At 36.4% G+C, this 72,089-nt stretch overlaps 1 pseudogene; it reads left to right on the forward strand.

The window, feature by feature from the left end:
* The first annotated feature begins 10,484 nt into the window (after window positions 1-10,484).
* LOC133053551 (eukaryotic translation initiation factor 1A, X-chromosomal-like) lies at window positions 10,485-48,224 on the forward strand (annotated as a pseudogene).
* The last annotated feature ends 23,865 nt before the right edge of the window (window positions 48,225-72,089 follow it).

Raw genomic sequence — 72,089 nt, forward strand, 5'->3', positions numbered from 1 at the left:
CATGGAAGAATTAATGCTTTGGAACTGTGGTGTTGGAGAAGACTCTTGAGGGTCCCTTTGACTGAAAGAAGATCAGAACAGTCAATACTAAAAGAAATCAGTCTTGACTGTTCATTGGAAGGACTGAAGCTGAAACTGAAGTTCCAATTCTTTGGCCACCTGATGCAAAGAGCTAACACATTGGACGAGATCCTGATGCTGGGAAAGATTGAAGGCAGGAGGAGAAAGGGATGACAGAGGAGAAGATGGTTGGATGGCATCACTGACTCAAAGGACATGAGTGTGCACAAGCTCTGAGAGATGGTGAAAGATAGGGAGGCCTGGCATACTGCCATGGGGGTTGTGCAGGGTCAGACACAACTGAGCGACTGAACAACAAAAGTTTAAGTTTATTGGTCTACTTAATTTGGACATGTCTTAGAGTCATCAACATTAAGTATAATGTTAAGTATAATATTTTCATTGTGCCTAGATTTACTGTAAGTTAAATCTTGCTGTCTATTTCAAATTTGTCAGCAAGCAAAGCAACCTGATGTGAATCAACTTGCAAAGAAAGAAAATATAAATGACAAAAGAGCCTTCAAAAAACCCTCCTAAGGATAAATGTGTTTTAGTCTCTCCAGATTTTGGTAATTTTAACTTCAAAAGTTGTGCTAATTTAAGTAATGGAAGTTTATTGAATAGGTAAAAAGGAAAAAAAAAATTTAAGCTATTAATAGCGAGGCCACTATCAAATAAAATTAAATACTAAAACATTAGTTATAATACTTACAGAGAAACAAAAGATTTAGAACTATTAATAAATATTAATGTTATTTATGTGTCACACTGAGATATTTGCTTTAAGAAGTTGTGTTTTTTATTTTTAATGGTTAACTTTTTGCCAGTTTTCCTAAATGTCCTATGGACATCTAATAACATATGATATACAGAATTTTAAATATATTTGTGTAGAGTATAAGATTAATATAAATTATAATAAATATAAATATATTTAATTATTAATGACATTGTTCAAGATGCTCCTGTCTTATTTTTTCTTCACTTGATAAAATATTCTCAGAAATGTTAGTGTGTCTCGCTGTGATTGTACTTAGACTTGCTTCCACTTTATTTCTTCTGATTTTTGTTTTAGGTATCTTTGTTTCTTTTTTGTTAAATGTCAATGATTTATGATGTCTATCATCTTTGTGAATTGTACCCTTTATCATTAAAAATGTTTCATCTTTGCTTATTTAAAAATAATTAACTTTTTAAAAGAGAACATTTTTTTTAAACAAACTACTATTTGGAATTATGTATACCAATCTACAGGATGCTGGTGTAGGACAGTTCATGGTTGCTTTCAGTAGAGAAAGCATGAGGGATGGAATTTCATTTTATTAAGGGAAAATGAGATAAGTCTGACTTACAGAGGGATGTTGTTTGGATGAGAAAATAAAGTAGTAGATACAGTAGGTGATAAAAAGTTTTGTGGAAAGTAGACACTGAGTGAAGAGGTCTGTGATGGTCAGGACTGTCTAAACTTAAAACAAATTTAACTGAGTAATTTTAAAAGTAAACTGGCATGAAAAACTTGAATTTGAATTTTCCCTCTGTTAAGAGGACAGGTTTTCTCAAGATATTCAACTGCCTTTGATAAGTAATAGATTTTTTTTGGTTAGGATTTTATACTCACACAAACATTTATGTATATATATATACACATTATTATTTTTCCTGTCTTGTTACTCCTACTCTTATTTTAGCATTCCTTACTTTAGACTACCTATTATATTCTTTTCTTATATATTTATTTTAATTGGAAAAAAATTATAATACTGTGATGGTTTTTGCCATATACCAACATGAATCAACCATAGGCATACATGATAGCTTTTGCTGAACAATGAACAGTACCACTGGATTCATGGTCTCCAAAGGAGACATGTCTTTGAGACCAAAAAGAGTCTTACTCACTCAGAGTTTTATACAGCAAATTTTACTTAAAGTGACAGGACAGAGAAAACTTCTGACATAGACATCACAAAGAGGTAGATAAAGTCTCACTAGTTTAACTGGGGTGTTATATACTTTCAACTGGCTGGTGAGAATAGATAAAAAGAATATATCAAAATTGGAAAAGTTCCACAAGAGACTTTCCAGAGGCATAAATCCTGAGATAACTTCTGCACAAGATTAGCAAGGGAGAACAGTTCCAGGTAATGTCTCTGTGTGAGATATACTATTGCTATGCAATCAGGGGTACAAACCTTGAGAAACAGTTTCCCAGGTAGGCAGGCCAGGGTCCCCAAAAGGCAGGAGAAAATAAACTGCAAGTGGTGGACTTCTTTTTTTTTTTCCTCTCCTCTACACAGGATTAACTTGCCATGACAACAGTTGATTCCACCCGAAACTAACTTTTCTCAAAACTTCAGCTGCTAATGGCTCACCAAAACAATGTGTTTTACTCAGGAAAATGTTTTTCTTTTAAGCTATGTTAATGAACTGTATATTTGCTTGGCAATCTGCCTTTCTTCAAATGTGTTCCACCTGAAACTTGTTTTCAAACCGTGAGCTGCTAATTGTGCAGCAAACCAATATGACTTACTCATGAAAATGTTCTTCTTAAGCTATGTTAGTGAAACTATGTATTTGATTGGAAATCTACCTTTTTTCCAGACTCATGTCAATTGTGTTATGGCCAGACATGACTCCCTTTGTGCAGATGCTATCTCAAAATGCATGTTGTGGGAGAGGGGTCTGGTGCAACTCTGTCAGTTTTGAGGTGTTTCTTTTATCTATGATTAGCAACTTGCTAACGAGTATATTATGCCTCGCTGGAAACAAGCAAGAGGACACTTTTTCTGTCCCTTTCTGATGTCTATGTCAGAAGCCTTTTCTATCCCTTTATATTTTAACAAAACTTCGGTACTCAAAGGCTCCCCTGGTGGCTCAGACAGTAAATCGTCTGCCTACAATGCGGAGACCCAGATTCAATCCCTGGGTCAGGAAGACCTCCTGGAGAAGGAAATGGCAATCCATTCCAGTATCATTGCCTGGAAAATCCCATGGATGGAGGAGCCTGGCAGGTTATAATCCATGGGGTTGCAAAGAGTTGGACTCAACTGAGAGACTTCACTTTTCACTTTCTATACTCAAAAGCTCAGAGTGATCAAGCTTCCGTCTCTGGCCCCTCTGGCCCAGGATCTAAATTCTCTCCTCTGCAGTCCCAAGAATGCTGGTGTCCTTCATAGATCACTGACAGTAACCTTTCACAGGGGAGATTTGTTAAAATTATAATCATTAACACAGAGCCCAAGAAAAGCATTTCCATGAGCAAGACAATGTCTGGCTGTGTAATTATCAGCTCCAGACCAGAAAAAAAGGCCAGTTCTCAGGCAAGATACATTATTGCAAAAGGCTTAAGGAAAGTAACAGCAAGAATGTCCAATTCCTCCTTAAAGGGCCCTAAACTTTAACTCTCTCATACATAGGTCCCTTTCCTCCTCAACCACCTCTTACAACCCACTCTATCCCATCCCTCCAGGTAGTCACAGAGCGTGGCTTTGGGTGCCCAGCGTCATACATCAAATTCCTACTGGCTATCTATTTTACATACAGTAATGTACATCTTTCAATGCTATTTTCTCAAATCATCCTACTCTCGCCTTCTCCCACTGAGTCCAAAAGTCTGCTCTTTATGTTTGTGGCTCTTTTTGCTGCCCTGCATATATGGCTGTCAGTATTGTCTGTCTGCATTTCATGTATATGCATTAACAGGGTATTTGTGTTTTTCTTTCTGACTTAATTTTCTCTGTACATTATGCTCTAGGTTCATCCAACTCATTAGAACTGACTCAAATTCATTCCTTTTTATAGCTGAGTAGTACTTTGGCCGCCTCATGTGAAGAGTTAACTTATTGGAAAAGACCCTGATGCTGGGAGGGATTGGGGGCAGGAGGAGAAGGGTACAACAGAGGATGAGATGGCTAGATGGCATCACTGACTCGATGGGCATGCGTTTGAGGAAACTCCGGGACCTGGTGATGGACAGGGAGGCCTGGCGTGCTGCGATTCATGGGGTCGCAAAGAGTCGGACACGACTGAGCAACTGAACTGAACTGAACTGAATATTTCGTTGTGTATATGTACAACAACTTCCTTATCCATTCATCTGCTGATGGACTTCTAGGTTGCTTTCGTGTTTCAGCTATGTAAATAGTGCTACAGTGAACACTGGGGTACATGTATCTTTTTCAATTCTGATCTCCTCAGGGTATAGACCCAATAGTGGGATTGCTGACAGGTATGGCAGTTTTTTCCCAGGTTATCTTTTGCCCTACCTCATTCTGAGGAGATCGGCCTGCCTTTTGGGGAGTCTGGGGTCTTCTACCAGTGTTCAGGAAGTTTTATATAGGAGTTGTTTCACATGCAGGTGAATTCTTGATGTATTTGTGGTGGATGGGAAGTGATCGCCCCATCTTTTTTTTTTTTTTTTTCTATCATCTTGGACGTCTTCTGTAGTTATCTTTTTGTGTGTAATGTTTTTGTCCTATTTTGGTATCAGGGTGATCATGGCCCCATAAAATGGATTCAGAAGTATTCCTTCCTTGTGATTTTTGGAAGAATTTCAGAAGTATAGGTGCTAACTCTTCTCTAAATGTTTGGTAGAATTCATCTGTGAAGCCATGTGTTCCTGGACTTTCGTTTGCTGGGAGTGTTAAATCACCAGTTCAATTTATTCTGTGTGATTGCTCTCTTCACTTTTTCTATTTATTTCTGATTCAGTCTTAGGGGATTGTAACTTTCCAAAAACTTGCCCATTTCTTCAAGTTGCTTATTTTATTGGCATGTATTTGCTTGCAGTAGTATCTTAAGATTCTTTGTATTTCTGCAGTGTTGGTTGTAATTTCTCCCTTTTCATTTCTAATTTTATGGATTGGAGTCCTCTCTTTTTCTTAGAGAGTCTGGCTAAAGGTTTATAAATGTTATCTGTTTTCAAAGAAACTGCTTGTAGTTTCATTGATCATTTCTATTGTTTTTAGTCTCTATTTTATTATTTCTGCTAATATTCAGGTTTTGTTTCCTTCTATTAATATTTTATTTTATTTGTTCTTCTTCTTCAAGTTGCTTTAGGTTAAGGTTAAATTGTTTAATGATTTTTCTTGCTTCTTGAGGTAATTTTATATTGCTATAAACCCTGTTCTTAGAACTGCCTTTTCTGTGTCCATACGTTTGTGTGTGTGTGTGTCAATAGGTTTTTGTGTTTTTCTTTTTTTAAGTATCAAGTTTATTTCAATATCTAGTTTCATTTTTAAAATATTTCATTTATTTTTGGCCATGCTGCATGAGATCATAGTCATTCTACCAGGCAATGAACCTAGGGCCTCGGTTGTAGAACAGAGTCCTAAACACTGGACCACCAGAGAAGTCCCTAGTGATAGGTTGCTGCTGTAAGCCATGTGTTATGCAAGGATTCATGACTTCCAGAGGAGAGGATTTCAATCTGTGATCAGAGACAAGGCTTGACTACCTGAAACTTTTTGTGCAGCAAAGTTTTATTAAAGTATAATAGAGACTGGGAAAGCTTCTGACACACACATCAGAAGGGAGCAGAAAGAATGTCCCCTTGCTAGTTTTCAGCAAAGGTGTTTTATGTCTATTAGCAAGCTTATTAATTAGATAAGAAAGACACCTCTAGGCTGAGGGAGTTTCACCAGTTTCTCCAGTTTCACCAGTTTCTCATCTTTGAGATAAAATGGCATAAGATGTGTCATCCCCAATCCATAAAATAATTTTCATGAGTACTGGTTTATTCAGCATAATCAGCCCAAGGTTTGAGGAAATAAAAAAAGGTTAGTCTTAAGCAGAACTACTTCATCAGCAGAGAAGGGGAAGAAAATTCTGCCACTTGCTGTTTATTTCTTCCTGCCACTTGAGAACATCTTGCTTTCCTACCCTCTCACTAGTTTCATTTTTAAATTAAGACTGTTGGACAATATTTTGTAATTTAAAATTATTATTAGAAATGTGGAAAACATTAATGAGCTATTAATTACTCAAAGGAAAGAAAATTATTAACCATGTTTTTATAAAAGCAATGTTAAATAATTATACTACCTAACTGAAGGAAATATGCTTTAGCTCTTAATTTCTAATGATAACACATTCTCATTTTGACATAATTTATACCTTTTTCACCAACTAAATACAAAGCAAGACAGTTTTTTTTCCCAATATTAATCCTTTCTTTACCACTTATGAAATATGACCTGTTTACCCTTTAAAAGTTCCTTAAAAGAAATTTGAAATTTTATTTTCCACAATTGAATCTGTTTGATCAAAAAATAAAGAACATCACTACGACATGGACTGAAACAAAGAATGGAATAAAACCAAAAGTGATATTTACATAACTAGCAAATTATAGAGTCATCTCTAAGAAAGTGGCATTGTTCATAATCACAAAAAAACATTATATCCAATAATTGGTATTCTACCTAGTAAAGACAATAAGAGAATTCCTTATGTAATTGGATTTAAAAAGTGCAATATATCTGGTAATTACCTGTATCACAAAAGCTAAAATGATAAAAATATTGAAAATATAGTTAGTCATTGAATAATATTATTTTGCTTTGAGGAAGCCAGAAATGATTCTATTTCAAGAAATAAGTAATAATGATAAAAAATTTAATTAATACAATATGTCTGTGTTAAGTGAAAGCATGCTTTCTTTCACTTCAGAACTGTTATGGAAACTGTGCATTGGAAAGAGACAATCAGCACTTGAAGATGCAGGATAGCAGAGTTTATTCAGCACCTGAGCAGGCTCACCAGTCATACCTCCAAAAGCTCAGTGCCCAGGATTTGATCTGGGTGTCTTTTGTACACCATAAACTTCACGCTCAAACAGCTCAGATTCCTCCCCTCCCCAGGTAGTCCAAGTCCCCAAGGATATAAGGAGAAGGCAAGATCACTGAAGCAGAAGTGGTGATTGATGAACAACTGCTGTTAACACAAGATAATGGAAGGGAAAGCAAAAGGTTGTTGCTTTAACTGGAGGCTTTGATCTTGCTCCTATCTCAGAAGAAGGCTTATTTTTACATTCTTAGTTTACACTGTACAGAGCAGTCCCCCATTTGAAACCATTATTTGAATAGAGTTCTTAGTCTAGTTCTTAGTTCTTTTTCTCCACAGGATGTTTTCATTTTAGTACATAAGCAAAACAAAGCCAAAAACTAAGACAGTTATAAAGAATTTGTAGCATGATAAATGCCAGTTTATAGTCACTGTCAACTGACAATTATAGCACTGTTAAGTATAGCACTTTCTAGAGTCACTGACATTAGCACCAAAATAACTGTTGTAAGAAAGGAATAAGGATCCTTTATAGCCCATTTTACAACATACCCAACTCAAGCTTTTATATCAAACATTTTGTAAAGGCCTTATGATTGAATAGTAATTCTCTAATCTTGTCCTGAGATTATTGACCAATCATAATTTCAAATGATTTTTTGTTAATTGTCTTCTTCTTTAGCTCTACCATACACTTCTGAGAGAAGGCTACATACTATCAGTCTACTTCCACTGAATGGGCAATGGGGCAAAATACAAGGCAGCCCTGCCAACAATGTCCCCTACATTATATCAGGGACACTGGTCTCAGATCTCATAGGTTTTGGATTATCATACTTTTCTTTTCACTTGTCTGTAAATCACATTCTGATTCCTCTTTGATTTTATCATTGACCCCATTTTTTTTGTAGCATTTTGTTTAATCTTCATATGTTTATCCTTTTCCCATTTTTCTTTCTGTGGTTGATTTCTAGTTTCATATTTTATGACCAGAAACAATTCCTGATACAATTTCTATGCTTTTAGGTTTGTTGAGGTTCTTCTGTGACTTGGTATGTGGTCTATCTACAGAATGTTCCATTTGCTTGAAACAGGAGAATGTGTATTTGGAGGGGTGGTGGTGGGTGAGAAAATGTACCATTGTAAAAATATCAGTTGTTTAACTGTCCTAGAGTGTCATTTATTATCTCTAGTGCATTATTGATTTACTGTAGGAAGATCTCTTCATTGGTGTTAGTGAGGTGTTAAATATTCTTCCTATTATTGTATTAATGTGAATTATTTTTTAGGTCTTAGTACTTGGTTTCTTACTTAAGTACTCCATATTGGGTGCCTATATGTTAAGGAGTATAACATTCTACTCTTTTATTTACTCCCTTACCATTATATATTGCCATTCCTTGTCTTTTTTGTTATCTTTTGTCTTAAGGTATCTTTTGTCTGATATGAATATTACTAGGTACACTTTACTGTCATTTTCATTTGCCTGAATTGTCTTTCTTCATCCTTTCATTTGCAGTCTGTGTGACATGGATCAGCATATTGAACTTTTTTTTAACTCGTCATCCACTTTTCCTTTTAGGGCATTAAGTTAATTAACATTTCAGGCAATTATTGGTAGGTCTGCATTTACTGGAAAAGGTCAGTGTTCATTCCAATCCCAAAGAAAAGCAATGCCAAAGAATGCTCAAACCACTGCACAACTGCACTCATCTCACATGCTAGTAAAATAATGCTAAAAATTCTCCAAGACAGGCTTCAGCAATACATGAACATGAACTTCCAGATGTTCAAGCTGGTTTTAGAAAAGGCAGAGGAACCAGAGATCAAACTGCCAACATCTGATGGATCATTGAAAAAGCAAGAGAGTTCCAGAAAAATATATATTTCTGGTTTCTTGACTATGCCAAAGCCTTTGACTGTGTGGATCACAATAAACTCTGGAAAATTCTGAAAGAGATGGGAATACCAGACCACCTGACTTGCCTCTTGAGATACCTGTATCCAGGTCAGGAAGAAACAGTTAGAACTGAACATGGAACAACAGACTGGTTCCAAATAAGAAAAGGAGTACATCAAGGCTGTATATTGTCACCCTGCTTATTTAACTTATATGCAGAGTACATCATGAGAAACGCTGGGCTGGAAGAAGCACAAGCTGGAATCAAGATTGCCAGGAGAAATATCAATAACCTCAGATATGCAGATGACACCACCCTTATGGCAGAAAGTGAAGAAGAACTTAGGAGCCTCTTGATGAATGTGAAAGAGAAGAGTGAAAAAGTTGGCTTAAAGCTCAACATTCAGAAAACTCAGATCACGGCACCTGGTCCCATCACTTCATGGGAAATAGATGGGGAAACAGTGGCTGACTTTATTTTTGGGGCTCCAAAATCACTGCAGATGGTTATTGCCACAATGAAATTTAAAAAATGCTTACTTCTTGGAAAGTTATGACCAACCTAGACAACATATTAAAAAACAGAGACATTATTTTGTCAACAAAGGTCCAACTAGTCAAGGCTATGGTTTTTCCAGTGGTCATGTATGGATGTGAGAGTTGGACTATAAAGAAAGCTGAGCACCAAAGAATTGATGCTTTTGAACTGTGGTGTTGGAGAAGACTCTTGAGAGTCCTTTGGACTGCAAGGAGATCCAATCAGTCCATCCTAAAGGAAATCAGTCTTAAATTTTCACTGGAAGGACTGATGTTAAAGCTGAAACTCCAATACTTTGGCCACCTGATGTGAATAGCTGACTCATTTGAGAAGACCCTAATGCTGGGAAAGGTTGTGGGCAGGAGGAGAAGGGGACGACAAAGGATGAGATGGTTGGATGGCATCACCGACTCAATGGACATGGGTTTGGGTAAACTGTGGGAGTTGGTGATGGACAGGGAGGCCTGGCATGCTGTGGTTCATGGGATTGCAAAGAGTTGGACATGACTGAGTGACTGAATTGAACTGAGACTCTTGTTCTGATCAAATCTGCTGCTCTATAATAGTAATTCTCACTCTTATCTGGCCTATGTATCCAAAGAATGAAACACATTTTTATAACTACACTTCATTATTAAAGCAGGATTTATTAGCAGAGCCTAGATGTGCTAAAAGTTGCTCTCTCTATAATCACTGTTGTACTATTTGAGTAAACTCTTAAAATATTCAGATATAATTCAATGATAGGATAGTCAGCTTTAAGAAAGAGACATGGTACTTGTCACCAGTCCAACTTCTAATTGTTCTCCCTCTATTTCAGTTTCTAGATAGATTGTGATACTTATTAATAAATTGCACTTTCAGTTATCTTGCTCTAGCCAGTTCTGGACAGAGAAAAATATTTCAACCTGATAAAAACCTTGAAATGCTGTGAGAATTTAACTGTCCTAGGAAAAGGAAGTCCCAGGATACAGACACTTGCGTGGTAAAATGAACATTTTTACTAATATCTTATTCTTTTGTATGGACTTCCCTGGTGGCTCAGACAGAAAGGAACCTGCCTGCAATACAGGAGATGCAGGTTCAATCCCTGCATGAGGAAGATCCCCTGGAGAAGGGTATAGCTACCCACTCCAGAATCCTCACGTGGAGAATCACATGGTAGAAGTTTGAATAAAGAGAAGTTACAGCTAAGTACTAACCATGGACATAGGCAGTAGGCAATATACTCAGGAAAGAGAAATACTAACAAAACACAGCAGCGGCTGCACGGCGCAGGGGCGGCCACTGCGAGATATCCCATGTCCAAGGTCAGGAGAGGCCAAGAGGAGCTACCCAACCTCCAAGGTATGGAGCAGCGGCTGCTCTTTGCTGGAGCTGCAAAGAGATAACCCCATGACCAAGGTAAGAGAAACCCAAGTAAGAGGCTTAGGCGCTGAGAGAGGGCATTAGAGGGCAGACAGACTGACACTGTCACAGTCAACTGGCCAATATGATCACAGGACCACAGTCTTGTCAAACTCAATGAAACTAAGTCATGCCATGTTGGGCCACCCAAGAGGGATGGCTCATGGTGGAGAGGCCTGACAGAATGTGGTCCACTGGAGAAGGGAATGGCAAACCACTTCAGCAGTCTTGCCTTGAGAACCCCATGAACACTATGAAAAGGCAAAAAGATAGGACACTGAAAGATGGACAGGGAGGCCTGATATCCTACGGTTCATGGGGTCACAAAGAGTTGGACATGGCTGAGCGACTGAACTGAACTGAAGGTAACAGATATAGCAGATTTCAGTAATGTGCCTTCCTAATATAAAATTTTATTGCATGTGGGAAGTAAATGTCATCAACTAATAGCAGCTATCCCAAATTCATGTACAATTTTACTAATGAGCACTGCAGTAAAGAAACATGTCAATTGGTTGACAGGTAAATTTATTCCAGGAACCTGTTCATACACACAATGAGAAAGACATACTTGGGCACCAAGAGAGGACAATGTTTGTTCTGTGTTAAAACTTAAAGTTCCAAACTCAACGTCCTATTCATATTAAAATTCAAGGCAGAGTGTAGAGCATTTAGAACATTTAGATAATCGTGTTAAGCACATATATAAAGAAATGCAAGTTGCCTTGCAAGTGTGCCCTCCTAATATGTTATATATGTCTAAGTCATTGCATATGTGTGTGAAGTTTGGTACTGCGACACCTGCATTACACAATTTTTAAAAAAGATAGCCAAGAATCTTTCTCCATAAGATAATCACTTCCAAGTTGTGCCATTGGTTACAAAAATTCTGTAAATCATTTTCTAAACTGCTTAGATATTTATCTAAAATGTTGGTTCCAGATGTCTCTGTCCTAGCTATGGAATTCATTTTTCTAATAATTTTTAATGCATATATAATAGTCTATTCAATGACATGCCTATAACCATTACTTAATTATAACACATTTTTGTTAATTTACAACTTCTCATAAAAATGAGCAGAATTCAGTTAAAGATGAATACTTTTTTTGATATATGGAAGTATTTTCTGTTCATATAGCATATTGTCTGATGCCCAATTACAGCCAATCACACCAGCAACAAAAATAAAATCTTTTTGAAGGCTAGGATTAGATTTTTTTCTTCATGCAGAATTCAGCAAATGGCAAGTGCTTCACTCAATAAATGCTTACTGAAGAAAATTAAGTCATCTCTTCTGAGGTATTTTGTAGCTAATTTTTTAGCCTCTAAGAGTTATTACCACAGAAGAAATTCTCTATTACTGTCTTCAACTGATGTCTACTCAGCTAGATCAGTCTCATGCATCAACCAAATAGAGGCCCCACAACAGATGAATTTTTAAAAATGTGTTACTAATACTTAGCAGTAATTATCTTTAACATAAATGATTAGAAACATAACATCCATGGCTTATGGAAGTGGGATATGTAAGTGTATAACTTTATTAGAAGAGAATGTCAGAAGAAAGCAAAGTGATAAAGTATAGGAAACACATGTGCTTTAAGATGTGAATTATTAGAAAAAGTCTGCAATCTAAAAGTATGACATATCACATTATAATTCACATTACACAATCACAGTGTCCACTTAGATTCTTATGTCTTTATATAAAAGTGTTATTGATTAGATTCTTTGGTATGCTTCTCTCAAAGATGACTATCAAGGATTCCAGCCTCCTTTCTGTAATTCCCTCTCTGAGAGGATGTAATGATTTGTATCTATTAAAAAGAATAAGGCAAAGTGATTCTAACTGTGGTTACAATATAAAAGACTGTGCTTTCTATTTTCTGTGATTCTCTTTATTGCCTTGTGGATTACATGTTTTGATAAAGCAAGTTACCCTTTGCAGAGGTCATTGTGATAAGAAGTTAGAAGGTAATAACAACCAACAATGAAATGAAGGGTTTTATCTTTCATCTCTCAAGGAAATTAGATTTGCCAGCAACAATTAAATGAGTGTGTATGTGGATCCTAATCTGGTTGAGGCTTTGGATAAGAGGGTAGAACCTGGCCAAAATCTTGAGACTTTGAAGGAGATAACCCAACTAAAATATGGCTGAACTTCTGACTTCTGACTCACAGATAATTTGTTGGTTATAGCCTCTTAAAGTTTGAAAGTGAAAATGAAAGTCACTCAGTCATGTTCGACTCTTTGTGACCCCATGTATAGTACTGTTTAGTAGAAATTTATTATGCAGCAGTAAACAATTACATGGAACCCTGGCATGCTGTAGTCCATGGAGTTGCAAACAGTTGGACATGACTGAGTTACTGAACTGAACTGAAACAACAACTATAAAGATTCTGAAAACCATAAAGAATGAAAAGGCAAGAATTTGGCATCAGATTTAAGTGCTACATGTACATTTTAGGTTTTAACTAAATAGTTTAGTAAACCCCAAATGACACCAGCTATGAATTCTCTTGATTTCTAATATACACAAAAGCAAAATTATTCAATCCTTTGGGTTAACAGAAAAGTCAGAATGTATATAAACAGTCAACATTTTAAAATTTAAGAGTAAAAATGATCGCAACTATTTCAGCATACTATTTCTCATGATCACAGTGAAAATTCTAAACAAAAAAAGAATATTCAGAGTACCACTGGTAATGCATCCTTGTTTTCCACAGTGCCAAATAGCTATTTGCCATCTTAGGTGGAAAGGGAAGATGCTCAATCCATTGTTTTCCAGCCAGTCTTCATAAGAATGGTTAAAATGAACAGATGCCTGAAAGAGAAAGAAAAGTTCCACATCACTCAATTGTGAAGAACTGTCTGTGTTTTTTAATTAAAGCCAACAAGTATAGCCTACTAATAATGATATTGTCTCTTCAAGTTTACAATTTTAAAGCTTTCTGTTCACTCTTGAGGCACCCAGGCAGAAGATATTAGAGTAAGAGCCTCACACTAGATAGTCTGTGTTTACTCACAAAATTTTGTTGCCACAAAGTATAGGGAACCTGGTTTCTTGATGTTATGCCTGCTCAGTCGCCCAGTCAAGTCTGACACTTTGCAACCCCATGGACTGTAGCCCACCTACTAGTGTTGTTTAAAAAGAACCCTCAAACAAGTAATCAGAAGAGATATGTTACTGAGTTGCAAAAAGGCTACATGGAATAACTGCTTTCTTTCTTTTTTTTTTTTTTTTTTTACTGAAGCTGAAGTTTCAATACTTTGACCACCTATTCAAAGACCTGACTTGCTGGAAAAGACTCTGATGCTGGGAAAGATTGAAGGCAAAAGAGAAGAGGGCAACAGAGGATGAGGTGGCTCAAGAGCATAACTGACTCAGTAGACATGAGTTGAGAGCCTGGAGTGCTCCATTCCATGGGGTTGGAGAGTCAGACACAATTTAGCAACTGAACAACAAAATTTTCTTACTGAACAACTATCTGCAAGTAATTAAGCTTACTTAGATTACATAAATTATTTTGAAGTCTCTTCAGTTCTGTGAGATTTGTTTGGATATCCTTCAGTTCAGTTTCTCAGTCGTGTCCGACTCTTTGTGACCCCATGGGCAGCAGCATGCCAGGCCTCCCTGTATATCACCAGCTCCTGGAGTTTGCTCAAACTCTTGTCCATTGAGTTGGTAATGCCATCCAACCATCTCATCCTCTGTCGTTCCCTTCTCCTCCCACCTTCAATATCCTCTTATAAAAAGACCCAAAAGAATGGTTTCCTCTCCCTTGGAAAAGGCAAAATCTGATAGAACAAACTGCAACGTAACAGACAAGTCCAAAAATAGAACAGGATATTTTGATATCCCTCTCTTCTAAATTAATATAACATTTAGGATGAAAATGAGTAATGATATACTAGACTTCAACTATACTCAGTGAACTTGACGTGATCCACCTTTATAGAACACATCATGAATAGCAGGATAAACTTTTCTTTGAAATGCATGGAGAGCATTTAGCAAGACAGACCACATTTGGAGACATAAATGGTCTAAATAAATTCTGAACAGTTCAAATCATAGAAACTAGTTTTCAGAAACAGTGGAATCAACCTAGAAATAAGTAATCAGATGAAAGTCTTTGAAAACTGTCAAATATTTGAAAACTAAGAAATACTTCTAATTAGCCTCTTGTATGACTTTCTTGTACCTACCAAAACAATAACAGCAAAATTAGTGCCTTTAAAAGAATAATGTATTATATTACAGTTCTGCATGCCAGATATCTGATGTGACTCATACTGCACTATAATCACGGTGTCAGCAGGAATGTCACTCATGCCTTTTTCAATTTCCTTAGGCTACCCACAATTATGGACTCATAGTTCACTTCCTCTGTCTTCCAAAGTACCATGTCTGTCTGACCACAGGCATTTCAAAGGTCCTGTCGTTAGAGGAACGTGGTTCATATAACATATGATAATCTCAATGACGAAAAGTATGTAACTTTTGTTTTCAATTTTAATTGGAGGCTAATTATTTTATAATATTGTAGTGTTTTCTGCCATCAGTTCACTTCAGTCGCTCAGTTGTGTCTGACTCTTTGCAACCCCATGAACTGCAGCATGCCAGGCCTCCCTGTCCATCACCAACACCCAAAGTCCACCCAAACCCACGTCCATTGAGTTGGTGATGCCATCCAACCATCTCATCATCTGTCATCCCCTTCTCCTCATGCCCTCAATCTTTCCCAGCATCAGGGTCTTTTCAAATGAGTCAGCTCTTCCCATCAGGTGGCCAAAGTATTGGAGTTTCAGCTTCAACATCAGTCTTTCCAATGAACACCCAGTACTGATCTCCCCCATGATGACTGGTTGGATCTCCTTGCAGTCCAACGTACACACAAGAGTCTTCTCCAACTCCACAGTTCAAAAGCATCAATACTTTGGCACTCAGCTTTCTTTATAAACCAACTCTCACATCCATACATGATCACTGGAAAAACCATAGCCTTGACTAGATGGACCTTTGTTGACAAAGTAATGTCTCTGCTTTTTAATATGTTGTCTAGGTTGGTCATAACTTTCCGTCCATGGAATAAGCGTCTTTTAATTGTATGGCTGCAGTCACCATCTGCAATGATTCTGGAGCCCAGCAAAATAAAGTCAGCCACTGTTTTTACTGTTTCCCCACCTATTTGTCATGAAGTGATGGGACCGGTGGCCATGATCTGAGTTTTCTGAATGTTGAGCTTTAAGCCAACTTTTTCAATCTCCTCTTTCACTTTCATCAAGAGGCTCTTGAGCTCTTCTTCACTTTCTGCCATAGGGTGTTGTCATCTGCATATCTGAGGTTATTGATATTTCTCCTGGCAATCTTGATTCCAGCTTGTGCTTCTTCCAGCCCAGTGTTTCTCATGATGTACTCTGCATATAAGTTAAATAAGCAGGGTGACAATATACAGCCTTGATGTACTTATTTTCCTGTTTGGATCCAGTCTGTTGTTCCATGTTCAGTTCTAACTGTTTCTTCCTGACCTGGATACAGGTTTCTCAAGAGGCAGGTCAGGTGGTCTGATATTCCCATCTCTTTCAGAATGAACATTGGGGTACACGTGTCTCTTTCAGTTCTTGTTTCCTCAGTGTGTATGCCCAGCAGTGGGATTGCTGGGTCATATGGCAGTTCTATTTCCAGTTTTTTAAGGAATCTCCACACTGTTCTCCATGGTGGCTGTACTAGATTGCATTCCCACCAAAAGAGTAAGAGGGTTCCCTTTTCTTCGCACCCTCTCCATTGTTTTGAACATCCTCCTCTATTGTTTGTAGACTTTTGGATAGCAGCCATTCTGACAGGCATGAGATGGTACCACATTGTGGTTTTGATTTGCATTTTTCTGATGATGAGTGATGTTGAGCATCTTTTTGTGTTTGTTAGCCATCTGTATGTCTTCTTTGGAGAAACATCTGTTTAGTTCTTTGGCCTAGTTTTAGGTTGGGTTGTTTGTTTTCCTGGTGTTTACCTGCTTATATATTTTTGAGGTTAATACTTTGTCAGTTGCTTCATTTGGTTATTTTCTCCCATTCCGAAGACTGCCTTTTCACCTTGCTTACAGTTTCCTTCATTGTGCAAAAACATTTTGGTTTAATTAGGTCCCATTTGTTTAATTTTGCTTTTATTTCCATTACTCTGGGAAGTGAGTCATAGAGGATCCTGCTGTGATTTATGTCAGAGAGTGTTTTGCCTATATTTCCTCTAGGAGTTTTACAGTTTCTAGTCCATTTTGAGGTTGTTTTTTTTTTTTGTATGGTGTAAGAAAGTGTTATAGTTTCTTTCTTTTACAAGTGGTTGACCAGTTTTCCCAGCACCTCTTTTTAAAGAGATTGTATTTTCTCCATTGTATAGTCTTGTCTCCTTGTCAAATATAAAGTGTCCATAGGTGCCTGGATTTATCTCTGGATTTTCAAGTTTATTCCATTGATTGATATTTCTGTCTTTGTGCCAGTATTGTACTGTCTTGATGAAGGTTGCTGTGTAGTATAGTCTGAAGTCAGGCAGGTTGATGCCTCCAGTTCCATTCTTCTTCTTCAAGATTGCTTTGGCTATTGGAGGCTTTTTGTATTTCCATACTAACTGTGAAATTATTTGTTCTAGTCCTAAAACAGTGAAAAATATTATTCATAGCTTGATAGGGATTACTTGAACCTATAGATTGCTTTGGTTGGTATACTCATTTTCACAATATTGTCACGAACATGATATATTTCACCACCTATTTGTGTAATCTTTGATTTCTTTCATCAGTATTTTATAATTTTCTATATATAGATCTTTTGTTTCTTTAGATAGATATATTCCTAAGTATTTTATTTTTTTCCATTGCAATGGTGAATGGAATTGTTTCCTTACTTTCTCTTTCTGTTAGTGTATAGGAATGCAAGGGATTTCTGTGTGTTAATTTTATATCCTGCAACTTCACTATATTCATCGATTAGTTCTAGTAATTTTCTGGTGTTATCTTTATAATTTTCAATGTAGAGGATCATGCCATCTGCAAACAATGAGACTTTTAATTCTTCTTTTCCAATCTGGATTCTTTTTTTTTTCTTTTCCTTTATTGATGGCTATGGCTAAAACTTCAAAAAATTGTTAAATGGTAATGGTGAGTGTGGGCATCCTTTTCTTGTTCCTGACTTTAGGGGAAATGCTTTCAATTTTTCACCATTGAGGATAATGTTTGCAGTGGGTTTTTCATATATAGCTTTCATTATGTTGAGGTATGTTCCTTCTATGCCTGCTTTCTGGATGGTTTTTTTTTTTTAATCATAAATGACTGCTGCATTTTGTCAAAGGCTTTTTCTGCATCTATTGAGATAATTGTATGGTTTCTATCTTTCCATTTGTTAATGCAGTATATCACATTGATTGATTTGTGAATATTGAAGAATACTTACATCCCTGGAATAAAGCCCACTTGGTCATGATGTGTGATCTTTTTAATATGTTGTTGGATTCTGTTTGCTAAAATTTTATTGAGAATTTTTTAATCTATGTTCATCAGTGATATTGGCCTGTAGTTTTCTTTTTTCTGTGTGGCATCTTTGTCTGATTTTGGTATTACGGTAATGGTGGCCTCATAGATTGATTTTGGCACTTTACTTTCCACTGCAATTTTTTGGAAGAGTTTGAGTAGGATAGCTGTTAGCTCTTCTCTAAATTTTTGGTAGAATTCAGCTGTGAGGCTGCCTGGTCCTGGACTTTTGTTTGTTGGAAGATTTTTGATGATGGTTTAATTTCCATGCTTGTGATGGATCTGTTAAGATTTTCTATTTCTTCCTGGTTCAATTTTGGAAGTTATACTTTTCTAAGAATTCATACATTTCTTCCAAGAGGTCCATTTTATTGTCATATAGTTGCTGATAATAGTCTCTTAAGATCCTTGTATTTCTCTGTTGTCTGTAGTGATTTGTCCATTTTAATTTCTAATTTTGTTGATTTGAGACTTCTCCCTTTTTTTCTTGATGAGTCTGGCTAATGGTTTGTCTATTTTATTTATCTTCTCAAAGAATCAGCTTTTAGAGTTGTTGATTTTTGATATACTCTTTTTTGTTTCTTTTTCATTTATTTGTGCTGTAATTTTTATGATTTCTTTCCTTATACTATCTCTGCAGTTCTTCATTTCTTCTTTTTCTAGTTGATTTAGGTGTAAAGGTAGGTTATTTATTTGATTTTACTCTTGTTTCTTGAGGTAAGCTTGTATTATTATGAACCTTCCCCTTAGCACTACTTTTACTGAATCCCTTAGATTTTGGGTTGTTGTGTTTTCATTTTCATTTGTTTTATGCATATTTTGATTTATTTCCTTATTTCTTCTTTGATTTGTTGGTTATTCAGAAGTGTGTTATTTAGCCTCCATATGTTTTAATTTCTAATAGTTTTCCCCCCTATAGTTGATATCTAATCTTACCACATTGTGATCAGAAAAGATGTTTGAAATGATTTCAGCTTTTTAAAAATTTACCAATACTAGATTTGTGGCCCAGGATCTGATGCATCCTGGAGAAAGTTTTGTGTGCCTTTGAGAAAAAGGTGAAATTCATTGTTTTGAGGTGAAATGTCTTATAGATAGAGATATTTTGTCTAACTGGTCCATTGTATCATTTAAAATTTGTGTTTCCTTACTAATTCTCTGTTTGGTTGATCTATCCATAGGTATGTGTGGAATATTAAAGTCTCCCACTACTTTTGTGTCAGGGTTAATACCCCCTTTCATACTTGTTAAAATTACCTTATACATTGCAGTGCCCTTATGTTGGATGCATATATGTTTAAAATTGTTATATCTTCTTCTTGGATTGATCCTTTAATCACTATGTAGTGTCCTTCTTTGTCTCTTTTCAGTTCAGTTCAGTTGCTCAGTCACGTTTGACGGTTTGTGACCCCATGGACTGCAGCACGCCAGGCCTCTCTGTCCATCACCAATTTCCAGAATTTACTCAAACTCATGTCCACTCTGTCAGTGATGCCATCCAACCATCTCATTCTCTGTTGTCCACTTCTTCTCCTGCCTTGAATCTTTCACAGCAGCAGGGTCTTTTCTAATGAGTCAGTTCTTTGCATTAGGTGACCAAAATATTGGAGTTTCAGCTTCAGTATCAGTGCTTCCAATGAAAATTCAGAACTGATTTCCTTTAGGATGGACTGGTCAGATCTCCTTGCAGTCCAAGTGATTCTAAGAGTCTTCTTCAGCACCACAGTTCAAAAGCATCAGTTCCTCAGCACTCAGCCTTCTTTATAGTCCAGCCCTTACATCCACACATGACTAGTGGAAAAACTATAGCTTTGACCTGACAGACCTTTGTCAGCAAAGTAATGTCTCTGCTTCTTCATATGCTGTCTAGGTTGGTCATATTTTTCCTTTCAAGGAGCAAGCATCTTTTAATTTTGTGTCTGCAGTCAAAATCTGCAGTGATTTTGGAGCCCAAGAAATAAAGTCTGTGATTTAGTCTCTTTTCATGGTCTTTATTTCTAGGTCTATTTTATCTAATATGAGTATTGCTACTCCTGCTTTCTTTTGGCCTCTGTTTGCATGAAATATCTTTTTCCAGTCCTTCAGTTTCAGTTTGTATGTTTCCCTTTGTTTGAGGTGGGTCTCGTGTAGATCATATATGTAGGAGTCTTGTTTTTTGTATACACTCAGGCAGTCTTTGTCTTTTGGTTGGGACATTCAACCCATTTACATTTATGGTAATTATTGATAAGTATGATCCTGTTGCCTTTTACATTGTTGTTTTGGGTTCAGGTTATAAACCTTTTCTGTGTTTCCTGTCTAGAGAAGATCCTTTAGCATTTGTTGAAGAGCTGATTTGGTGGTGCTGAATTCTCTTAGCTTTTGCTTGTCTGTAAATGTTTTGATTTCTCATTCATACTTGGATGTGATTCTTGCTGGGTACAATAATCTGGGCTGTAGGTTATTTTCTTTCATCATGTTAAGTATGTCCTGCCATTCCCTTCTAGCCTGCAAAATTTCTATTGAAAGATCAACTGTTATACTTATGGGATCTCCTTGTCTGTTCCTTGTTTCTTTTCTCTTACTGCTTTTAATATTTGCTCTTTCTGTTTGATCTTTTTTAGTTTGACTCATATGTGTCTTGTGTTGTTTCACCTTGAGTTTATCCTGTTTGGGACTCTCTGTGTTTCTTGGACTTGGGTGGCTATTTCTTTCCCCATTTTAGGGAAGTTTTCAACTATTGTCTCCTCAGGTATTTTCTCATGGTCTTTCTTTTTGTCTTGTTTTTCTGGGACACCGATTCGAATGTTGGAGCACTTAATATTGTCCCAGAGGTCTCTGAGGTTGTCCTCATTTCTTTTTCTTTCTTTTCTTAGAACTGAATTTTATTAATTTTTTAAATTTATTTTTGTTAGTTGGATGTCCCCATTTCTTTAAATTATTTTTTAGTTTTTCCTCTCTGGCTCACTTATTTCCACCATTCTATCTTCCACCTCACTTTATCTATCTTATGCCTCAGTTATTCTACCTTTGGTTCCCTCCAGAGTGCTTTTGATTAGTTATTGCATTATTCATCATTGTTTGACTCTTTTTTAATTCCTTCTAGGTCCTTGTTAAACATTTTTTTGCACCTTCTCAATCTTTTTCTCCAGTCTATTTTTCTGTTACTCCATTTTGTTTTCAAGATTTTGGATCATTTTTACTCTCATTATTCTGAAGTCTTTTTCAGATAGACTCCCTATCTCCTCGTTTTGTTTGGTTTGGTGGGCATTTATCATGTTCCTTTACCTGCTGAATATTTCTCTGCCTTTTCATTTTGTTTACATTGCTGTATTTGGGGTGACTTTTACACAGCCTATAAGTTTGTGGCTTCTCTTTATTGTGGAGTTTGCTCGCTGTGGGTCGGGTTGGACTAGTGGCTTGTCAAGGTTTCCTGGTTAGGGAAGCTTGTGGTTGAACCTGGATCTCTTCTCTCTGGAGTGCAATTAAGTGTCCAGTATTGAGTTTTGGGGTGTCTATGGGTTTGGCATGGGTTTGGGCAACCTGTAGTTTACTGGTCAGGGTTGTGTTCCTGAGTTGCTGGAGAATTAGCATGTTTTGTCTTGCTCTGCAACTTGTTGGCTCTTGGGTGGTGCTTCATTTCAGTGTAGGTGTGGAGATTTGGGTGTGAACTCTTGTCAATTAATGTTCTGTGGAATCAGGAGTTCTCAGGCATTCTCAAGTTTTGGATTTAAGCCTTCTGCCTCTGGCTTTCAGTATTATTCTTACCGTGGCCTCGGGACTTCTACATCCATATAACACAGATGATAAAACATCTAGGTTTGTGTTGAAACAATTCTCCACAGCAAAGAATACCCAGAGAGGTTCACAGTTACATGGAGAAGAGAAGAGAATAGAAGAGGGAGGAAGGAGATAGAGGTGACTGAGAGGAGAAGAATGGGAGTCAAAAGCGGAAAGAGTAATCTAGCCAGTAATCAATTACATATGTGCTTTCAACAGTCTGAAATACCAAGAGAGGTTCACAGAGTTAAACAGAGAAGAGAAGAGGGAAGAAGGAGATAGAGGTGACCAGAAGGAGAAGAGACAAATCTAGACAGTAATCAGTTCCCAAACTGTTCTCCACAGCCCAGAACACCTGAGAGTTACACAAAGTAGAGAAGAGAAGGGTCAGAGAGGAGATAGAGGTGAGCTGGGAGAGAAAAGGGAAAGTCAGGAGGGGAGAGAGCAATCAAGGTAGTAGTCATACCCCTAAGTGAAGATGGATACTGAAGATTAGATGCTTAAAGGTACAAAATTGATAACAAATACCAAAAAGCAAATATTAGAATCTAGGTTAGGGGTAAGACTCTCAATAATCCAATATTAAAAATACAAAGCAAAATCAATCACAAAAATTATAAAATATATACATATATGAAATTTGGTTTAAAAATAGGGTCTTTTTTGCAAGGTAATAGTAGGTTATAAAAATGAAAAAGGAATAATAACTTAAAAATAAAAAAATTCATAAGATGATAATAGTGAAAATATATCTAGGAATTTCTCTGGAGCTCTTGTGGGCAGTATGAGGTCTGCTCAGTTTCAGATAGTTACTTTTGCTATCTTGTACTTCTTCTCAAGGTCTACAGGCCCTCCAATGTTTAGTCAATGTTAACTACTGGGTTTTAATCTGTTGCACCTGTCACTCCCAGAGCAGTTACCTCTTCTTTGTTTATTTTGACTTCTTCTGTTTGCAGTTCTTTTCTGTAGGGTAAGGGAGTTAGAGAAGGCGAGGTTTGGAAAACGATCAAGACCAGCCCTTTACAGGAATAGGAAAGTATATTTACAGCCCTTTACAGGAACTTATCTTTAATAAGACGAGAAGGGGCAGCAGATTAGTGAGCTGCTACACTTACCAAAGAAAAGCATAAGTACATACAGGCATGTATGTGGAAAGCTACTCTTTTAAGGGGGCCTGTTCTTCTCCAAGGTTGTTCTGAGTAATTACCTCTTAAATGGTTGGAGCAAGGAATTGTATCGATTGGCCAGAGACTGGGACCGGTTGGAAGCTGGAAGGAATCAACCTTAATGTCCATTTTTTTTTTTTTCCTTTTGGTAAGAGAGTTCTTTGTTTTGCACAGAATATTGGGGATGACCCGGAGGGGAGTTTTATCTCCAGGCTATTTTGAGCAGTGTAACTTTCCTTCATCTTCAGTGTCTAATTTCTGCCATGACACAAGGTAGCGGAGGTGGTCATTTATTTAGGCTCACTTGTTCAGTTGTGAGGAACACTGCAAACAAATATTACTGGCATGTGTGGGGAGTGCTCATGGTTATGTTGCAAATTCTCAACATATGAAAGTCTAAATAAATTGGTACACATATGCAATGGCTCGCTTTCCTGGTGGCTTAGCTGGTAAAGAATCCACCTGCCAGCAGGAGACCTGGGTTCAAGCCCTGTACTGGGAAAATCCCCTGGAGAAGAGAAGGGCTACCCACTCCAAGATTCTGGCCTGGAGAATTCTGTGGAGTGTTCATTGGGTTCCAAAGAGTTGGACACAATGGAGCGACTTTTACTGTCACCATGCAATGGAATGTTACTGAACAATAGATTAAACTAGGCACTGAATCTAAATAATTAAGCTACATAGAAGATTTCAGAGGCCCACCCCCACCCCCCGGCAGAGTATACAACAAATGATTTCATTTACATAAAACCTTGGAAAATGTACGCTAGAAGGATAGGAGCAGAATTTGCCCAGGAAGGAAGGATGAAAAAATTTGTGAGAAGGGAACCTGGGAACCTCTTATTTATGCATGTTAAAGTTTTAGACCACTGCTCTAAATTCTAACTTTATTTTATTCATTCCAATACCACTGTCTCTATAGGATTCGACCTTAAAAAACTCATTCCTAACAATATTTTATTTTCCACCACTCTCTGTGTGCTCACTCCTGTTGGACTCTTTGAGACCCAGTGGAGTACCCCTCCAGACTCCACTGTCCAGGGGATTTCCAAAGTAAGAAATCCCAGGTAAGAAATAGTGGAGTAGAGTAGCCATGCCCTCCTCCAGAGAGTCTTTCCCACTCATAGAATCTGCCATTGCCTGCATTGTCAGGTGTATTCCTTATTGCTGAATAGCCAGCTGAGGTTGACTGAGCCTAATAAGTACTACAAATTGCAGTGCATGCACAACCCAGCAGAGAAGGCAATGGCAACCTATTCCAGCACTCTTGCCTGGAAAATCCCATGGACGAAGGAGCCTGGTAGGCTGCAGTCCATGGGGTTGCTGAGAGTCGGACATGACTGAGTGACTTCACTTTCACATTTCACTTTCATGCATTGGAGAAGGAAATGGCAACCCACTCCGGTGTTCTTGACTGGAGAATACCACGGAGTGGGGAGCCTGGTCGACTGCCGTCCATGGGGTCACACAGAATTGGACATGACTGAAGCAACTTAGCAGCAGCTGCAGCACAACCCAGTACTGTGCCACAACCCTACCTCCATGCTAGGCAGGATAAAAGAAGGCCTTGAAGGACTCAGGGCCCTGGAATCCCAGACCTTTGCAGAGCATTCATGGGCCTCAGGTCTATCCTCCTACCTTCAGGGCAAAATCAGTTAAACAGACTGCAATCCAGCTGCCCACCACTACCACCACCAGTGACACCAGAATAATGGCAGCAGCCAGGTGACTGCGTGTCTTCTACACTGCCTGTATCCACTTGGAAACCAAGTTGCCACAGATTTCCTTTTGTGAAGTGCTGCATTTTCCTACTCCACAAAATTTATCTGTGGCATCTTGAATGGCCACTTTGGGTAGGGACACAGACTTGCTTGCAGAGCAAAAAGTGTGGGGCTTTTTCACTTGGGACGGTAGGGCTGTGCTGCCCAGACTTCAGTTGGGATCTAGTCCCAATTCTTCAGCGGTTAGTTCTGAAGCAATTTCCCAGGATTTGCAGCTCCCTCACTGATTGCTGCTCGTGGTCACAGGTTCTGTTGTCTTATGCTGTTATGTTATTTTTAATCTACTTAATCTTTGGTTTATTTGAAGTAATAATTATTTCTTCCTTCCAGATCTAATGGAATATTTATCTAAATTATTTTTTCCTCTTATATTTAAAAATTATATATATAATTGATAGTGCCCAATCCTGAAAAATCAGCCGCAGTGCCAAACAATAACACTTGTGAAATAAAGTCTGTGATAATTAGCATTAAAAGTCAGTACTTGACTAATAACTGACTGCTTCCTTAGTTTTTCTATTGCCACCAATTTAGGACCAACCAGGGAAGCCAAATACATTCACCTAACCCCTCACCTAGGATGCCCTACCTTCTCTTTTTGTTTCCCACCTCTCTGCTTAAATCTCTGCCAAACAGTAGTAAGGTTGGCTTTAAAGCATTACCATAGCAACCTCTAAACAAATCGCCTTAGTTCTTTCTCACTTAGATAGTATTTATTTCCATATGTTGTGTTTCATAGATAGTGAAATGCATATGTGTATATATGTGTATGGTTGGGTAAATTTTGGTAAGTCTGTGCAAAACTAAATTACACCTAATCAGAATAAGGGACTGTTTTAATCTATATTAAATTCTTTTAACATCTTTATCCACTTGGTCCTTGCCAATTATTATTTTCTTTTATTTCATTATGTTCTTACCTACCAGGGTTCTTGGCCTCCTTATTCAACAGAAATTGGTTACAGGCCAGATTTAAGCAAGGTTTTATTGGAGCTCTGCTGCAACAGGAGGGAGGGAGAGTAAACAACAGGTTACCCAGGATTTGGGAGCTGATGCTTTATAAACAGTGTATGTAGGCGTGTTTGTAGGGTCAAACCAGAGCGGTGGCTTAGGTGATCTGCCCACACTCTTAGCTGATGTTGAGTACAGGGTATGTGTAGGACCCTGCTTTTGCTCCTGACTCTTCTGAAGTGACAGTTTCATTTTGGTCATTTTGTATCTTGTTGTCCCTAATTTGCCCAGCTGCTCATGGATGCACACAGTTATTTTAAGTATTACAGCTTATATTTTGTTGCTGGAGGAGACTTTTGTATAGTTGAAGCACTGCATTAGAAGGCCACAGGTCCCAGACTGTCTCAATTTATGTCTGTATCTTTAAGGTTATGTAAGTGGAATTGTGCAGCATTCTTTTGGTATCAAGTTTATGTCACTGAACATAGTTGTTAAATTTATTAAGATAAGATTGCTTTATGACATTATAGGTTTCATGTGAACATTAATATTTTGATTTCTGTATATGTTAAAGCATGCTCACTACCAAAAGTTTAGTTTCCATGAGAACAAGTAGCTCATTATACTTTTGATTTGCATTTCTCTGATGATTACTGATGTTGATCATGTTTTCATGTGGCTGTTGGCCATCTGCATGTCTTCTTTGAAAAAATGTCTCTATCTCCATTGCCCATATTTTAATCAGGTTGGTTTTTTATTTTATTTTTTTCTCTCTGTTTAAGTTGTATCAGTTTTTTACATGTTATATTTTGAATGTCTATCTCTTATTGTGTATATGACTTGCAAATATCTTCTCTAATTTTCGATATTGCAGAGTCATTTTAAAATGATGCTGTTATAGTGTTCTGCTCAATATGCCAACAAATTTGAAAAACTCAGCAATGGTCACAGAACTGGAAAAGGTGAATTTTCATACAAATCCCAAAGAAGGCCAATGCCAAAGAATGTTTAAACTACCATACAATTGTGCTCATTTCACATGCTAGCCAGGTAATACTCAAAATCATTCAAGCTCAGTTTCTAAAGTACATGAGCTGAGAACTTCCAGACGTTCAAACAGGATTTAGAAAAGGCAGAGGAACCAGAGATCAAATTGTCAACATCTGTTGGATCGTAGAAAAAGCAAGAAAATTCCAGAAAAAAATCTACTTCTGCTTCATTGACTATGCTAAAAGCTCTCATTTAGTGGATCATAAAAAACTGTAGAAAATTGTTGAAGACATGGGAATACCAGACCACCTTATCTGTCTCCTGAGAAATCTGTGTGGCAAGTCAAGAAATGACAGTTAGAATTGGACATGGGACAATGGACTCATTCAAAAATAGGAAGGGTGTATAAGGAGGCTATATTGTCACCCTGCTTTTTTTTTTTTTTTTTTTTTAACATATACAGGGTACATCATGCAAAATTCCAGCCTGGACGAGAAACAAGCAGGAATCAAGATTGCCGGGAGAAATATCAATAACCTCAGATATGCAGCTGATACTATTCTAATAGCAGAAAGTGAAGAGAAACTAAAAAGTGTCTTGAAGGTAAAAAGAGGACAGTGAGAAAGTTGTCTTAAAACTCAGCATTCAAAAAACTAAGATCATGGCATCCAGTCTTATCACTTTATGGCAAACAGATGGGGAAAAATGGAAACAGTGGCAAGTTTTATTTTCTTAGGTTCCAAAACCACTGTGGTTGCTTTCTGCAGCCATGAAATTAAAAGACACTTGCTCCTTGGAAGAAAAGCTATGACAATCCTAGACGGTATATTAAAAAGCAGAGACATTACTTTGCCAACAAATTTTCATATAGTCAAAGCTATGGTTTTTTCAGTAGTCATGTACAGATGTTATAGTTAAGTCATAAAAAAGGGTGAGCACCAAATAATTGATGCTTTTGAACTGTGGTGTTGGTGAAGACTCTTGAGAGTACATTATTCAACAAGAAGATCAAACCAGTCAATCCTAAAGGAAATCAGTCCTGAATATTCATTGGAAGGACTGAGTTTGAAGCTGAAGCTCCAATACTTTGGCCACCTGATGTGGAGAGCCAAGTCAATGGAAAAGACCCTGATGATGGGGAACATTGAAGGCAAAAGGAGCAGGGGGCAACAAAGGATGAGATGACTGGATGGCATCACACACTCAATGGACAAGAATTTGAGCAAACCCTGGGAAATAGTGAAGGACAGGGAGACCTGGTGTGCTTCAGTCCATGAAGTCTCAAAAAGTTAGATATGATTGAGTGATTGAAGAACAATACAATATATTTTAGAATACACAACACCCTAAAAAAATAGCAACTGTTGGGAGTCGTTGACACTGGGGTCTTCATGCCCTTCAGTTGCCATAGTGTCAGGAGCCTGAGGACTTGGGCAGCACTTCTGTAGTTATTTTACTTTTCACCCAATTGTGCATGCACTGGTTAGAGGTTCCAGTGGTGATACAGTGTTTGTATCACTTGTATCACACTGTTGATATTGTTTTCCTCTTTCAGCAATGTCAACCTTCGCTCTGGAGGTATAGTTTCAGTCCTCCTTAATGTGGACAGGGATTGGCATGGTTATACTGGCTGTTTCCACCCTTATAAGAAAGAGGTCAGGTTGGAGATGGCTCTATTTCCTTTATGTGTGCACACTCTGATTGACAGTGGCAGCCTGTGTCTTGCTTGGGAGAATTGCTGGGGCAAGGAAGGGCTACATCAGGCTTGATATGGGCTGAGGTGAATCCTAGTGTGTCCTTACAAGACAGTGTACTCCTAGGCAGTTTTATTCCTGCTCCCCATACTGTGTATGGGAGGAATCAGCTATGTGCTTGTCCTAGTCATTTGTGGAGTCCTGAATTCTTACATCCCTGCTGCAGGCCACACTATTTCAAACCAGTAAAGGACTCATCTTCCTAGTTTTGACCCCAGGAATGCAATGCCTAATATGTGGCTCAAACCCCTCACTCTCAAGGGGTGATCCCTAAGCCTATGATATCTACCTCTTCCTCTGGGTCTCTTGGTAAGGGTGCGTATTGTCACCAGATGGATTTTTTCCCTTTCTATCAGACTCTGTGATTTTATTGTATAGTGCTGGTTGTACAAGAGACTTTATGCCAGTCTTCTGGCTCATTTCAAGAGAACTATTTCACATTTAGGTATATTCTTGATGTGTTATTGGGGGAGGTGATCTCAGTGTCCTTCTACTCTGTAATCTGTCCTATAGTTATTAATTTTAAAATGCAGGCACAAAACAAAATAAATGTTCATCAAAATCTGAAGAAGTTCATGTACTGGTGCATTGCTGGTGGAAATATACATGTGGTATGTGTGTATAATGGAACACTGCTATTGTTTTAGCCACTGAGTCATGCCTGACTCTTTGTGACCTTGTGAACTGTAACCTGCCAGGCTTCTCTGTCCATGGGATTTCTCAGGAAAGAATAGGAAGAAATGGAGTGGGTTGTTATTTCCTACTCCAGGAGATCTTCCAGACCCAGGGATTAAACTCGGAGATGCCTCTCATATGTTGATAGGCAGATTCTTTTACCACTGAGACACCTGGGAAGCCCCATAATGAAACGTTGTTTATTGTTGTTTATTCTCTAAATCATGTTCAGACTCTTGTGTGACCTGGTAGACTGTGGCCTGCCAGACTTCTCTGCCCATAGAGTAGGTTGCAAAAAGAAGTGAAATTGGGTCATTTCTTGAGATCTGGATGAACCAAGAGTCTGTCATACAGAGTGAAATAGGTCTGTTTTACTTATTGTGTATTGGAAAGAGGAAAGAAATATTGTGTATTAACAAAACTATGTTGAATCTAGAACAGTGCTACAGATGAACCTATTTTCAGAGCAGGAATAGAGACACAGATGTAGAGGATGGATCCATGGACACTGCAGGGTAAGGAGAGAGTGGGATAAATGGAGACAGTAGCATGGACATATACACACTACTCTGTATAAAACAGATTGCTAGTGGGAAACTGCTGAATAGCACAGAGAGCCCAGCCTGGTGCTCTGTGATGAACTGGAGGGATGGGATAGAGTGGTGAGGAAGGATAAAGAGGGATAGAATAAATTTATACACAGGGCTTATTGATAATGTTGTATAGCAGAGGCTAACACAACATGGTAAAATTATATTTCCTTAAAAAAAAAAAAGAAAAGAAAAAAATACAACCTATAAAGACTGAAATGTCAATGAAACAGATAATCTGAATAGACACTTACAGAATCAAGAGATAGAGTCACTAATAAAATTTCCCAATAAAGAAAGATGTAGGACCAGTGTCTTCATGGGTAAATTTTGCCGAACTTTTGAAGCATAATTAATGCCAATACTTTTCCAGTTTTTCCAAAAGCTTGAAGAAGAAGCTTCCAAACAGATTTTTGAGGCTAGAATTACCCTGATAGCATAGCAAGAAATAGAACCACTGTGGCTTAAATCAGTGGAAAAACACACACACAGTTTCCAAAAGCCAGAGCAATTTGAAGGGGAAAAGTAAGGAATAAAGCAAGGAGATTCACTCTTCTGATTTCAAACTATACTGGAAGCTACTGTACTTAAAAAAATTATGGTATTGGTATATAAATAGATTCATACATCATTAGAATATAGAACAGTGAGTACAGAAAATGCCCAAGTGTTTATGGGGAAGTAACACATATCAAAGGCACTGAAAATACATAGTGTCGGCAATGAGAGTCTTTGATAATGGTGCTGGGAAAACTGGGATATGTAAACTTCAAAAGAATGAAAGTTTCTTACACCACTTGCGAAAATCAAGTCATGTTTGACTAGAGATTTAAATGTGATACATAAAACTATGAAACTCCTAGAAGAAAACTTAGTAAAAACTTAGTAACAACTTCTTCATATTGGTCTTGGGAATGTCTTTTTGGATATCAGAAGCACAGAAAACAAAAATTCCAAGTGGGACTATATAAAACTAAAAAACTCCTGTCCATAAAGTTTGTGATCAATCAGCAAAAAGACAATCTATGAAATTAGGAAAATATTAATAAACCACATAATTGATAAGTTAATATCCAGTAAAGTAAAATATAAAGGGAGTGGGAACTAAGACTGACAACAAATATGACCAAAAAGAGTTTTGTGATAACACAAATAATAATACTTAAAGATGGAAAAGTTTTATTGCTCTGTAATGTTACTAAATATATAGAACTGTTTTCTTACAATGTATGACTTTTATATTATGACACATTGATAGATACACAAAGAAAACAGTAGATAGCTTAAGGAGGCAGCAGTCACATTCACAATGCCTTCTCTTCCACAATGAAATCTGTTCAGCAACTGTCCTATTCCAGCTCTAGCAACAGGAGTCCCAGTTATGCTCAGTTTCAGCACTAACTCTAGACCAGTCTAGAAAACAAACACTCAAACACCTGTCTCAAAACAAATACTGATGGCAATTGCCCACCATAACCATTAAAAACAACTTTATGTCTTCTGATTACATTAGCTAGCTCTACCTCATTTGTGAAAGAATGGATTAGGTTTTCCAAGACAATGCGAAAGCAGTGATTTGTGTACATAGCCAGGTATAATTCATATAAATATATTCCATAGAGTCAGAGTCATGGTTTTTTCAGTAGTCATGTATGGATGTGAGATTTGGAACATAAAGAAAGCTGAGCACCAAAGAATTGATGCTTTTCAGGTGTGGTGCTGGAGAAGACTTTTGCTAATACCTTGGACAACAAGGATATCAATTCAGTCAATCCTAAAGGAAATTAATCCTGAATATTCATTGGAGAGACTGATGCTAAAGCTGAAGTTCCAATACTTTGGCAACCTGATGTGAAGAACTGACTCATTAGAAAAGACCCTGATGCTAGGAAAGATTGAAGACAGGGGGAGAAGGGGACAAAAGAGGATGAGATGGTTGGCAGCATCACCAATGGGCATGAGTTTGACCAAACTTCCAGAGATGGTGAAGGACAGTGAGCCTGGCATGCTGCAGTATATGGGGTTGCAAAGAGTCAGTCATGACTGAGCAACTGAACAACAACAAAATAATATATTTCAGTAAAAAGTTAAAACATAACTTTGAAGGATATACTCAGGAAAAAGGCACTTCTATATTACTATTATTTTTTTTCTCATTTATTTTTATTAGTTGGAGGCTAATTACTTTACAATATTGTAGTGGTTTTTGTCATACATTGACATGAATCAACCATGGATTTACATGTATTCCCCATCCCAATCCCCCCTCTCCCCTCCCTCTCTACCTGATCCCTCTGGGTCTTCCCAGTGCACCAGGCCTGAGCACTTGTCTCATGCATCCACCCTGGGCTGGTGATCTGTTTCACCATAGATAATATACATATTTCAATGCTTTTCCCTCAAAGCATCCCACCCTCGCCTTCTCCCACAGAATCCAAAAGTCTGTTCTGTACATCTGTGTCTCTTTTTCTGTTTTGCATATAGGGTTATCGTTACCATCTTTCTAAACTATATATATATGTGTTAGTACACTGTATTGGTCTTTATCTTTCTGGCTTACTCCACTCTGTATAATGGGTTCCAGTTTCATCCATCTCATTAAAATTGATTCAAATGAATTCTTTTTAATGGCTGAGTGATAATCCATGGTGTATTTGTACCACAGCTTCCTTATCCATTCATCTGCTGATAGGCATCTAGGTTGCTTCCACGTCCTGGCTATTATAAATAGTGCTGCGATGAACATTGGGGTGCACGTGTCTCTTTCAGATCTGGTTTCCTCAGTGTTTATGCCCAGAAGTGGGATTGCTGGGTCATATGGCAGTTCTATTTCCAGTTTTTTAAGAAATCTCCACACTGTTCTCCATAGTGGCTGTACTAGTTTGCATTCCCACCAACAGTGTAAGAGGGTTCCCTTTTCTCCACACCCTCTCCAGCATTTATTGCTTGTAGACTTTTGGATAGCAGCCATCCTGACTGGCGTGTAATGGTACCTCATTGTGGTTTTGATTTGCATTTCTCTGATAATGAGTGATGTTGAGCATCTTTTCATGTGCTTGCTAGCCATCTGTATGTCTTCTTTGGAGAAATGTCTGTTTAGTTCTTTGGCCCATTTTTTGATTGGGTCATTTATTTTTCCGAAATTGAGCTGCAGGAGTTGCTTGTATATTTTTGAGACTAATCCTTTGTCTGTTTCTTCATTTGCTTTTATTTTCTCCCAATCTGAGGGCTGTGTTTTCACATTGCTTATAGTTTCCTTTGTAGTGCAAAAGCTTTTAAGTTTCATTAGGTCCCATTTGTTATTTTTGCTTATATTTCCAGTATTCTGGAAGGTGGGTCATAGAGGATCTTGCTGTGATTTATGTCGGAGAGTGTTTTGCCTATGTTCTCCTCTAGGAGTTTTATAGTTTCTGTTGTTACATTTAGATCTTTAATCCATTTTGAGCTTATTTTTGTGTATGGTGTTAGAAAGTGTTCTAGTTTCATTCTTTTACAAGTGGTTGACCAGTTTTCCCAGCACCACTTGTTGAAGAGGTTTTCTTTTCTCCATTGTACATCCTTGCTTCATTTGTCAAAGATAAGTTGTCCATAGGTTCATACTGTCTTGATGACTGTGGCTTTGTAGTATAGTCTGAAGTCAGGCAGGTTGATTCCTCCAGTTCCATTCTTCTTTCTCAAGATTACTTTGGCTATTAGAGGTTTTTTGTATTTCCATACAAATTGTGAAAATATTTGTTCTAGTTCTGTGAAAAATACTGTTGGTAGCTTAATAGGGATTGCATTGAATCTATAGATTGCTTTGGGTAGTATAGTCATTTTGACAACATTGATTCTTCCAATTCATGAACATGGTATATTTCTCCATCTGTTTGTGTCCTCTTTGATTTCTTTCATCAATGTTTTATAGTTTTCTATGTATAGGTCTTTTGTTTCTTTAGGTAGATATACTCCTAAGTATTTTATTCTTTTTGTTGCAATGGTGAATGGTATTGTTTCCTTAATTTCTCTTTCTGTTTTCTCATTGTTAGTGTATAGGAATGCAAGGGATTTCTGTGTGTTAATTTTATTCAAGCATCTTTTTAAAAAATCAATTTTGGATTTACATCCATGGCTGATTCACATCAATGTATGGCAAAAACCACTAGAATATTGTAAAGTAATTAGCCTCCAACTAATAAAAATAAATGGAAAAAAATAAATTTTGGTTTCTGGTGTGCTTAATTGCTTAGTCGCATCTGACTCTTTGCGACCCCATGGACTGTAGCCCAGCAAGTTCCTCTGTCTATGGGGATTCTCCAAGCAAGAATACTGGAGTGGATTGCCATGTCCTCTTCAAGGGATCTCCCCAACCCAGGGATTGAACCCAGGTCTCCTGCAATTGCACGTGGATTCTTTATCATCTGAGCCACCAAAGCCCAGGAATATTGGGATGGATTGCCACGCCCTCTTCCAGGTGTTCTCCCCAACCCAGAAATCAAACTGGGGTCTCATGCATTGCAGGAGGATTCTTTACCAGCTGAGCTACCAGCGAAGGCCTGGTTTCTCCTAAGTTGTACCAAAGTCATTCCTTACTATGTTGGCTCATTGATCATATGTGATGATTAAGTAGGAGACTAACTTGCAGTACAATTAGTACTTTAGTTTTACCACTAAAGCAAAAACAAAACAAAACAAAACAAAAGAATTTGAAGAAAATTTTATTATTGTTGATGAAATTAATCACTATATAGTAAAAATAGAAAAAATTTATTTGAGCAAAATTGAGGACCATAACCTGGAAAATGACCTTTTAGACAATTTTGAGAGGAGTGCTCTGAAGATATAGAAGAGGAGCCAGTACATATACAAATTTCTTTAAAGTGGAAAATACATGTAGTGAAACATAAATCTTGATAAAAGACTACTGTTAATCAGAAAAATGTGATATTGGAAACGATTTTAGTGTTTTTCTATGCAAGAATATGAGCTCGTTAAAATTCTTACTTAAATATTCATATTAACTGTCTAGGAACCTATGATCCAAAGTACAGGATGGTTCATTTTGTTTTTCCCATCCTGTGTTTTCCAGATGGTACACTGCTGCTGGACGACTGCAGTAGAATTTGATTTCTTCGTTTAAGTGGATGAAGAGTGACCTTTCTTTGGTGGTTAAGCAGATGTACAATATTTGATAGGTCAAAAGATAGGGTGTCTTAGCATAAAATTCAAGCAAAATCATAGGTAAGTCAAAGCGTTCCCTCATACTTAAACATGTGAAAATGTCTTTCATCACTGTAAAAAACAGTCCTTAACATTTTATTTCTGAAGAGAAAGTTTTTTAACATCAACTTTAAACTTTATTCTACCATGCTGACACTGGATACACTGTCTTGTTACTCTACCCCTGTACTACCAATAATCACTAACTTGGTGTACCTAAACATTTTAAAGGGAGGGATCTGTACTGAAACTCAAGAAGTTCCTCTCTCCCAAACCTAAGGACTTTTGTTCAGGCCCTTTGAGAGATATATACTCTTTCTCCTTAATTCCTCCACCACTTGTATTACTGCACAGATATCTTACAGAAGCATCATGATGGAATTTATTTTTCCAAGAAGGAAGACAATAGATAAAATTTACATGAAGAAATCATCAGGAGAAACCACTTACTACAAAGTAGCTGACGTCTATTCAGTAGCATGAGTTAGCCCAACCGGTTTATAAGTAGGACAGTGTAGTCAGCCTATGCTACAACGTTGTCAGGCCACGCAACGTAATCGGGCTACACCACGTAGTCGTCTTCTTTCAAGTTCTGTGCGGTGTTCTCCGGTAATGTATCCCTTTTTTACTGGAATCTGTCACAGCTTGTCTCACTTTGTTGAGTGCCGGGAAGTTAAGTTGGTCTGAGCTACGTGTGTGCTGTACGGTGAAAGAGACTGTGCTTGGGGGATAGGGCAATAGAGTCAGAGGAGGAGAAAATGACGTTATCCCCTTGACGGCAGGTGGGTCGCCATTTTGCTGCCGCTGATCGTGGCCTCGTGCTGATCTCTCCAGAGCTTTCAATTCAGAGTAATTTCTGAGTTCTTTAGACACCTCAGAGGATTACCTGGCAGCCTTGGAGGGTTACCTAGCAGTGGCAGCAGCACCAGCACTGTAAGCTTCTTGGAAACAGTGAGCCTGCCCTTACACCTGTGCCAAAGCATAAAGGTAATCCTTTGGTTTCCCGGTACCATGGTTTGCTCAGCCGTCCAAATAGTAGTTCTTCTTCTTGTAGTTGGGTGATGTCCTTGAGCGGGACTGTGCAGTCCACATAGGAGCTAGGAAGCTGTTACTGGTTCCTCTGAGTTTATTCACATAGTGGTATAGTTTCCTCCATTCTTGTCTAGTTTAGAAGGAAAGTTCAATTTGTTCTAGGGTTCATGGCAATTTAACTATAGGCGTGTTAGTAATAACTGCACTGAAGGCTGAAAATTAACAGGCTTCGCCTTCCCGGCCTTCATTCCTTCCCAGGACCCTCTGTTAGCAAGCAATTCTTTAGGAAACACTGATTGTTTGGGGGCGATTAAATATTTTTACATACTTTTCTTTGTGGAAAGTTCACTGCTCGTGAAAATACTGCTTCTTTGCAAACATGAAGGTGAAACCTCGTTATATGTTTAGGTTATCTCTGCCAGTTTACTTTCTTCTACCTGTCACAAACCTTAATATTCTTACAAGGCATGGATTTACCAATGTATTCAGCCTAGTTTTCTCATAAAATGGATTCTGGCATCATGTATTTCTACTCCTTTTTATTCTGAGGCAGTTCACAAATGAACAGGTTTGACAGAGAGCTCTTGGACAATCATTCCTTAAATCCACCTTTTTAAAAGAGACCTGAGTTGTGTCATTATTAATATCCTTGTAATGCCTCCTGGAGAAACCGTGACTGCAAACAGTGAAAATATCTCCTTCAGAATAGGACCACATTTCACGCTCCGCAACAAATCTTCCTTCTTTATTCCTTCCTGACACTCACAGCTTGCTTAGGGGTTGGGATATTTCGTCACATTTCTTTATTTGTCGTTTTGAGATCAGTGATCTCTTGAGTCACTGAACCAACTGACACAGCCTTTATTTAGCAAATGTTTTACTTCTGATTTCAGGGAAATTCTAGGGATTTCCTTTTAACAATGTGTTAGGTAAATTACAAAATACTTCTACTCGTTTTTTCTAGTCTGTGTAATTCATGGTTAGCTTACAAATAAAGGTGCATTTTCGTACATACCTTGTTTCCTCCTCTATTTCTAATAATGAAGTTTCAGGTGCCCATGTTAGATTGTATGTTCTAAACAGAATACTGTTTATTTTATGCATGTTAAATTACTACAGCTTGGCACTTAATACATGTCCAATGCATTTTTGTTAATGTTATTTTCTTATACACTCCATCCTTGGATAACTCCCCTCTTCCCTCTGTAGGACTTTCAGACTGACTGCTACCTATCATGCCAAATATTCTTACATATGATTTTAAATTTTACATTCCTTTCCAAATATATGGACTACTCTTGGTTTATTGATTTGAAAATAAATTGGGAAGAGAATGTGTGGAATCCAGTTTTAATTGGAAAACATGGATAATAAAGTGTTAATGGTTATCTCTGATAATTGGTTATGTAGTTAATAATGTATTTATTTGGTAAGGGATTTAAAAAGAAAATCTTTGGCAATTTGTAAACCAATGAGTAACCAAATTAGTTTAAATTTTAGAAATTGTATTTCAAGTTCTGTTAATATTATACTGCTATATAAATGATAATATTTTTGTTTTTCTGTATTTTATAAAGCTTAAAGTCCAATTCTAGCTTGTTTTATAGTTTAGTTTGTAAAATGCAGATTAGTCAACTTAATTTTTTATTCACCTTTTAAATCAGTTAGGTAAGGGAGGTAAAAACAAGTGCAGGGTAAAAATGAGAATGAATCTGAAAAAAGAGAGTCTTTAAAGAAGATGGACAGGGTAAGAATTCTAAAGTTATTAATACCTTTTTTGATAAAGTGAATTTCAGACTTTAATCTGAAATGGACCTTAGTCATAATCCTGAGGAGTTGACTCATATCTTGTTTTTTTAAAAAACATTTTTATCTACTTTTATATTTTTTGCTGTGCTGGGTCTTTTTTTACTGTTCACAGGCTTTTCTCTAGCTGTGGAGAGCAGGGGCTACTTTGTAGTTGCAGTAGTTTCACATGGGTTTCTCACTGTGGTGGTCTTTCCAGTTGCAGAGCACAGGCTCTGGGGGTGCCTAGGCTTCAGTAGTTGTAGCACATGGGCTCAATAGTTGCAGCTTCCAGGCTGTAGAGCACAGGTTCAATAGCTGTGGCATAGAGGCTTAGTTGTTCTGAGGCATGTGGGATCTTCTGGGACCATGGATCAAACCTGTGTCTCCTGTATTGGCAGGTGGGTTCTCTACTACTAAGCTACTACAGAAGCCCCTCACATCCAGCTTTTCCCCATTTATAGTCCCCTACATTTCTCCAGAATTTCTGCATTAAATAATTCATTTTAAACTATTTCTGATGGAAATTGGTGGCATTTCTGCAAACATAGTTCTCTTTGTTTTATGTGGAAAAGGATGATATAAATGAGAGTGAATTTTAGGGTTTTGAGCAGACTAAGCCTGGGTGCCAACATTGGAAATTTCCTACTTTTGTAATAGTAATGTTTTATATTTTTCAGTACACTATGAGAAATACATCCTAAGACCTTCACACCCTCAGCACTCCAGTGCCACTGGCAGATGATCATATTAAATAAAATAACTGAATAATTGACTATCTCTTACTTAAGTAAGTGCAGACTAAAATAAGAGTAAAATAAGTGACTGAAGTACTTAATTTTTTCCTTAAAAAAAGTTAAGTCCACTGAAAAGTTGAAATATAAATTCAATAAAATCCCATGTTTTTTACCTAGATTCACTAATTTTTAATATTTTCTTTTTATACTTACTTTCTGTACATGTACATTTTCCCCTAATGTTTTAAATTTTCTTTTTTTCCCCATTTATTTTTATTAGTTGGAGGCTAATTACTTTACAATATTGTAGTGGTTTTTGCCATACATTGACATGAATTGGCAGATCTAGTTATATGCAATTATGCGATTAGTACTTTAGCCCTAAATACTTCATCTCCTAAGAATGAAGACTTTCTCTTGTCTTCATTCTTAAACTACAGCAGAATGGTCACAAGAAATTTAACCTTAAAATTATACTGTTACCTAGTAAGTACTGTTTTCTAGGATCGTTACTTGTGCTTACTCATGTACGACTCATTTGTGACCTCATGGACTGCAGCCCACCAGGCTCCTCTGTCCATGGGATTCTCCAGGAAAGGGCTACCGAAGTGTGTTGTCATTTCCTTCCCCAGGGGATCATCCTGAGCTGGAGGTCAAGCCTGTGTCTTCTTTGTCTCTTGCATTTGCAGGTGGATTATTTATGGCTGAGCCATTGGAAAAACCTGTTTTCTAGGATAGCCACTAGCCATATGTGTATGTTGAAATGAATTGAAATTAACATATTGTTCAATTCAGATGTATCATCTTCTCTTAATTGAAAAATTCTATTTGATACTGTTAATCTAGTATATAAGGTACATTCACATTTGTCTATTTGTTTCAGTAGTTTCCAGCACTTTATAACAAGGCCATGTAGTTATTCATGTGTAGTGCAAGCCACTAAAAAAAAAAATCAACATTTTTATTAACTATTTGAAACATGTTGTGTAGCTAAAGAAAATCAGGTACTTGGTCTTCATATTTTTTCCTTACATTGGAAGTTTGTTTTCCAGGCGAATTTTTAAATTATCTTTTTCTTTCCTTTCTTATTTTCTTTTGTGTAGAAGTCCTGAATAGTAAGCAAGGTTCATTGGCTTATGATAAAGGGGACTCACCATCATGTAAATCCCATTTACCTTTCAGGGTAATTACAGAATAGACTAGGGCCTCTTTGGTAGAGTTGTTACTCAGTCTCAAAGTTGTGTCTGACTCTTTGTGACTGCATGAACTTCAGAATGCCAGGCTTCCCTGTCCTTCACGGTCTCCCCGAGTTTGCTCAAACTTACGTCCGTTGAATCCATGATACCATACAACCATCTCATCCTCTGATGTCCCCTTATCTTTTGCCCTCAATCTTTCCCAGAATCAGTATCTTTTCCAGTGAATTAGCTTTTTGTGTCAGGTGGCCAAACTGTTGAGCTTCAGCTTCAGCAGCAGTCCTTGCTATGAATGTTCAGGGTTAATTTCCCTTAGGATTGACTGGTTTGATCTCATTGCAGTCCAGTGGACTCTCAAAAGTCTTCTCCAACACCATAGTTTGAAGCTTCACTTCTTCAGGGACCAGCCTTCTTTATGACCTAAGTGTCACATCCACACTGGAAAAACTAGCTTTGAATATACAGACCTTTGTCAGCAAAGTGATATCTCTGCTTTATAAGATGCTGTCTTGACTTGTCATCACTTTTCTTCCAAGGACAATTATCTTTTAATTTTGTGGCTGCAGTCACTGTCACTTTGATGTTAGGCCTTAGTAAAAAAAAAAATTAATAGTTTACAGGCTTTATATTATGTTTCTTTCTCTTTACTCTGATGCCCGCTTTTGTCATTTAAGTCGAGAAGAGATTGTCCCATACTGGCTAACAGAGAAGGCAATGGCAACCCACCCCAGTACTCTTGCCTGGAAAATCCTGTGGACGGAGGAGCCTGGTGGGCTGCAGTCCATGGGGTTAATGAGAGTCGGACACTACTGAGCGACTTCACTTTCACTTTTCACTTTCATGCATTGGAGAAAGAGATGGCAACCCACTCCAGTGTTCTCGCCTGGAGAATCCCAGGGATGGTGGAGCCTGGTGGGCTGCGATCTATGGGGTCGCACAGAGTCAGACACTACTGAAGCGACTTACCAGCAGCAGCCTATTGCCTAATGCTTATGTCAGTGTTTTCAAGTGACAATAGTAACAGGTGGCTTCTTGACTACTCTTAGACATAATTGTTTTTAAACATTTGACATTTTATCTTGAAATGTCATTTTTGTTTTTTAAGAACTAGGCTAGTCATTAATATGTTCTCAAGGAAAAGTTTGTTAATAGTTAATCTACTGTTTTTTATCACTAAAGTTAATGAGGGAAAGGAGAGCCAAGATTTGGCTAATATTTGGTATGAGAGATTGATAAATCAGTATTTAATGTGCAGTCTGAAATAAGCCACTTTGATGTCAAAAGGTAGAATATGCAGTCGTGAAGATCAAGACTGAACTGATTTACTCAAATTAGTAAATAAGTAAAATATTCCTAGTAATAGATAGCTTGTCATGGAAATAACAGTTATGTTCTTGGATTAGCTGCTTGACTTTGTAGGTTTTTATTTGCTCTAAAAATAAGAGGATAAAATATATAAATGTAGCTGGAAGTGACTACAGAAATTGAGAGATTAAGCATTCTCTCATTTTCTTGGATAAAATTGATTTATTTCACCTTGAAACAGCTCACATTTGTATAATACTTTAAAGTTTTGCTTTCTTTAAAATTATGGTTTGATCTAAAAGTGAAGTTACCAACTTAATAACAGCTGTTACATTTTAAGAAAAATTGAACAGTATTTTACAGCTTTTTCTTTTTTCTCCTTCTTAAGAATATGCTCAGGTAATCAAAATGTTGGGAAACACACAATTGGAAGCAATGTGTTTTGATGGTGTGAAGAGGTTACGTCATATCTGAGGAAAATTGAGAAAAAAAGGTAAGTATGGAAATGTATTTTATGTTAGTACAAAATTTACCTTAAAAAAAATTACCTGTCCTTCTACATGAATTCTTAAAAGATTTCAAGAGTAGTGACTTATATGGCAATATAAATAGATAAAATTAGTAAATCCATGATAAGTTTCATAATAGAATATTATATTTAGAAACAGTGATTTGTGACACCTATTTATGTGTCACCTGGATTTATGCCAGAAATGTATGCTGTTGAGGAAACAGACAAATTCAATGTGTGAAACAAATGGCCTAGACTCTTAAAAAAACAAATCTTAAGCCATAAAAATCAAAAAATGAAACTGGAGAACTATTTTTAAGACTAAAGGAGACTAATTTCTAATACAGTGTATGGTCTTTGGTAAGATTTTGATTAGTGGGAAGCAGCTGCACATAGTATTAGGAAAATTTGAAATTGGAACATGTGAGATCATATTTAGTAGTTTTGTCAGAAATATTGATCATATTGTTTAAAAATTCCTTCATCTCATTTTTTGGGATAGAAAACAGTTTTGTTCTCTTGAGTCATTCTTCTTCAATTAATGGTTTTGGGGCCTGAGTATATGTAGATTGGTAACTAGATTGCTATATTTGTGTAATGACTTATTTTCACATATTTAAAGTAATTAAAAATGTCAGGAGCAATTTGTAGTTAAAAGTGATTTACAGAACTTTGAACTATACTTTTGTAATTTTTAAAGGCTTTGCTGATGCTGCTAAGTCGCATCATTCGTGTCTGACTCTGCGACCTCATAGATGGCAGCCCACCAGGCTCCCCCGTCCCTGGGATTCCCTAGGCAAGAACACTGGAGTGGGTTGCCATCTCCTTCTCCAGTGCATGAAAGTGAAAAGTGAAAGTGAAATCACGCTCAGTGGTGTCTGACTCTCAGCGACCCCATAGACTAGACGGCAGCCCACCAGGCTCTTCTGTCCATGGGATTTTCTAGGCAAGAGTACTGGAGTGGGTCGCCAGTGCCTTCTCCCTTTAAAATCTTTAGTTGACTTCAAATTATTATGTATTTTAAATATTCTGAATTAGAAAATTTGACACAGACTGAGCTACATAACTTTAATTTTTTCCTAATATACTGTAACTGTTTATAATTAGGCTTTGTCTCACAGACACACACACATACCCCTTATTCTGTAGTTTTACCCTAATTCTTAGTAGATACATTTTCCACACTGACTGAATCGTATTTTTTTGTAGGAGGAATGGCTTAACATTGCACATTATTGTTTGTATATTTTAAATGTAATATACAGTAAGTTTTCTTTTATGGGTTTGGATGAATACTTCAGATGTTATATTGGTTGGTCTTTGAGTCTGTCAGGTAACAATTACAGTTAAATTTACAGTGTTTTTTGAGTTTAGTTAGTCGTTAATATAGGTATTTAGAAGATGCAATAAAAGGTATTTGAACCAGTTCTAGCTAGTTATGATTCTCATCATTCTGTCATCAAAACTGATTAAGATCCAGAAATGTTTAAGATGATAGGATTTTGGCTGACCAAAGGTACATGTATTTGTGGGAAGATTTTTTTTTTTAATTTTAAGTATAATGTGCAGTAAATATTTTCTTATAATTTTGGATAAATACTACAGATCATCATTCTGTCCTCTATTGAAAGTCCAGTTGTATTCTAGGATTTGTGCTAGGTTTTCAGGGGTTGTGGTACAGGCTGACTTTTACATTGTTCCATAGTAAAATTGGAAGATATCTTTGTATTGTGTGATATTTTGCTCAAAGCTAAATTATTCATTTTCCTTTGTTTTTTTTTTTTTTTGGCTGCACTGCAGCTTGTCAGATCTTAGATCCCCAATCAGGGACTAAACCCAGGCTACTGCCATGAGAGCACTGAGTCCTAACCATTGGACAACGAGAGAACTCCCCTCCATTTTGCTTTTTAAATATTTTTTAAAAATTACTTTTTCTGAAATAAGAACAGTTGTATATGACAGTGTCTTATTAGTGTTCTTACTCATCAAAAACAAATATTTAGTAATTTTACACTGGGGTCCCAATTAATATTTTTAAATTGTTCTAGATGATGGAATTAAATAAGTCGCACCCTTTTAATTTCCAAAAGTTATTACAGGTTTACAGAAAGATAAGACATAGACTCAGTAGCTTTGAGTGTATGTTGTAAATCTGATGTGAATACTTAGAAAAGAATTTGATAGTTATCCACTATGTTTGGACTATAAATTGTTAGTCTGATATACATTTGATTTCTGTGTTAAACCCATGACTGTGTTTAATTAAAATTTGAGTGAAATAACTACTCTCTCTCTTTATTCTATTTTTAGGTCATGTTTTCCACAAATACTTAATTTCTGATTTGTAAAATTTCAGTCTTCTACTACCTTGTAAATTTTTTTGTATGATTGTTCTATTAGTGATTGAGAGATTTTGAAGTCAGTCACTCTACTTTTCATCTCTGTTAGTTTTTATTATTTTAAATAATCTATCTGATTCTCTAGTAAAATATTCTGACAGTTAAAAAAAAATATTTGACGTGTGGGTTCTTTTACTTCTTTAAATATACTTATACTAACTGATGTAGTCTTTTGTTAAGTCTAGCTTCTAGACTTTCTAGCCATGGTTTGTATTGACTACTTATTTCTTGATATGACCACTTTTTCCTGTTTTTTTGTGTGTCTCATGTTTTTGTTTTTGTTGTTGCTGTTGAAAACTAAAAAATGCAAATAAAACGTGGTGAGACTGGAAGTCAGATTTCTTCTCCCAGGGTTTTTTCTTGCCATTGTTTGTTGAGTGATTTCTGAAAAAGATTGTTTGGTATGTATCTTTTTTTTTGTATGGCCACTGAATACTTGATTATAACCTAAGCAGACAGCTCATGTTTGAGATTTCATTAAAAACTACTTATCCTCTCAGTCTCTGCTTAGAGATTTTGTGCATGTTGGGGTGTACCTTTAAATGCTCTGTCAGGAAATTGACACTCCTTAGGCTTCATTTCAGGCTTGTGTAGAATCTTAAGATCTCTCAAAGAGGAGAGATTAAGAGCTTCCCTGAACTTTGATGAGATTGTGTACAGTCTTGATTTCAAATATGAATGAGGTAATACAGTGTTTGTTTTCACTATGTCACTTATTTCTCTTAGCATACTGCTGTCCAAGTTCATCCATGTTGTTGCAAATGGCAGGATTTATCTATGTTGGACATTAATCCCTTATTGGTCATATCATTTGCAAATAATTTTACCTATCTAATAGATGGTCTTCTTTTTGTTGACAATTTCCTTTTCCATGCAAAAGCTTTTTTTGTGTGATGTAGTTCTGCTTTCTAGTTTTTGCTTTTGCTGCTTATGCATTTGGTGTGGTATACAAAAAGCAAATACCAAGATCAGCTTCAGTAATCTTTTCACAGTTTTCTCTTCCAGTAGTTTTATGTTTCAGGTCTGTTTTTAAATCTGTAATCTATTTCAGGATAACTTCAGGTAGTTTATGGTGTAAGAAAGGTGTTCAGTTTTATTTAAGTATCCTGTTTCCCCAGTCCTATTTATTAGAGAGAATATCCCTTCATAAGTATTAGTTGACTTTCTTGGAAGAATTTTATTTGTGAGTTCTCAGTTTTGTTCCAGCTGTCGGTAGTATTGGTATAATGCCAGTCCGATATTGTTTGACAGTTGTGTTTTGAAATCAGGACATATGTGGTCTCCAGCTTTATTCTTTCTCAAGATTGCTTTGACTATTTAGATTGTTTGTGGTTCCATATAACTTTGTGAAAAAAAATGCTACTTGAATTTTAAAGGATTTACATGGAGTCTATATATTCTTTGGGTAATATGTACACTTTAGTATAACTGATTTTTGTATGTTTGTTTTATATTCTGAAACTATACTGAATTTTTTTCCTTTGTTTTTATGAGTTGGATCATCTGTTGATGATTTTTTTTCTTTTTTTATATTTGATCACTAAAAACTTAGAATGTCTCTAAAAGTGCATCATTTTCATTTCCACTTTTAAAAAATTTGACTTCATAAAACTCCAAATGGATAGAATAATTGTGATTTCCCAGTTTAATTATCTGTTTCATGGACAGTGTAACCACAATTATATGAATACCTTTAAGGGTATTTAATACATACTTAAACCTAATTTCTTTGAGCCCCCTTTTTTGGGGGGCAAGAATACTGGATGGAGTGGGTTGACATTCCCTTCTCCAGGAGATCTTCCCCATCCAGGGATCGAACCTGGGTCTCCAGCACTGTTTCACCTGAACACTAACAAAATTGTTTCACCTGAACACTAACAACACTAACACTAACTTTAAAAGTGATAGCCACAAGCGGCTCTTCTGATTTTAATCTGTTGCGAGTAGAATAATTACAAACCTCTGCTTCTCAAATCATAATCTAAAGATATTAGCAGCATCACCACTATATGGAGGTATTATAGCAAATTATTACCTGATCTCTTACCTACTGCGTCAAAATCAGAATTTTAACACCGTGCCTATGTGTTTCGTGTGCATATTACAGTTTGAAAAGTTTGTATTACACTGCATTTGAATCACTGCGATGTTTTCAGTTGCCTTTCTGTAGGTTTTTTCTAGGTTAATTGTAAGCATTCAGACTTTTTTCCTCTCTAACTGACTCAAATTCTTTAAAATGGAGAAATGTGAACATTGTAGGGCAGTAATTCTCAGGGATACTTGCATCAGAAACACCCAGAAGAGCTTTTTAAACAAAAAAGGATTTCACTTCAGGTCTGTCAATTTTCAGCAAAATATAGATATCTTTTTAAAAACTCCATAAACAGTTCTAATAGGTAAGATATTCTAAGAACCTTAGGTTATAGAAAGGTTTATTAATTTTCTTGGGTAATAATACCACTTTCCGTTTGAATTAGTGTTATAGTATGAGCAGGGACCACACTGCGAAACACTCCCCCCTTTTTCCTTTTCTTTCTTCGATTTAGTGAATTCTATAAATAATATTTCTAGGCTATACATTATTTAATCATGCATGGAAACTTCTTTACAAGGATTTATTTGTTTTTGTTACAGAGGATGGAAGGTGAAGGAAAATGTAATTTGTAATAGAACAGTGAAGTTTTTCTTATTTCAGTTTGAAAGTAATTGATGAGAGAACTGATGATATTTTGCATAACCAGTTTTGATAGTTGTTTTTCTCCAAGGGTAACAAACCTGATGTAATTTTAAAGTGCAGTGCTGATGAAACTAGAAGTCTGACGGCTTATGGGAAACTTCCCGGACATGGTAATCAATGTAAAAGTTACTACATTTCTCTATGTTATAGTAGTATTTGCTTGTTAGTGTTCAGGTGAAACAATTTTGTTAGAATTCTGTTTCTTTTACATGTTTTTTGCATATATGCTCTTCCCTGGTGGCTCAGACGGTAAAGTTGTGCTGGAGACCCGGGTTCGATCCCTGGATGGGGAAGATCTCCTGGAGAAGGGAATGTCAACCCACTCCATCCAGTATTCTTGCCCCCCCCAAAAAAGGGGGCTCAAAGAAATTAGGTTTAAGTATGTATTAAATACTAAGAATATTAACAAGTTAGTAATGAATTCTCTTCCTAATAAATGTTCTTTTGGTAGGGAGTTTAAAAGTTTACAGACTCTAGACTTGTATATAGTATTTGTTAAAGGAATACATTTTTTATACTCTTTTAAACAATTTTTAAGAGAGTATCTGGTTTCAGCTGATCAAGGCAATTATGGTACTGGTACTGATTTTTATAGAAAATGGTGTTGTATATCTTAGTATATATAGTACTGTCCCAGAGCTTTGTGGAGAGTGTTTTTAACAGATATTCCTTTTATTTCTTAAAGACAAAAGTGTTATATTCTTACTGCAGTAAGCTTGAAAAGGTTGAAAGTTTCCAATAACATAAAAGAGGAAATACACCAAACCCACATTTTGAACATGATAGCTATTTTATTATACTACATTGCATTTTATTATAAAATTATGATTATTTGTGTAAGTGTGAAAATTCTGATGAAATTATTGCCCTTTTAAGAAATAGTAGTAAGACTTGGATATCATGTAAGTACTTTCCTACTTCTGTTTCGTAGGAGAAAGCATAATTTGAAAGTCTTTCTGACTGATTTATTAAATCTATCCAGTGTTGGACTGATTTGGTTAGTTACCCAATGGTGGGTGAACTAAATGATCTTAGAGTAACTTTATATATGCCAAGGGTAAGTCTTAGTGCATATATTCTTCATTGTAATGACTTGACAGTGAACTTCTAGAGGTTTCATTGTGATACTTGTTCTTTGTGATGTAGTTTGTAGTTTGTAGTTAGGAAGACTTTTCTTGGAACAAGACTGTTGAATCAAAGATTGCTATAAGAATTTTCTTATATAGTTCAGTGTTTTAGTATTATTTCAATATTATTTCTTTTAATAGGCAATTAATCTAGTAACACCGATTTTATATTTGTAAGAGCATGCTGTTATTGTGTTTTTAGCAAAACTTGATGAAACAGATACCTTTAGTCTGGGAGATGATGATGAAATCCACCTTGATGACATTGCAGTTGATGATGAAGACATTGATGATGTAAATACTGGCTGAACTGTGGTTTTTATTTTTTAATTATTGTATTTATGAAAGTAATAAGAGCTTTACTGTTTTTGGTCTCTGAATGTTGTACAGTTAAATGTATTTTTGAGGCTTATCTATCCATTAATTTGAATATCTGTTAATATTCAGAAATCAGCCACTCAGACTTTTAAACTTTAAAAAAATCTTATGATTCTTGGAATACTTTTTTTTTTTTAAAGATGAATTAGGTCTGACATTGGGTACTCCATAATGATACCTTATTAGGCAAGAGTGTCTACAGTGACACTTCTAAAAAGTTTAGCAGTTTTAAAAATGTGTCATCTCCCAATGCTGGTATGTTAAAAGAAGAAAATCATGTTGAAACCAGCTTGCTGAAGCATTGAAATTGCAGTGTACCCCAATGCATTGTTAAAATGAAGGCCTATTATGTTTCCTGTGTTTTTATGGTTTACATTTATTTGTCTTGTATCACTATAGTGCAAACTCTTGGTTTGGAGTTTGTGGGAAATGGTTTATCTTAATAATAAAACAGGATAAGAGATTTAAATGCTTTACTATTCTGCTATTGATGTATTTAAGTAAAAATTTTGTTGATATGTATTTATTGATTTTCTAGATAGGTGTATCAAGTAATTGGAATGTCAGTATGGCTTATACTGTTGTCAAGCCTGTTAGGCTTTTTCTTTTGGTACTTCTGTAATAAAAATGTAGTTAAGAAACCAAAAGTGCAAAAATGTCAGTGAGTGTTTGATTGGATACTAAGGTAGAATTTTAGAATTGCTAGAACAGATTTTAGGATGTCTAAATTGGATCACTGATCTAGAACACAGATTTTAAGATCTTTAAGGCATCAACATCTTTACTAAGAGCATTTTCAACACTTAGAGAAATTGAATTTTAAGTTGAAGTGAGCAATCACATATTCACTTAGATTATACAGTTTACATTTTTCTACTTAGTCTGTCACATCTGTCCTATTTGTATCAGTCCATGTTATATTTTGATGGATTTACAAATCATTTAGAAAAGAAAACCAACAGACTTCCCTTGTGGTCTAGTGATTAAGATTTTGAGTTTCCACTGGAGGGGTCATGAGTTCAATTCCTGGTTGGAAAAAAAAAGATCCATGTGCTGTGTGGCATGGCCGAAAATAACAACAAAACCCCAAATCATTTAAAGTTACTCATACCGTGAATTAGAATAATGGGATATGGACCTTTAATAGGGAAATTTTTACCAGAATTTTAAACATACTTTTATACATTTTTAAACACATGGTAATACTCTACTGATGTTATGTGCATTTTAAAGCACACCAAAAATGGAAAATGAAAAAAGATTAGAAAATATTTTTGTAATAGTGTGAAATATTTTTTACTTTTTCTGTTCCAGATTTTCTATAATTTATCAGAAGGTCCAAAAGTTTGATGTGTAAGTTTATATTATATATTTATGTTACTTCTGTCATCATCTTTTATATATTTGGAGTTATAAATTATGTAAGTGTTAAAATGAACATCTCAAAGAAGTCTGTTAAATCATGGCTGAAAAAAACCTCAGTTTTATTTTGGAAAAAATGGACCCCCAATTTTATGAGTCAGTTATAAATCAGAAACACTTTAAAATGATTATGTCAGAAGAAAAAAATCCAGTAATTGAAAAAATTCTATTTAATGACATCTTTGTAGTATACGCAGCCCAGTACAGTACTCTTGCCTGGAAAGTCCCGTGGATGGAGAAGCCTGATAGGCTGCTGTCCATGGGGTTTGTGAAGAGTCTGACATGACTGAGTGACTTCACTTTCACTTTTTACTTTTATGCATTGGAGAAGGAAATGGCAACCCACTCCAGTGTTCTTGCCTGGAGAATCCCAGGGACAGGGGAGCCTGGTGGACTGCTGTCTATGGGGTCTCACAGAGTCGGACACGGCTGAAGTGACTTAGCAGCAGCAGCACCAGTTGTAGTATATAGGTGGTGTCTAATGCTGAGAACAGATTTCTTAGAAATGCTGTTTGTCTGTTTAACATTTTGTCCAGTTTTTCCCGAGATTTCTTGTGACTAAATTAATACTATAGCAATACAGCTAATAGTTATTTTCTGTTGCAAAGTGCAATAATTGTTTGGTATATTAATAGAGACCTGAAGGTTGTGACAATTGAGTTGGGGTGAAGGCTAGGAGTCTAACCAAAGAACACTTGAATACCAAGCCACAGAGTTAAGTCTTTCCTTAGAAGAAAAAGAGAACACCTTTCTGGATCTGTGACTAGTAGCTCAGTTGGGGAAAAAACCAAAGACAATGGTAATTAAAACAGCTTGTGTTATTTTCGGTATTTTGTTTAGGTTTATGTGTATTACATCAGAATATTACTTATTCCAGAGTCATTTTTCCCAGTGATTTACTGAAGTTTCACTCCTATGATCAAATTGACTCAGAAGAATTTGAATTAGTACTGACTTTATCTCTTATGGGGAAAATAAGATGCTAAACTTTATTAAGAATAGTTTGCATAATGTATAATGATCTCATAGATTATAGAGCTTTTCTGACAACAGATAGACATTGAAAAAAAATCTGGTTGGTGTCCATAATTTTAGTTCAAAAGGATTTATTTTCCAGATAGTCTAAGGAGATCCTGTATGTAGTATTATAAGAATTTTTTCTATGGATCTGATGTTCTTTTCACTTACAGATCTGACTTGATCTCAGAGGCCTGAGGATTGTTGTACAGTTTGAATTTTGCTCATCACCTGTTAAGAAAAATAAAACTTCAGTATAAATATAGTTTAACGTACACTTGTTTATTTTCATTGTTTAAAAGTATTATATTTCTTTTAGAAACAGATGAAGCTGAATTATTTTAAGTAGAATATTAACACTTTTTTCTTTTACTGTAATGAAACTTAGGGGTAAAAACCACAATATCTGTTGTTAAAACAATGGGAAGAAAGAAAGAAGAGAAAAGATCTGTCTCCTGTTTTACTTCCAGTTAATGCATGTTTTGAATAAATTGCCTCATCATCATAAGCCCTAGTTTCAACCAGTCTGTTTACAGAGTCTTTCTATATTAACCTAGCTGTTTTCTTGAGATTTTTGATAAAATTTGTGGAAAGCAGAAGTTTGCATTTGAAGTTAGTAAGAGGGGCTGTTTTCTTATGTATGTCGCCCAAGTGTATTTTTATACTAAATTTGGTAACAATATTATTTTCATCATTTTATATTGCCACTGTCACAATAAGAGGATTTCCAAAATGCAGGTTTTAGTATACAGGTTAGAGTAGTAATTTTCAATTCATGTGATTAGAAGTTGCAGAAATTCTACATTAAGTGATACTCAGATTTAATTTTCATTGAAAGTTTTGCTCTGTTAAGAGTTTTTAACATCTTTAAATATTTTTGAAGTAAGACAACTTCTAATGATAAAATAATTAGATGGTTCTTTACATATAAGTTATATTGTATGACATTTCATTCTCAAAAGTCATATGCATTGTAACCAAATAGTTTTGAGTTTTATGAATAATAAAATTACAATTTACAAGTGAAAATTAATTTCATAAAAATTGTATAAATTAAGTCTTTCATAAATTTATCTCTTAGCTGAGATAAGGGAAATGTAGAAGCAACAGCTAAAAAACACAATAAAATGTTGCATTGAGTATATTCTGGCCTTCCTTTCTGTTACTGGTATATGTTTTATTGTGTGTATTTTGCTAGAAATTTAGATGCTAACCTTGGTTTTTAACATTTTTTTTTGAATGTGTCTGCCGTAGTAAGATGAAAATTTAATAACCTGAGTTAAATTTTACATATCTTTGGTGAGAAAAGATTAATCAAATAATTTCTAAAACTCTTTTAAGAGTTTATATATAGGTAATACAACTTTTGCTGGTTTTGGTATCATAAAAAAGGGGAGTCAGTCCTTGTATGGTTTCATTTCCCTTCACTGTCACTTTATTTCCTAAGTTTGTAGACTGAGTATGTACATAATTCAGGGAAAAAGTTCACAGATGTGGTTTGTGGTTCTTAATCTTTGGAGTTCCTGAACACTTAAAATAGGTGAATATATTTGAGATTGAGGACTAGTATTAATACTCTTAAGAAAGCAACTTCAGAAGTTAACTTCATGCATAATCAAAACTTTCTGGTTATTTAGTCTTCTATACATACTTTCCTTTAACACTTAGCCAAAAATATCAGAATCTGCTTACATGATACAGTTCATAGTAGGTAGATAGCCACTTGAAAAACTTCTCTATGGACTTTCTCCAACAAATATGGTTTGCCCAAAGATTTAATTTACTTCAGGTTGTGTTTGGTATTTGTCATGATCTGGTTGTTTTTTCTAAAAATTTTACATTGAAGTCCTAACCCCCCAAAATGATAGCAGTGGGAAGGAGGGCCTTGGGAGGTCATTACACCACCATGAGGCAACTAGTAGGAAAGGAGTCACTACTGTTAGAAAGGAGACCCCAAAGGGTTCACCATGAGAAGACACAGCAAGACTCGGCAGTTTGCAAATCAGAAGAGGATCCTTCACCAGAGCTTAGCCTTATTAGCACCCTGATCCTAGACTTCCAGTGTCTGAAACTGAAATTTTCTGTTGTTTATAAGCCAGTTTGCAGTATTTTGTTCTAAAAACCTGAATGAAGTAAAACACTGGTGACAATGTATTCTTTTCTGTCTCTAGAGTAACAGTGAAGCAGTAGTGCTTCATCTTGAGTTGCTTATGTGCATTTGTCCATGGAAGAATTATTTTGATACATGTCATGTAGAAATTTTATAGATAGCATTTTTGTAAGTCCTAGAAACTTTAAAAAAAAAAAAATTGAACGTCCTGCATTGATTGGTGCTTAAAAGTAGATGATCTTTATATTTCCCTTCCAATCACTGGAAAGATTCTATAAGCTGCCCTAGAGAGGGAAAAAAATGGTAATTTAATGGAGACTGTATGCTTTTATTTTGCAAGATTTTGGCCTGTAGGGGCACAGTTCTTGGCATGATAATTGGACACTGCTGCTGCTGCTGCTGCTGCTAAGTCGCTTCAGTTTTTTCTGACTCTGTGTGACCCCATAGACGGCAGCCCACCAGGCTCCCCCATCCCTGAGATTCTCCAGACAATAACACTGGAGTGGGTTGCCATTTCCTTCTCCAGTGTGTGAAAGTGAAAAGTGAAAGTGAATTTGCTCAGTCGTGTCTGACTCTTAGCAACCCCATGGACTGTAGCCTACCAGGCTCCTCCGTCCATGGGATTTTCTAGCAAGGGACACTACCCTCCTTCAAATCAGATGTTGTTACCTAGGTTCAGGAGATACACAGGACCATGAACTCCCAACACTGAAATTTCAGAAAGCAGCTCATTCATTTTTTAAATTACTTTAATGGGAGGATGATTACTTCTCAATATTGTGTTGGGTTTTGTCTTACATCAGCATACACCAGCACAGGTACACATGTGTTCCTGCATCCTGAACCCTCCTCCTGCCTCCCCACCCTATTACTCTGGGTTGTCCTAGTACCAGCTTTGGGTGCCCTGCATCAAACTGGCACTGCTTATCTGTTTATTTATGGTAATATACATGTTTCAGTGCTATTCTCACAAACATCCCACCCTTGGCTTCTCAGTTTCTCTCTTTTGCTGCCTTGCATGTAGGATCATCCTTAACCATTTTTTAAATTCCATATATATGTGTTAATATATAGTATTTGTGTTTCTCTTTCTAACTTCACTCCTGTTTAGAATTGACTCAAATGCATTCCTTTTTATAGTTGAGTAATAATTCCATTGTGTATATATACCACAACTTCCTTATCCATTCATCTGTTGATGGATATCCAGGTTGCTTCCTAGCTATTGTAAACAGTGCTACAATGAACAATTGGGGTACATGCATCTCTTTCAGTTCTGGTTTTCTCAGGGTGTACGCAGGAAGTGAGATTGCTGAGTGGTATGGCAAGTTCTCTTCCCAGTTTTTTAAGAAATCTCCACACTGTTCTCCATTGCGGCTATTCCAGTTTGCATTCCTACCAGCAGTGTAAGAGGTTTACCTTTTTTCTACTCCCTCACCAACACAATTGTTTGTAGACATTTTGGTGACAGCAATTCTGACCAGTATGAGATGAAACCTCATTGTGGTTTTTATTTATAATCTCTCTAATAATGAGTGGTGTTGAGCATCTTTTCATATGTTCAGTAGCCATCTGTATATCTTTAGAGAAATGTCTGTTTAGTTCTTTGGCCCACTTTTTGATTGGATTGTTCATTTTTCTAGTATTGAGCTTCATGTATATTTTGGACATTAATTTTTTGTGAGTTCTTTTGTTTGCCATACTTTTCTCCCATTCTGAAGACTCTCTTCACCTTGCTTATAGTGTCCTTTATTGTGTGAAAACTTTTAATTAGGCCCTGTTCATTTTTGTTTTTATTTCCATTACTCTGGAAGGTGAGTCATAGAGGGTCTTGGTGTGACTTCTATCAGAGAGTGTTCTGCCCATGTTTTCCTCTTAAGAGTTTTATAGTTTCTGGTCTTAGATTTAGGTCTTTAATACATTTTGAGTTTATTTTTGTGTATGGTGTGAGAAAATGTTGTAGTTTCATTCTTTTAATATAGCTGACCAGTTTTCCCAGAAACACTTGCTGAAGAGACACTTTTCACAATTGTATATTTTTGCATCCTTTATCAAAGATATGGTGTCCATAGGTGTGTGGATTTATCTCTGGACATCCTATTTTGTTCTGTTGATCTGTATTTCTGTCTTTGTGTCAGTACCATACTGTCTTGATGGCTGTACCTTTGTAGTAGACTCTTAAGTCAGGAAAGTTGATTCCTTTAGTTCCATTCTTCTTTCTCAAGATCGCTTTGGCTATTCCCTTGAATATATGCAGAGGGCTATTCTCTCTGCATTCTCTGCATTTGTGTTTCCATACAAATTGGGAAATTATCTGTCCTAGTTCTGTGAAAAATACCACTGGTATTTGATAGGGATTGCATTGAATCTAGTAGATTCAATGGTGAATGAATCTACCTATAGATTGCTTTAGTAGTATACACATGTTCACTATATTGATTCTTCCAATTCAAGGCCATGGTGTATTCCTCTATCTATTTGACATCTTTGATTTCTTTCATCAGGTTTTATAGTTTTCTATATAAGGTCTTTTGTTTATTTAGGTAAATTTATTCATAGCTATTTTATTCTCTTTGTTGCAATGGTGAATGGGATCTTTTCCTTAAATTCACTTTCTGATTTTTCACCATTAGTGTATAGGAGTGCAAGGAATTTCTGTGTATTAATTTTATATTCTACAACTTTACTATATTCATTGATTAACTCTAGTAATTTTGTGGTGACATCTTTTGGGTTTCCTTTATGGAGGACATGTCATCTGCAAACAGTAGAAGTTTTACTTCTTTTCCAGTCTGGATTCTTTTTGAATTTTTATTTTTTTAATCTCCGATTGCTGTGTCTAGGACTTCCAGAATTATGTTGAGTAATAGTGGCGAGAGTGGCACCATTGTCTTGTTCCTTATTTTAATGGAAATGCTTTCAGTTTTTCATGATTTAGAATGATATCTGCTGTGGGTTTGTCATATACGGCTTTTATCAAGTTGGGTTTGTTCCTACTAAGCTTGTTTTCTGGAGAGTTCTTAACAAATTTGTGTTGAATTTTGTTAAAGGTTTTCTCTGCATCTGTTGAGATAATCTTGGTTTTTTATCTTTCAATTTGTTAATATGGTGCATCATATTGATTTTGTGAATATCAAAGTATCCTTTCATCCCTTGTATAGAGCCCATTTGATCATTATGTATGATCTTTTTAATATGTTGTTGGATTCTGTTTGCTAGAATTCTTGGGTATTTTTTCATCTGTGTTCATCAGTGATATTGGCCCGTAGTGTTCTTTTTTATAGTGTCTTTGGTTTTGGTATTACAATGATGGTGGCTTTGTAGAATGAATTTGGGAGTTTTACTTCCTCTGCAATTGTGAATTTTCCGTTTTCATTTCTAATTTTATTGATTTGAGTTTTCTTTCTTTCTTGATGAGTCTGGCGATATGCTTGTCCATTTTATCTTCTCAAAAGAACCAGCTTTTAGCTTTGTTGATCTTTGCTGTAGACTTCTTCATTTGTTTTTCGTTTATTTCTGCTCTGATTTTTATGATTTTTTCTTCTATTAACTTTGGGGTTTGCTCTTCTTTTTCTAAAGAAAGAGTTAGTTGTTTTATGTGTAAAGTTAGGTTGTTTATTTCATGTTTCTCTTGTTTCCCGAGGTGGGCTTGTTTTGCTCTGAACTTCCTTACTAGCACTGCTTTTACTCCTCCCATAGATTTTGGGCTGTCATGTTTTCATTATCATTTGTTTCCATGCATATTTTCATTTTATTTTTCATTTCTTCTGTGATCTGTTGTTTTTTCAGAAACATGTTTAGCTTTCATATCTTTATGTTTTTTAGTTTTTTCCCCCTGTGGTTGATATCTAGTCTCACCACACTGTGATCAGAAAGGATGCTTGAAATGATTTCAATTTTTTAAAATTTGCCAAGGCTAGATTTGTGGCCTAGAATGTTATCTGTTCTGTGTGTACTTGAGAAAAAGGTGAAATCTATTGGTTTTGTGTGAAATGCCCTGTAGATATAAATTAGGACTAACTAGTCCATTGTATCGTTTAAAGGTTGTGTTTCCATGTTAATTTTCTGTTTGGTTGATCTATGCATAGGTGTGAGTGGGATATTTAAGAATATCCCCCACTGTTATTGTGTTACTGTTAATATCCCCTCTCATACTTGTTAGAATTTTGCTTACATATTGAGGTTTTCCTATGTTAGTTATGTATATATTTGTATTTGTTATATTTTCTTCTGGAGTTGATTCCTTGATCATTATGTAGTGTCCTTCTTTGTCTCTTATCATGGTCTTTATTTTGAAGTATTTAATCTGCTATGAGTATTGTTATTTCCACTTTTTTTTGGTCTCCATTTACATGAAACATCTTTTCCCAGCCCCTCACTTTTAATCTGTATGTGTTCCTTAGTTTGAGGTAGGCCTCTTATAGACAGCAAAAGGATCTTGTTTTTGTATCCATCAGCCAGGTTTTGTCTTTTGGTTGCAGCATTTAGCCCGTTTACATTTAAGATAGTTATTGATGAGTATGGTCCTGTTCCAACTTAATTTATGGTTTTAGTTTTGTTTTTATAAACTCTTCCTGTGTTTCCTGTCTAGGGAAGATCATTTAGCATTTGTGGAAGAATTTGTTTGGTGGTGCTGAATTCTGTCACCTTTTGCATGTCTGTAAAGCTTTTGTTATTCTTTATACCTGAATGAGATCCTTTCTGGATAGAGTAATCTTGCTCATAGGTTTTACTCTTTCATCACTTTAAGTATGTCCTGGCATTCCCTTCCACCTGAAGAGTTTCTTTTGAATGATCAGCTGTTATACTTACGAAGATCCCCTTGTGTTATTTGTTGCTTTTCCTTTGCTGCTTTTAATATTTGCTCTTGTTTTTCATTTTTGTTAATTTAATTAATATGTGTCTTGGAGTGTTTCATGGTGGGTGTATCCTACTTGGAATTCTCTGAGTTTCCTGGACTTGGGTGACTATTTCCTTCCCATTTTAGGTAAGTTTTCAACTATTATCTCCCCAAGTATATTCTCATGGCCTTTCTTTTTGTCTTCTTCTTCTGGGACTCCTATGATTCGAATATTGGGGTGTTTAACACTGTTCCAGAGGTCTCTGAGTTGTCTTCATTTCTTTTTATTCTTTTTTTCTGCTCTGCTTCATTTATTTCCACCTTTCTGTCTTCCAGCTCACGTATCGGTTCTCTGCCTTTGTTACTGTACTGTTGGTTCTGTTCGGAGTGTTTAAAATCCCAGTTATTGCATTTTTCATTACTGATTGACTCTTCTTTATTTCTTCCAGGTCCTTGTTAAACATTTCTTGTATCTTCTTATATCTATATTTTATTTGGCTGTAAGTCCATCTTCTTTTCAAGATTTTGGATCATCTTTACTATCATTATTCTGAATTCATTTGCATGTAGACTCCCTATTTCCTCCTCTTTTTTGGGGCTTGGTGTGGGTTTTTATTATGTTTATTATGTACACCTGTTAAATGTTTCTACCTTTTCATTTTATTTAGATTATAGTGTTTGGGGTCCCCTTTCTTAAGGCTTCAAGGTTGTGGTTCCTTTTAATTGCAGATTTTGTTACCTATGGGTGGGGTTGGAGAAGTGACTTGTCAGAGTTTCCTGGTTACGGGGACTTGGGTCACTGTTCTGGTGGTTGAAGATAGATCTCTTCTCTCTAGAGTGTATGAGTGTCCAATAGTGAGTTTTGGGGTATGGGTTTGGTTTGGGTTTGGACAGTCCATCTTTTAATGTATAGGATTTTGTTCCTGTTTTGCTGGAGAATTAATGTGAGGTGTCTTGCACTGGAACTTACTGGCTTTGGTTTCAGTGTTGGTCTGGAGAATATTGGGTAGCACTTGTCTATCAGTGTTCCCCAAGGGTCAGGGGTTCTATGGTGGTCTAAAGTCCTGGACTTGAAGCTCTTGCTTCTGGGTTTCAGTTTCTCTCTTATGGTAGCCCCAAGACTTTTCCATCCACAGAGCACAGAAGACAAAATTCCTAGGTTAATGGTGAAACAACTCTCCGTGACACTGAACATTGAGGGAGATTCATAGAGTTATATAGAGTAGGAAAGAGGGAGGAGAGAGTTAGAGGTGACCAAAAGGAGAAGAGGGAGAGTCAAAAGATGAGTGTGCAGTCAAGCCAATAATCAAATCGTTAAGTGAAAATGGATACTAAAAATTAGACTCTTAAAGGTACCAAAATGATAACAAATATCAAAAAGCAAAGATTAAAAGCTTTGAATAGAGCCCCCCAAGTTTTAAAAATATATATGGAATTTGCTTAAAAATAAGGTTGTTTTTTTTTTAAAAGAAAGGTAACAGGCTATAAAAATGAAATTTAAAAGAGTAATTAATGCTAAAATTTTAGAAAATTATAAAGTGATAATAGTAAAAATGTACCTAATAATTTTTCTGGAGCTATTGTGGGCAGTAGGGGTCAGTTTAGGGTCAGACGGTTCCTGTTCCAGCTTGTACTTGTTCTCAAAGTGTATAGTTGACCCTCAAATACACAGCCTTAGCTTAACTTAAGGGTTTTAATCTGTTGTGCCTGTCACTTCGAGGATGATTACCTCTTCTTTGCTTATTTTGGCTTCCTCTTTTTGCAAGGGTCTTCAGAGTCTAATCTCTGCCCTGACTTGAGAGTGTGTGAAGGTGGCCTATTATTCAGGCTCACTTACTCATTTGTGCTGTGGAGAGGGAGGGACCCAGCAAATAAATGCTGCTAGAATGTGTGGGGAGTGCCTGCAGTGGATGGGTCACACAGTCATTGCCACAGTCCAAGGTGGTGCCTCTTTTCCAGTTTCACATGGCTCAGGCTCCATGGTGACTCGTGAAGGCATTGTCCCAAGTGGGTCCAGTGTTTTGTGTACTTTCTAGGTCCAAGCCACTCAGCCTCTTGGGTGTTCTACAAAGGCACTGACCCAGGTGGGCTGTCTGTTTTGTGCCCTTCCCAGGTCCAAACCATTCAAGCAAGTGTGTTCTCAGCAAGTGCACTGTCTCAGGTGGGTGGTGCATCTTATGCACCTCCCCAGCCCCCACTGCTTAGTTTCCTGGGTACACTTTGAGAGCACAGTCCCAGGTGTGCCGTGTGTCTCCTCAGGGTGGCTGATCTCAGGCTGTGACCCTCCTGGCCAGTGTGAACCATCCAGGATCCCAGAAAGATGTGGTTAGTGATTTGGCAGCCTGTTCACAGTTTGATAGGAGATGCTGTGTCTGGTGCTGAATAGCAGCAGTCCTATACCTTCTGCCTCTGGTTCTAGTGTACCTGCCTCTGTGCCTCTGGGGAGGCAGGGCTGTTAGTGAAAGCTGGTTTACTCTCCAATTTAATTGCTAGGGTGCAAACCTTTGCTTGAGAGCATGCCAGTGGTCATCATGTGGCATTTGAATCATCCTGTAGGAAAAGTTATTTTTTCTTTATTTGTCTCTATGGCATTCTCAGGGTTTGAGTTTCTATGTCACATTAACCCCCTCAGAATGTCCTCAGGGCATTCAAGCCTGTTTCTCACCCTAAGAACCAAAGATGCAGCCTGCCCTTCATGCCCAACCCCCATTTGCTACTAGCAGATGTGAGTGTCTGACTTGTTTCTTTACTGGTAGTTGCAGTTAGGTGCTATTCTTTGGTGCGTGTTTTGGTTTGTGTGTGTGTGTGTGTGTGTGTGTGTGTGTGTGTGTGTGTGTGGTTATGTAAGAAAACTTTATTAAGTGATCAGTGCAAAGATAGAGGAAAGCAATACAATGTGAAAGACTAGAGATCTTTCCAAGAAGATTAGAGATACCAAGCTAACATTACATGCAGAAATGGGCACAATAACAGCATGAATGGTATGAACCTAATAGAAGCAGAAGTCTTTAAGAAGAGGTGGTAAGAATACACAGAAGAACTATATAGAAAACAATCTTAATGACCCAGATAACCATGATTATGTCATCACACAGCTGCAGCCAGGCATCCTGGAGTGTGAATTCAAGTGGGTCTTTGGAATCATCAGCTTTGTTATGAACAAAGCTAGTGGAGGTGTTGATATTCCAGTTGAACTATTTCAAATCCTAAATGTGATACTGTGAAAGTGCTGCACTCAAAATGCAAGCAAATTTGGCCACAGATTCAGCCAGCAGTGGCCACAGGACTGAAAAATCTTAGTTTTATTCCAGTCCCCAAAAAAAGGCAATGTGAAAGAATGTTCAAACTACTGCACAATTACATTCATCTCATATGCTAGCAAAGTAATGCTAAAAATTCTCCAAGTGAGGCTTCAACAGTATGTGAACCAAGAAGTTATATATGTTCAAGCTGGATTTAGAAAAGGCAGAGGAACCAGAGATCAAATTGCCATCATCCATTGGATCATAGAAAAAGCAAGAGAGTTCCAGAAAAACATCTATTTCTGCTTTATTTTTTAAGATTATTATAATTACAGGCTAACTACTTTGCAGTATTGTGGTGGTTTTTGCCACATTGACATGAATCAACCATGGGTGTACATGTGTCCCACCATGCTGAACACCTTTCTTACCGCCCTCCCCACCCCATCCCTCTGGGTTGTCCCAGAGCATCAACTTTGCATGCCCTGCGTCATGGATCAAACTTGGACTGGTCATCTATTTTACATGGCAATATACATGTTTTCAATGGACATGAGTTTGAGTAGACTCCAGGAGTTGGTGATGGACAGGGAGACCTGGCCTGCTGTGGTTCATGGGGTCACAAAGAGTTGGACACGACTGAGTGACTAGACTGAACTGAATACATGACATGCTATTGTCATTTATCATCCCATCCTCACCTTCTCCCACATAGTCCAAAAGTCTGTTCTTTACATTTGTGTCTCTTTTGTTATGTTTCATATAGGGTTGTCATTAACATTTCAATTCCATATATATGCATCAATATACAATATTGGTGTTTCTCTTTCTGGCTTCCTTCACTGCCTATAATTGGCTCTAGTTTTATCCACCTAGTTAGAACTGAGTCAGATGCATTCTTTTTTTTATGGCTGAATGGTATGGCAGAAAGTGAAAAAGAACTAAAGAGCCTCTTGATGAAAGTGAAAGTGTGAAAAAGTTGGCTTAAAGCTCAACATTCAGAAAACTCAGATCATGGCATCTGCTCCCATCACGTCATGGCAAATAGACAGGGAAACAGTGGAAACCAGTGGCTGACTTTATTTTTCTGGGCTCCAAGATCACTGAAGATGGTGATTGCAGCCATGAAACTGAAAGACACTTACTCCTTGGAAGTAAAGTTATGGCCAACCTAGACAGCATATTGAAAAGCAGAGACATTACTTCGTCGACAAAGGTCCGTCTAGTCAAGGCTATGGTTTTTCCAGTGGTCATGTATGGATGTGAGAGTTGGACTGTAAGGAAAGCTGAGCACTGAAGAATTGATGCTTTTGAACTGTGGTGTTGGAGAAGACTCTTGAGAGTCCCTTGAACTGCAAGGAGATCCAACCAGTCCATCATAAAGAAAATCAGTCCTGAATATTGATTGGAAGGACTGATGCTGAAGCTGAAGCTCCAATACTTTGGCCTCCTGATGTGAAGAACTGACTGGAAAAGACCCTGATTCTGGGAAAGACTGAAGGTGGGAGGAGAAGGGGACGACAGAGGATGAGATGGTTGGATGGCATCACCGACTCAATGGACATGGGTTTGGGTGGACTCCAGGAATTGGTGATGCACAGGGACACCTGTCGTGCTGCAGTTCATGGGTTTGCAAAGAGTCAGACACAACTGAGTGATTGAACTGAACTGAACTGAATATTCTATTGTGTATATGTACCACAGCTTCTAGAACCATTCATCTGTGATGGACATCTAAATTGCTTCCATGTCTAGATATTGTAAACCGTGCTGCAGTGAACCTTGGGGTACATGTATCTGTTTCAGTTCTGGTTTCCTCAGGGTATCTGCCCAGCACTGGGGTTCCTGGGTCATACGGCAGTTCCATTTCCAGTTTTTTAGTGCATGTCCACAGTGTTCTTTATAGTGGCTGTACTTTTTTGCATTACCACCAACAGTGTAAAAGAGTTTCATTTTCTTTGCACCCTCTCCAGCATTTATTATTTGTAGACATTTTGAGGACAGCTATTCTGACTAGCGTGAGATGGTACCTCATTGTACTTTTGATGTGCATTTCTCTGATAGTGAGTGACATTGAGCTTCTTTTCCATGTGTTTGTTAGCCATCTGTTTGTGTTCTTTGGGGAAATGTCTGCTTAGTTCTTTGGCCCAATTTTCGGTTGGTTTATTTTTCTGGTATTGAGCTGCATGAACTGCTTATATATTTTGGAAACTAATTCTTTGTCAGTTGATTCATTTGCTATTTTTTTTCCCAAATTCTGAAGGCTGCCTTTTCACCTTGCTCATTGTTTCCTCTGTTGTGCAAAAGTTTTAAACTTAATTAGGTCCCATTTGTTTATTTTTGTTTTCATTTGCATTACTCTTGAGATGTGGAGGATCTTGCTGTGATTTATTTCAGAGAGTGTTTGCCTGTGTTTTCCTCCTAAGAGTTTTATAGTTTCTGATCTTATATTTAGATCTTTAATGCATTTTGAGTTTATTTTTGTGTATGGTGTTAGAAAGTGTTCTAGTTTCATTCTTTTAATATGGTCGACCAGTTTTCCTAGTACCACTTGTAAATGAGATTGTCTTTTCTCCATTGTGTATTTTTGCCTCCTTTGTCAAAGATGAGGTGTCCATAGGTGCCTGGATTTATCTGTCAACTTTGTATTTTGTTCAATTGATCTACATCTCTGTCTTAGTGCCAGTACCATTTTGTCTTGATGAGTGTAGCTTTGTAGTATAGTCTGAAATCAGGCAAGTTGATTGCTCCAGTTCCATTGGTTCTCAAGATTGCTTGGCTATTTGAAATTTTTTGTGTTTTCATACAAATTGTGAGATTATTTTTTCTAGTTCTGTGAAAAATATAATTGGTAGCTTGATTGGTATTGCATTGAATCTATAGATTGCTTTGATTGCTTTGGGTAATATATTCATGTTAACTATTGATTCACCTGTCCTTGAACATTGTATATTTCTTCATCTATTTGTGTTGTCTTTGATTTCTTTCATCAGTGTTTTATAGTTTTCTATATATAGGTCTTTTGTTTCTTTAGGAACATTCATTCTAAGTGTTTTATTCTTTTTGTTGCAATGGTAAATGTGATTGTTTTCTTAAATTCTCTTTCTGGTTTATCATTGTTAATGTATAGGAATGCAAGGTATTTCTGTGTATTAATTTTCTATCCTTCAATTTTACTATATTCTTTGATTAGCTCTAGTAATTTTCTAGTGATGTCTTTAGGGTTTTTATATAGAGGATCATGTCATCTGCAAACAGCATTTTCCTTCTTAATATAGATTCATTTTATTTTTTTCCTTCTGATTCCTGTGACTAGGACTTCAAAAATATGTTTCAGCAGAATATGTCTTCTCTAAATTTTTGGTAGAATTCACCTATGAACCCATCTGGGCTAGGGTTTTATTTGTTGGAAGATTTTTGATTATAGATTTAATTTCCATGCTTGTGATGGGTCTGTTAAGATTTTCTATTTCTTCCTGATTCAGTTTTGGAAGGTTATACTTTTCTAAGAATTTGTTCATTTCTTTCAAGTCCATTTGTCCACTTTATTGGCATATAATTTGCTTAGAGTAGTCCCTTATGATCTTTTCCATTTCTGTGTTGTCTGTTGTTATTTCTTCATTGCCATTTTTAGTTTTGATTTGTTTTCCCTTTTTTTTCTTGGTAATGGTTTATCTGTTTTATTTATCTTCTCAAAGAACCAGTGTTTAGTTTTGTTAATCATTGCTATAGTTACCTTTGTTTCTTTTTCATTTATTTCTGATCTGACTTTTGTGATTTCTTTCCTTCTACTACGTTTGATGTACTTCCTTTCTTATTTTTCTTGTGCTTTATATGTAAAGTTAGGTTGTTTATTTCATGTTTCTCTTGTTTCTTGAGGTAGGCTTGTGTTGCGATGAATCTCCCTCTTAACAGTTTACTGAATCCCATAGTTTTGGGGTTCTCATGTTCTAATTTTCTTTTTTTTCTATGCATCTGTTAATTTCCTTTTTGGTGTCTTCCATGACATGTTGGTTATTCAGAAGTGTGTTGTTTAGCCTCCATGTTTGTGTTTTTAATAGTGTTTTTTTTCCCCTATAGTTGACATCTAATTTTTCCTCATTGTGACTGGAAAAGGTGCTTAAAAGGATTTCGGATTTTTTCACTTTACAAAGTCTAGATTTATGGCCCAGGACATAATCTATCATGGAGAATGTTCTGTGTGCACTTAGAAAAAGCTGAATTTTGTTGCTTTTGAGTGAAATGCATACTAGATATCATTAGGTCTAGGTGTTCCATTGTATCATTTAGTGTTTGTGTTTCCTTGTAAATTTTATCATTGGTTCATCTATCCATAGGTGTGAGTGCAGTATTAAAGTCCTCTGCTGTTATTCTGTTGTTGTTAATTTCCCCTTTCATGCATGTTAGCATTTGGCTTACATATTGAGGAGATCATATGTTGGGTGCATATATTTGATTGTAATATTTTCTTCTTGGATTGATACTTTGATCATGATATAGTGTCCTTCTTTCTCTCTTTTTTCTTAAATTATTATTTCAATTGAAGGATAATTGCTTTACAGAATTTTATTGTTTTCTGTTAAACCTCACCATGAATCAGCCATAGGTATACATATATCCCCTCCCTTTTGAACTGCCTCCCCTTTCCCTCTGCATCCCACCCCTCTAGGTTGATTGACTCACTGTTTGAGTTTCCTGAGCCATACAGCAAATTCCAGTAGGCTATCTATTTTGTATATGGTAATGTAAGTTTCCATGTTACTCTTTGAATACATCTTACCCTCTCCTCCACTCTCCCATGTCCATAGGTCTTTTCTCTATGTCTGTTTCTCCCTTGCTGCCCTGTAAATAAGTTCTTCAGTACCAGTTTTCTAGATTCTGTATATATGCATTAGAATTCTATATTTCTCTTTCTCTTTCTGACTCACTTCACTCTGTAAAATAGGTTTTACAGAGTGATTAGAATCATTCTGTGATTAGAGTGATTTGAATCAGTGATTAGAACTGATTCAAATGCATTCTTTTTATGGCTGAGTAATATTCCATGGTGTATATGCAGCATGAAGTCTTTATCCATTCATCCCATAATGAACATCTAGGTTGCTTCAATGTGCTAACAATTGTCAGTAGTGCTCCAGTGAGCAACGGGACACATATGTCTTTTTCAATTTTGGTTTCCTCAAGGTATATTCATAGTAGTGGGATTTCTGGGTCATATAGTGGTTTTATTACTAGGTTTTTAAGGGATCTCCATACCATCTTCCATAGTGGCTCTATCAGGTTGCATTCCCACTAACAGTGCTAGAATGTTCCCTTTTCTTCACACCTTTTCCAGCATTTATTTTGGATAGATTTTTTGATGATGACCCTACTGACAGGTGTGAGGAGATATGTCATTGTAGTTCTGTTCGTATTTCTCTAATAATGAGCATCTTTTCATGTGTTTGTTAGCCATCAATATGTCGTCTTTGGAGAAATGCGTGTTTAGGTCTTTTTCCCAGTTTGATTCAATTTGTTTGCTTTTCTCCTGTTGAGTTGTATGAGCTGCTTGTTTATTTTCCAAATTAGTCCTTTATCAGTTGTTTCATTTGCTTTAATTTTTTCCTATTCTGAGGGTTGTCTTTTTACCTTGCTTATAGTTTCCTTTGCTATGCAAAAGCTTTTAAGTTTAATCAGGTCCCATTTGTTTACTTTTGCTTTTATTTGTGTTACTCTAGGAGGTCTGTCATAGAGGATCTTGCTTTGATTTATGTCATCAAGTGTTCTGCTTGTGTTTTCCTCTAAGAATTTTTATAGTTTCTGGTCTTACACTTAGGTCTTTAATCCATTTTGAGTTTATCTTTGTGTATGGTATTAAGAAATGTTCTAATTTCATTCTTTTACACATAGCTATCCAGTTGTCTCAACACCATTTATTGAAGAGGCTGTGTTTGCCCTATTGTATGTTCTTGCCTCCTTTGTCAAGAATAATGTGCCCATAGGTGTATGGATTTATTTCTGGGATTTCTGTCTTGTTCCATTGATCTATATTTCTGTTTTTGTGCCAGTATCATACTGTCTTGATGACTTAGCTTTCAGATATAATCTGAAATCAGGAAGGTTGATTCTTCCAACTCCATTCTTCTTTCTCAGAACTGCTTGGGCTGTTCAGGGTATTTTGTGTTTCCATATGAATTCTGTAATTTTTTGTTCTAGTTCTGTGACAAATGCCATAGGTAATTTGATAGGGATTTCGTTGAATCTGTAGATTTCATTTGGTAGTATAGTCATTTTGATAACATTGATTTTTATAGCCAGGAACATGGAATAGCTCTTCATTTTTTTATGTCATTTTGATTTCTTTCATAACAGTCTTATAATTTTCTGTGTATAATTCTTTTGTCCTTAGGCAAGTTTCTTCCTAAATATTTAATTCTTTTTGTTGCAGTGGTGAATGGGATTGATTTTTTAATTTCTCTTTCTGATTTTTCGTTATTAGTATATGAAATGCAAGTGATTTCTGTGTATTGATGTTGTATCCTGCAACTTTGCTAAATTCACTGATTAGCTCTAGTAATTTTCTGATACTGTCTTTTGGGTTTTCTGTGTACAGTATTATGTCATCTGCAGTGAGAGCTTTACTTCTTTTTTTTTCCAACCTGGATTCCTTTTATTTCTTTTTCTTCTCTGATTGCTGTAGCCAGGACTTCCAGAACTATGTTGAATAGAAGTGGGGAAAATGGACACCCTTGTCTTGTTCTTGATCTTGGGAGGAATGCTTTCAGTTTTCCACCATTGAGAAGAATGTTTGCTGTAGACTTATCGTATATGGCCTTTACTCTATTGAGGTAAATTCCTTCTATGCCCATTTTTTGAAATTTTAGTTATAAAAAACTGAATGCTGAATTTTGTGCTGAATTTTCTCATATGCATTTTCTGCATCTGTTGAGATTACCATATGGTTTTTATCTTTCAATTTATTTATATGGTGTATCACACTGATTGATTTGCATATATTGAAGAATCCTTGCATCCCTGAAATAAATCCAACTTGATCATGGTTTATGAGCTTTTTGATGTGTTTCTGAATTCTCTTTTCTAAAATTTTGTTGAGGATTTTTACATCTATGTTCATCAGTGATATTGGCCTGTCGTTTTAGGATTTTTGTGTTTTCTTTGTCTGGTTTTGTGATAAGGGTGATGGTGGCATCATAGAATGAATTTGGAAGTGTTCCTTCCTCTGCAGTTTTTTTGAAAGAGTTTTAGAAGGATGTACAGTAGCTCTTCTCTGTCTGTTTGATAGAATTCTACTGTGAAGTCATCTGATCCTGGGATTTTGGTTTTTGGGAGACTGTTTATCACAGTTTAAGTTTCAGTGCTTATATGTGGGTTGTTCCTAATTTCTGTTTCTTCCTGGTTTAGTCTTGGGTGAATGAACTTTTTAAAGAATCTGTCCATTTCTTTCACGATATCCATTTTATTGCCATATAGTTGTTCATAAAATTCTCTTATATTCCTTTGTGTTCCTGCATTGTCTGTTGTAACCTCTCCTTTTTCATTTCTAATTTTATTGATTTGATTCTTCTCTGTTTTTTCTTGAAATTTGGTTAAGGGTTTGTCAATTTTATCTTCTCAAAGAACTGGCTTTATTTTTATTAATCTTTGCTATTGTTTATTTCACTTATTTTTCATTTATTTCTTGTCAGATCTTTATGATTTCCTTACTTCTTCTAATTTTGGAGCTTTTTTGTTCTTTTTCCAGTCATTTTAGATGTAAAGTTAGGTTGTCTGTTTAATGTTTTTCTTGTTTCTTGAGGTAAGATTCTATTGCTATAAGCTTCCCTCTTAAAACTGCTTTTGCTGCACCCCATAGGCTTTGAGTTGTCATGGTTTCATTGTCATTTGTCTCTAGAATTTTTTTAATTTCCCTTTTGATTTCTTCAGTAACCTGTTGGTTATTTACAAACTTTTTTTTTAAGCTCCTTGTGTTTGTGTTTTTTAGTTTTTTTTCTTGTGATTGATATTTCATCTCATAGCATTGTGGTTGGAGAAGATGCTTGATATGATTTCAGTTTTCTTAAATTTTCAGAGATTTGATTTGTGACCTAAGATGTGGCCAATTCTGGAGAATGTTCCATGTGCACTTGAGAAGGTTTATTCTTCTGCCTTTCAATGGAATGTCCTGAAGATATCAATAAAATCCTTCTCATCTAATGCATCATTTAAGACATGTTTCCTTATAATTTTCTGTTTTGATAATGTTTCCATTGGTGTGAATGGGGTGTGAAAGTCTCCTACTATTATTGCATTGCTGTCAGTTTCACCTTTTATGTCGGTTAGTGTTTTTCTTATGTATTGGGGTTCTTCTATGTTGGGTACATAAGTGTTTACATGTATTCCTCTTGGATTGATTCCTTGATCATAATGTAGTGTCCTTATCACTTGAAATCTTTATTTCAAGGACTTTTTGTCTGATATGAGGATTGCTATTCCAGCTTTCTTCTGCTTCGCATTGGCATGGAATACATTTCTGCATCCTTTCACTTTCAGTCTATATGTCTTTAGGTCTGAAGTGGGTTTCTTGTAGACAGCACATATTTAGGCCTTGCCTTTGTATCCATTCAGCCTGTCTGTGTCTTTTGGTTGGTGCATTTAATCCATTTGCATTTCAAGTAATTATTGATATATATGTTCCTATTGTCATTTTCTTAATTGTTTTGGGGTTTTTTGGAGATCTTTTTCTTCTGTTTATTTCTTGACTATATATATGTGCCTTTAATATTTGTTGTAAAGCTGGTTCAGTGGTACTGAATTCTCTTAATTTTTGCTTGTCTGAAATGCTCTTTTTTCCTCCAATTTTGGATGATTCCTTGCTGGGTACAGTAATCTTGGTTGTATATTTTTCCCTTTCAGTACTTTCATTATGTCTTGCCATTCTCTTCTAGCCTGCAGAGTTTCTGCTGAAAGATAAGCTATTAAACATATGGGGCTTCCCTTGTATGTTACTTTTTGCTTATCCCTTGCTGCTTTTAATATTCTTTCTTTCTGTTTAGTCTTTGTTAGTTTGTTTAATATGTCTCTTGGCCTGTTTCTCCTTGAATTTATCCTGTATGGGACTCTTTGCACCTTTTGGACTTAATTGAGTACTTCCTTTTCCATGTTGGGGCAATTTTCAACCATAATCCCTTCAAAAAATTTCTCATACCCTTTCTTTTTCTCTTCTTCTGGGATCCATATAATTTGAATGTTGGTGGATTTAATACTCTCCCAGAGGTCTCTGACACTATCCTCAGCTCTTTTCATTCTTTTTTCTTTATTTTGCTCTTCAGAAGTTATTTCCAACATTTATCTTCCCACTCACTGATTCATTCTTCTGCTTCAGATATTTTGCTAGTGATTTCTGTCTAGAGTATTTTTAATATCAGTAATTGTGTTGTTTGTCTCTGTATGTTTATTCTTTAATTTCTAGTCTCTGTTAATTGATTCTTGTATTTTCTACGTTCTCTTTTCAGGGTTTTTGATCATCTTTACTATCATTATTCTGAATTATTTTTCAGTTAGTTTGCTTATTTCCTCTTCATTTATTTGGACCTCTGTATTTCTAGTTTGTTCTTTCATTTGTGTAGTATTTTTCTGCCTTTCATTATTTTCTTTTTAAACATTGATTTTAAGGTCTCATTTTCCCAGACTTCAAGACTGAATTCTTTCTTCCTTTTGGTTTTTGCCCTCCTGAGATTAGCCCAGTGGTTTGTGTAAGCATTATATAGGATAAAGTTTGTGCTGTGTTGCTTTTGTTTTTGTCTGTTTTTCCTCTGATGGGCAAGGCTGAGTGAGGTGATAATCTTGTTTTCTGATGACTGGGTTTGTGTTTGTTTGTTTGTTTGTTGCTTAGACAAGGTGCAGGAAGGAGGAGCCTGGTAGGCTGCAGACCATGGGGTCACGAAGAGTCGGACACAACTGAGCGGCTTCACTTTCACTTTTCACTTTCCTGCATTGGAGGGGGAAATGGCAACCCACTCCAGTGTTCTTGCCTGGAAAATCCCAGGGATGGGGGAGCCTGGTGGGCTGCTGTCTATGGGGTCGCACAGAGTCGGACACGACTGAAGTGACTTAGCAGCAGCAGCAGCAGCAGCAGTGTTAATTCTCTGGTAGTCTAGGGTCTTGTTTTGAAGTCAGTGCTCCCACCCCAAAGACTCCTGGCTTGATCTTCAGAGCTGAGAAGTCCCATATCACAGCACATTTGGAATCCTAGTTGGGAAATAGTTCCAGGCAGCATGTCTGCTCTGTGGGTGAGGCTTCCTGTCCTCATTTAATTCTTTTTTCCTCTCTGCTTCATTTATTTCCACTATTTTATCTTCCACCTGTATTCTGCCTCAGTCATTTTACTTTTGGTTCCCACTAGTGTTTTTGATCTCAGTTATTGCATTATTCATTATTGATTGATTATTCTTTGTTTCTTCTAGATTCTTGTTAAATTATTTCTTGCATCTTCTCAATCCTTCTCTCTAGTCTATTTATCTATAACTCCATTTTGTTTTCAAGATTTTGGACCATCTTTACTATCATATTCTGAATTCTTTTTCTGGTAGACTCCCCTATCTCCTCCTCTTTGGTTTGATGGGGTTTATAATTTTCCTTCACCTGATGAATATTTCTCTTGTTTTTCATTTTGGTTAGATTTCTGTGTTTGTGGTGCCCTTTTGCAGGCTGGAAGTTTCTAGTTCTTTATTGTGGAGTCTCCTCCTTGTGAGTGAGATTGCAGTAATGGCTTCTCAAGATTTCCTGTTCGGAGGAGCTTGTGCATTTTCTGGTGGGTAGAACTGGATCTTTTTTCTCTGGAGTGCAATTAAGTGTCCCACGGTGAGTTTTGGGGTGTTTATGGGTTTAGCATGGCTTTGGGCAGCCTTCTTTTAATGTTCAGTGTTGTGTTCCTGTTTTGCTGGAGAATTATCATGGTGTGTCTTGCACTGGAAATTGCTGTCTCTTGTGAGGAGCTTGGTTTCAGTGTAGGTGTGGAGATGTTTTGCTGAAATTTTGTCTATTACATTTCCCTGGAGTCAGGAGTTTGCATATGTTCTAAAATTTTGGAGTTAAGCCTCCTGCCTCTGGCTTTTGGTACTTGTCTTTCAGTACTCTTTTTTTTTTTTTTCATTTATTTTTATTAGTTGGAGGCTAATTACTTTAGA

This window comes from Dama dama, chromosome Y, assembly GCF_033118175.1.
Source record: "Dama dama isolate Ldn47 chromosome Y, ASM3311817v1, whole genome shotgun sequence".
NCBI lineage: Eukaryota > Metazoa > Chordata > Mammalia > Artiodactyla > Cervidae > Dama > Dama dama.